Source organism: Panthera leo, chromosome B4 (assembly GCF_018350215.1).
Source record: "Panthera leo isolate Ple1 chromosome B4, P.leo_Ple1_pat1.1, whole genome shotgun sequence".
Lineage (NCBI taxonomy): Eukaryota > Metazoa > Chordata > Mammalia > Carnivora > Felidae > Panthera > Panthera leo.
In genome coordinates, this window is record NC_056685.1 from 44100511 (window position 1) to 44172599 (window position 72089).

The 72089-nt window shown below is 36.7% G+C and overlaps 3 protein-coding genes and 1 long non-coding RNA gene across 5 annotated transcripts in view; all 4 read right to left on the reverse strand.

Annotated features, from left to right (window-relative positions):
• Positions 1 to 835: 835 nt before the first annotated feature.
• LOC122225343 (NKG2-A/NKG2-B type II integral membrane protein-like) lies at positions 836 to 17895 on the reverse strand. The gene is made up of 5 exons (XM_042948277.1): positions 17708 to 17895; positions 17305 to 17399; positions 16793 to 16846; positions 15659 to 15810; positions 836 to 859 (listed from the first exon to the last, which is right to left on the reverse strand). The coding sequence occupies exons 1-5, from the start codon at positions 17893 to 17895 to the stop codon at positions 836 to 838; spliced, it is 513 nt and encodes a 170-aa protein (XP_042804211.1).
• Positions 17896 to 28903: 11008 nt separating this feature from the next.
• LOC122224240 lies at positions 28904 to 43120 on the reverse strand. Of its 2 annotated transcripts, none has more exons than XR_006204691.1 (3): positions 42982 to 43120; positions 29322 to 29425; positions 28904 to 29066 (listed from the first exon to the last, which is right to left on the reverse strand). It is a non-coding gene; the product is annotated as an uncharacterized LOC122224240 (long non-coding RNA). The 2 variants fall into 2 exon arrangements; XR_006204690.1 differs by lacking the exon at positions 42982 to 43120 and adding an exon at positions 30754 to 31024.
• A 6678-nt stretch (positions 43121 to 49798) lies between these two features.
• LOC122225344 (NKG2-A/NKG2-B type II integral membrane protein-like) lies at positions 49799 to 66284 on the reverse strand. Its single transcript, XM_042948278.1, has 8 exons — positions 66098 to 66284; positions 65694 to 65825; positions 65188 to 65241; positions 64554 to 64705; positions 57305 to 57408; positions 56973 to 57054; positions 50291 to 50368; positions 49799 to 49858 (listed from the first exon to the last, which is right to left on the reverse strand). The coding sequence occupies exons 1-8, from the start codon at positions 66282 to 66284 to the stop codon at positions 49799 to 49801; spliced, it is 849 nt and encodes a 282-aa protein (XP_042804212.1).
• Positions 66285 to 66373: 89 nt separating this feature from the next.
• The window catches only part of LOC122225345 (NKG2-A/NKG2-B type II integral membrane protein-like), a 20007-nt gene continuing 14291 nt past the window's right edge, over positions 66374 to 72089 (reverse strand). Inside the window, exons 7-8 of the mRNA XM_042948279.1 lie at positions 68536 to 68636; positions 66374 to 66551 (exon numbers count right to left, since the gene is read on the reverse strand). Coding sequence (XP_042804213.1) covers positions 66374 to 66551; positions 68536 to 68636 — 279 coding nt within the window. The remainder of the gene's footprint in view (positions 66552 to 68535; positions 68637 to 72089) is intronic.

Consider the following 72089-nt stretch of genomic DNA (forward strand, 5'->3'; position numbering starts at 1 on the left):
GACATCTAAATCCCATCTTCAGAGAGCGGACCTGGCTTCCCAGTGATCTCTCCTTTAATTCTAAGATATTCTTTGTAATTTTATTGAACTTAGTAGTCTTTCCTCTTAGTAAGCTTTCTTTTACAAGTAGATAATAATTGTTTACCTCAACTTCCTTCCTTGTTTCTGTCTCCTGACTCAATTCTGACTGATACCCTTGTCACCCTGGAGTGTTCAAGCCTCATTTGGGGCCCTTAAAGGGCTAGAATAAATCAGCTAATTTGGAAATATAAATGGAATTATTCACTGTAGTGAGAATTTTACACTAATGTTATGATTTGTAATTAATATATATTTTATTCTACTAAATAGCAAAGCATAAGAAATAAATAACATATACCGAGTATATTTTTTTACACTAATATAATGAAATTTGAGAACAGTTCCATAACACCAAGAATGAAGCCTCAAGTACTCTTTGGGCTTTGGGTGATATATATGCATTGATGCGGATTCATCCTTGGTAAGAAATGAAACATTCTAGTGAGTGATGTTGGTAATGGGAGAGGCCATGCACATGTGCAGACAGGGACAATCCAGGAAGTCTCAGGAGCTTCTTCTTAATTTTGTTGTGAGCCTAAAATTACACTCAAAATATTATCTTAAAAATGTGCAAAGAAAATAATCATATGGGTTTTGAAATAATGAGAGATGTATTCTTTATAAATGGTGAAATAGCATTATACCAAAATGAGGTAACTAAAATGCCTGGTGCTTACAAACATACGGTCTTATTACTGAGCAGGGTGCAAAATAAGGTTTTTTTGCACGAAAATCGAAATATGGACAATTCTTGTCACTCTCTGAAGATACTGACAACCTGAAATACAGAGAATTATATCTCATTAATCTTACCATAAGGTTGCTTATATCTCTTACTAGGTACCATAGTATTTTAATGAATAAACCATCCATTTTGACTCATACTTAAATATCTCAATCTCAATATTTCTCATACCATTTTTCTCTGGAAACACTTCAACTACTGTGTTTATCTGATTGTTCACACATTGCTGTTTTTCTTTCTAAGAACTATTCTTGTGAGGCATAAAATAAAAAGTTGTCAGGAGACTTACAGTTCAGAAGAAAATGTTAAGGCTTTTGGCTGCACAGATGAACTATGATTTCTTCTCTGGGAGCCTCTAACCCATGTAGTAGCAGAGAGTAAATTCAACAAAAACTATGAGAAAATAAAATTTATTGGGAGTCAAATACAAGCTCTTATACTCACTTGAATTCTGTAATAACACATAAAATTTCATCCTTTCTTCCTTTCTAGACACTTTCAAATTATAATATAATGTTACACGGTGGACACAAAAGTATAAAATTGTCTTAGTAGGACTAAGTGAAGAGGACAAACTGACCGTGAAGACAATTTCAGAGTTGAGAAAATGGATCACAGGTTAATAACTTATGAAATAGGTACATTGGAAAAAATCCTGGAGATTCAAGGAGGAAGCACATCCGTCATCTTCTCGCCTAGGATGCTCAGTGTCTCCCCACCTGCCCACCCCTGGCTCAGCGATCAAGAAGACTGAAATGTTACAACTGGGAGAAGCTGCAAAGAGCAAGGGTGCTGGTGCAATAGGTGGAGACTTGATCAGCAGTAATTAACATCAAAGGTAAAAGTCACAACGTCATAAAAATAAGCAATAAGAATTTGGAAAACATTGAACAAAACTATCAGTAGACAGACTTCAGCGGAGAAGATTCTGCCATAAATGTTTGGCAACAAAAAATAGTAAATCTAGGAAAAATGACATGCAATGCATGTTTACTGAAGTATATGTTTAAAAAGTGTCTACCTAAGAAGTAAAAAAAAAATATAGAGAAATTTAAAAATGTCTTCCAACGAAAGGAAAGCATAGGTCAATAGAAACATCTGCTGGGATAAGTTGTTCCACATATTAGAACAAAAGTAATTAAAAGTAATATTTAGGGGCACCTGGTTGGCTCAGTCGGTTGGGCGTCTGACATCAGCTCAGGTCATGATCTCACAGGCCGTGAGTTTGAGCCCCGTATCTGGCTCTGTGCTGACCGCTCAGAGCCTGGAGCCTGCTTCCCAGTCTGTGTCTCCCTCTCTCTCTGCCCCTCACCTGCTCATGCTCTGTCTCTCTCTCTCTCTCAAAAATAAATAAAAGCATTCAATTTTTTTTAAATAATAAAAATAAAAATCATATTTATAAATATATGAAAACTATAAAGAAAACTTAGTTGAAATAATTGCATGAACATGTGATGGCAGCAATTTAGCAAGTAGGAAATATCAATAGAGAAATAAAACTATATGAAGAAACCACAGAGGATCTCAGTGCATAAATCCATACCGGAAATGGAAAATCCACTCAGGTAGAAAAAAACTGATGAATTTGAAGGAGGAACAAAATTTATTTATACCTTAGGATGAGAGAGAAAAAAGAGAAGAATTTACACAATTCAGAGACTTTCAAAACACTATCAGGAAAGCCAGTGTAAGTCTAAGTAGAATATGAGAAGAACGACAGAGGCAGAAAAAAACAGGACAACTATCTTAAGGCACGACGACTGAACAGGTTATTAATATCATTGAAAATATTTATAGACACCAGACTTAGCAAACTGCTAACAGAATGAGCACGTACAAACCCATGTCTCATGACACCATAATGAAATGACCAAAGAACACTGGCAAATACAAAGAAATACTCTTGAGGGAAGAGAGTGGATTGTGAAGTACTTAAGTCAGTGTGAAAATCAGGGATGGGTGACACATCTTCCACCTCCATCAGCCTTACTCCACATTATCTAGGACAGAATCCATTTCCCTGCCCTGCACACTAGTCCAACTGGAACGGGATACAAGCAGCAAGATGAAGGAACAGAAAGACACAAACCCTAAATCCCCCAAAGAAACAATCCCTTAAAAATATCCAGACACAAACCCATGTGTATGCAGTCTAATCAGTTTTGATAAAGGTGCCAGGACCATTCAATAGGGAGAGACAGAATCTTTTACAAAAGGTGTTGGGAAACTGACTTCCCACATGCAGAAGAATGAAGCTGGATGTTTCCATTTACACAGTATACTAAAATTAACTCCACCAAAACCAGACCACAAAGGAAAAGTTCATTGTAGACAAATGGGCTATATCAACCTAAACATTTCTGGGCACTAAAGGGCATGATCAACGATGAAAAGACAGAGTGGAAAAAACACTTGCAAATCATATATCAAACAGGGAATCACATCTAAAATATATGATTAGTCTCCAATTTAGTACCAACATCAAACACCAAAACACAGTTAAAATGTGGACAGAGAAATTTAAAAAACATTTCCAAAGCAATATATATTGTGAAAAATCATATGGAAAGATGCTAATGATCAGAGAAATGCAAATCAAAATCATGATGAGTTATTACCTCATACTCATGAGGATCGATTTTATATATAAAAAAAAAAAAGCTCAGGTGCCTGGGTGGCTTAGTTGGTTAAGTTTCCAACTCTTGGTTTTGACTCAGGTCATGATCTCACATTTGTGGGCTTGAGCCCCACATGAGGCTCTGTGTTGACGATGCAGAGCCAGCTTCAGATGCTCTCCCTTCCCTCCGTCTCCACCTGCCCTGCTTGCTCTCTCTCTTTCTCTCTCTCTCACAACAAATAAATAACATTTTTTAAAAAAGGGTCAGTGAGGAGGTCGACAAGGAGGAGACTACACACTGTTGTTGGGAATGTAAATCGGTCACCGTTATGAAGAAGAGAATGGAGCTTCTTCAAGAAATTGAAAATACAATTACCACATGAATCAGCAATCCCACAGGTAGGAAACTATCTAAAAGAATTGAAAGCAAGATCTCAAAGATATATATACACCCATGCTCGCTGCAGCATTATTCATTAGAGCCACAGGGCAGAAGCCACCCAAATGTCCACTGATGGATGAATGGAGAAAGAAAGCGTGGTATACACATAACACTGTAGTATTATTCAGTTGTAAATGGAAGGAAATCTATCACCTGCTACAACATGCATGAAATTCCAGGACATTATGCTAAGTGAAATAAGCCAGTCATACACATGAAAAAAAAAAAAAAACAAAACCTGTTTGATTCCACTTATAGAAAGTATCCAAAGTAGTAAAAGTGATAGAAACAAGTAGAATAGTGGTTGCTCAGGTTGAGGGGAAAGTGTTGAAGGAGAATTATTGTGCAGTGAGTTGAGTTCCAGTTTTACAAGGGGAGAGCTCTAGATATCCTTTGCAACAATGTGATAGTTGGCACTCCTAACTTAAACTGGGTGCTTCAACTGGTTACGATGGATGATCTAGTTAAATGCAATGTAAGAAGTGCGAGAGTATAGGATTCCCCCTATATGACACTCTGGAAAAAACAAAATCATGGAGACAGTAAAGTGATCAGTGGTTGCAGGGTTTAGGGGGAAGGAAGGATGGATGGGGGTGCACAGAGGATTTTGAAGGACGGGAAACTATCCTGTAGAACTCCATAATGTTTGATACATGTCACTATATACTTTTCCAAACGCATAAAATGCCCAACCTCAAGAGTAAGCTTTGAAGTAAACTATGGTCTTTGGCTGATAAAGATGTGTCACTACAGGTGTATCAGTTGTAGCGAGTGAACCACCCCACCGAGGGCTTTTGAAAATGAGACAGTCTATGAACTGCTCCTGCATTGACACATAGACAGTAGGGGAATACAGCATATATCGGTGCTATGTCTGAGTTTTGCTATGAACCTAAAACTGCTCTAAGACACTAGGCTATTTTTTTAACATGGGTAATGTGTTAAATTCTATGTTATGCGGTTATGGTATATTCTGCAACAGCTTAAAAAATAAAATCAAAGTCAAACCCACAAAAAAGGTGATCTTGACAAGGGCAGGAGAAAAACAACTCATTATATTTAGGTAAATAACAATATGATTAAAAGATGAGCTCTCACTGGAAAAATAGTGAAAAAAAAAGAAAGAAAGATACCCACTATTTGTGAGCACACACACACACACACACACACACACAACAAATAAACAAACAACCAAAACAAAGCAAAAATACCTGTCAAACAGGAATTATACATTCAGAAAATAGTTTTTCAGAAAACAAGATGCATAAAGATCCCACATCAAACACAAAAATGAACAGAATTTATTTTTACTACACCTGCCTTTCAACAATGTTTTTCAAGCTACAAGTAAAATGACACTAGACAGTAACGCATATCCACAAGAAGGGATAGAGATCAACAGAAATGATAAATATGTCGGTAAATGTTTAGATCTGCGTATGAATTTTCCTCTCTGAATTTCTTGAAAAGATAAGATAATTTGCAGCCATAATTATAACACTGCATGGTGGGATCTATACTATAAACCTTATATTTTTAGCATTTGTTAATGTGTGTGGTACAAAGTCTCCACGAATGCTTCCCTTCAGGTTTCCAATGTGAAAGCACGAAAGCAGAGAAGGTAAAGAGATGCATAGTTTGTGTTCAGAAATCAGTGCAAGTTGGCTTCAGTACAGCACTGTCAGAAGTACAGATTTCCCCTCTCTCTGACAGTAGATTGTTCCTGTGAAAACTTTACTAAGTTGAAATAGTGTAAATTGAAATAGCGTTAATTTACACGAAAATATTGCTGAGCATCCCTGTGCCAAAAATTCACCACCACCCCCAAAACACAAAACAAAAAAAAAACTCCCTTTGGCTTTTCTGATACCTCAAGACAAGCCTTGTGAATGGAGAGGTACAGAAAGTAAATTGAGATGAAGCACAGACACTCAAAAATACAGTTCAAACCTACGCCTGATACTGATATACAGAGTTGATTGTTTTTTGAGAAATAAACTTGACAGGAACAGTCTTGCTGCTTGGGGTGTGAGCTGCTTCTCTAGCAGTACAACTAGCCCTGAACACAATTTTCACTTTTCACCTTTTCTCCTGAAAGGGAAAATCCCCTTCAGATTTCTGTTCTTCAGCAAAATCTGGTACTAGTGTAAGTTTTTCACAAAAGCAAAGTGACATGATGGAAATTTTTGAAAGGTTGAGGCATACCTGTGATAGGTGGTGGCAAAGGAGCTATGTTGGTGCTCATTTAATATATTGTATCAGAAATCAGTCAGGATTCATGTGACATAGATGGCAATCAGTTAATGATACATGTGTAAAGAGTGCCATTAGCAAGATGGAGACCGAGGAGGTCATAATGCTCACCTGCCCACAAAATCAGTCCGAACCATAACTCAACAACTTCAAGCTAAACACGGCCCAGGGAAAGCTCTTGACAACAAAGAAACACCACAAATCGGGTGCTGATCAAAAGTCCAGGATGGTCCCATGGAAGAAAAAGGAAGTGTTTTGCCTGCATCACTCAACCCTCCAGCTGAGAGCCACTTGGCTCCTGGAGGAATCCCCTCAGGGGAAGTCACTTCATGGAGAGAAGGGGAGCAGGAGAACCCAGCAAGCTTCCACTCCATGGATGGCTACAGCTTTTGCAACAGAGGTGCCCCATCTAGGCTGATCCCACTTGATGGAGCTGCCCAGAGGGCCCCCTCTATATCTATTCTCAAAGGCTAGAGCTGTTGCTATGGTAAGGCTTGCCTTGAGGGGCTCCAGATCTTCTCTTAGAGATTGTTTGCCACAGCACCTCACCTATACGAGACTAGAGCTGCCTCTGATGCCTGCCTACCTCTGTCCTTGGTTGGGGCTTTGTCTCACATCACTGGAGCTGGTTCCTGATTCCTGTTCCCAGACCCTAGGATGTGCCTTAACTGCCACTGTTGGTGCATACTTTTGCTTGATCCCCACTCACCATGTTCCATTTCATGACCCCGAGTCTTCATTGTAAAGGATCCTCCTGCTATTCAGAACCCAACACCTCCCAGGCCTGGACTCTGAAGTGCCATCACTAACACCTGAAGACTTTCTTCCACCCATGGCAGCTCAAGGCTCTGACCCTGCATGGGTAGGCCAAGTCACCACTGCCTGGAGTCCCATCTCTTTGGTTCCATTTTAGGGCTCTGAGCCTTATTTCTGGTACCATACTGTTGCATCCCAAGACATACTTTTAGCTTCCACATCGCAGCTTAAGCTCTCCTTCGAGGCTCTGTGGATAGGGGTCTGTGTCCAGATCCCTGTATCCTGACACATGGTTTTCACAATCCATGAATGGATCATGCTGCTGCTATCTAGGGACTGCCACTTGGGACAGAGTTGCAACTTTGACTCACCATCTCCAGTATATGCTATTAACACCTACTGCCCACTGGCCCCCAAGCCACCAGTAAACCTTCTCATCCATGGCCTGTGGGACTGCTACAATCCCCTGGTAGCCATAGTCACAATGGTGAGCCCCTGAGAACCAGGTCCGGTTTCCCTGGAATATCTACACACGTCTCCTCCCTAGTGCCACAGCCACAAGTGAACCTATGCACCAAGACCCAGTTGCTATGATAGTTCCATGTGTGCCTGATCTTGGACAACAGCTTCAATAGTGCTTTGAGGGCTCTGAGGTCAGCACGCCATACCAGACACCAAAAAGGAACATCTCAAAAGGTCTTCGTCCCATAGAATGACAGAAAGCAGGATGACATTTTGAAAGTGGTCAAAGGGAAAAAAACTGTCAACCAAGAATACCTTACATAGCAAGGCTGTCATTCAGAAATGAAGACGAGATAAAGACTCTCCTAGCACCCTAGAAAATGGTGTGTCAACATATCAATTCTCATCCAAGATGGCAGTCAGGTGAAAGCAGCAGCATGATTCCAGTGGTGGTTGCTGAAGCCAGGTGTCAGAAGAAATTAGACCTGCCCCATGGAAATGCTAAAGGGTATTCATTCAGCTGAAACAAAAAGACAAAATTGGTAACATAAAAACATATAAAATATATAAAATCACTGGTAGAGACAAAAAGAAAAAGATCCTAGACTTTGGTGTATGTAATGAGCTCAGGGATAAGTCATCTACCACAGGAAACAAAAACTAAAATAAAAAAGCAGGACTGCTGTAAACTAAAGGCCTCATGTCCAGCAAAGGGAAGAATCAAAAAGTTGAGAGATCATGGACAGAAGAGAAGAAAATCTTTGTAAACCAGTATCAGAGAAGGGACTAATATCCAATATATATAAAGAACTCAAACGACAGAATCAAAACAAAGAGAGAAATCTAATTTAAAAAATGGGCCAAGGGCCTCAGTATACATTTTGGTGAAGACATATGAATGGCGAATAAGTACATGAAAGGTGCTCAAAATTGCTCATCAGGGAATGCAAATCAAGTCCACAATGAAATGTCACTTCACACCTGTTAGAGGCTTTTTCTGAAAAGTAAGAGAGAATTGATATGGTGAGGATGTGAAGAAAATGGAATCCTTTGGAGGAAATGAAAATTGGTGCTGCCACAGTGGAAACTAGTACGGCTGGTTTTCAGTAATGTCACTCTTACATACGTATTTAATACAACTCATCAGTGGGGCAGTCGGTGGCTCATTTGGTTGTGTTGGACTTTGGCTCTGGTCATGATCTCCCCCTTCGTGGGTTCAAGCCCTGTATTGGGCTCTGTGCTGAAAACTGCAAGCTTAGAGCTTAGAATCTGTGTCTCCCCCTTTCTCTGCCACTGCCCCCTCTCAAAAATCAATAAACATTAAAACATTTTTTAAAATAAATGAAGGAACTGATCAATATCTCAAAGGTCTATCTACACCCCATGCTCATTGCAGTATTATTATCAATAGCTGAGAAATGGAAGGAACCTAAGTATCTGCCAACCGACATAAAGAAGGTGTGATATGTATACACGCACGTACATATATACACATACATCCACACATACACTGCAATATTATTTAACAGGTGAAAGAAGGAAATCTTGCCATTTGTAACAAAACGATGGACCTTGAAGGAATTATGTTAACTGACAAAAGTCAGACAGAGAGAGACAAATATTGTATTGTCTTACTTACATATGAAATTTTAAAAACTGAACAGGCAGAAAGAAAGAGTAGAATATGTTTTTCAGGAATGTAGTTTGAGGGTTTGGTAAGATGTTTAAGAATAGAAATTTACGGGGCTCCTGGATGGCTTAGTGCATTTAGCATCCAACTTTGGCTCAGGTCAAGATCTCACAGTTCGTGAGTTTGAGCCCCGCTCAAAAGTTGAGAGTTTGAGCTGTCTGTGCTGACAGCTCAAAGCCTGGAGCTTGCTTCAGATTCTGTGTCTCACTCTCTCTCTGCCCCTCACTCTCCCGTGTCTCTCTGTCTCTCTCTGTCCCTCAAAAAATAAATAAACATTAAAAAATTTTTAAAAAAGAAGACAAATTTACAACCAATAGATAATTTTGGAGGTCTAATGTGCAGCATAGTAATTAAAGACAACATTACTGTGTTATAAACTTCAAAGTTTCTAGGACTAATTCTTAGCTGTCCTCAACCACACAAAGAATGACAAATATGTGACATAACAAGGGTGTTATCTAACATGGCCATAGTGATCATAAGGCAATATGTAAATTTATCAAATGAACACACTATTGGCCTTAAATGTATGCAATGTTAGATGTCTAACAATGTTAGATGTTTTTATCTCCATGAAAACAAACAAAAGATATGTTTGTAATACCTACAACTCCTAAGGAAATAACTTCAGAATATAGCTAACACATCAATAGAGGCATTAAAATGGAACACTGATAGAATATATGTTTAATACAAAAGATTTGAGGTAAAGTGGAAGAAGAAAACAAGACATACATAGAGAATAAATAGCAAATTGTATATGTAAATTCACTTATCTCAGTAATTACACTCATGTGAAGTAAACATATTACAATTATAAGATAAAGCGCCATCCCGAATAAACGCTCAATATCCATCTATATGCTCTCCATAACAGACACACTGTAGATTCAAAGGCACAAATAGGTGAAAATAAAAGGAGAGCAAAAGATAGACCCTACAAACAGCAACCAAAGAAGTGAGCGGAAATGGCTGTTGTAATATCAAAGTAGCTGTTAAAACAAGAAATAGTAGTAGAAATTAAAAGAAACATATCCAAATGTTAAGGCTGTCAAAAGAGGAGGAAGATAACACAATTATAAACATCATTATTCACCTAACAACAGAACCCTGAAACACATGAAATAGAAACTGACAGACTTAGGATTAATAAATTAATGAGTATACTTGAAGATCGAAATGTCTGCCTTCAGTAAGTAAGAACAGCTTGTCGCAACATCAGGAGGACTATGGAAGACTGTCAAAACTCTAAGAACCAGCTTGACATAACTGACATATATAGAAAGTGTTCTACATCATAAATTTAGGATCAAAAATTTTAAGGATGGAAATATTCAAATTATTTTCTCTGAAGACTAAAATAAAATGAGAAGAAGCAATGGAAAGGAATCTGGAAAATTTCCAAACATGTGGAAAGTGATACACTTCTGAAACTTTACAGTTGAAAGATAAAATCTTTGAAAATATCTTGTACTGGATGACAGAAATTCCTTTGTACTGGATGATAATAAACTAAGCATACATCAAAGTTTTTAGGATGAAACTAAAGTGGTGTTTAGAGCCAATTTGTACCTTTGTCAATTATGCTGAAAAGGAAGAATGTTATGCTGAAAGGAAGCATGATCTAAGTTGCTTCCTTTTCAAGAAGCAAGAAGAGAAGAGCCAGTAGTTCAAATATGAGACACATACGTTTAGCTAAAAGTTGATCATGAAGGATGGATCGTAGAATAACTCAAAGTAGCCCCAAATGGACCAACACCCAAATATCCAAGAGCTTCCGCAATAGAATTGGTGTGCACATTGTAGGGGAATCCGACAACAGACCAGCAAAGGGATGTGGACAATTTATAACTTCATGCAGCTATGAGGATGAATCAGACAAGTGTACCTTCACCTGAAAATGCCAAAATACAATATGCATACCATATGATTCCATGTATAAAACTGTTCTTGAAATGCAGAAAAGACCTTGACAGGGGCATAGTGCAGTCCTGGTAATATTAATTTTCTCATTCCATGCAATGGTGACTCTGAAAATCAGCTGTCTGTTGACATTTATAGCATATGATACATCTGTGTGTTGTTAATTGTACCACAATAAAATTATCTAGGAGAATATTATGAAGTAATTCAGATATATTTGCAATTAGACATAATGTTCAAAAAAAACCTACTAAACATAACTTGTGAAAACCAAAAGAAAAAGAAATAGGAATATCAGAAGTGTCTTACAGCCTCCAATATAATTTTATCTGTGATTCAGAAAACTTTTCACACTCTGTTACAGAGTATTTAGATGTTTATGAATAGAGAAAATTGAAATACCAGTTAAAAGAAATCATTGTAGGGTCAAAAAAGGAGGATAATAAAATAAGTGTCATATACATTTTGATGGGAATACGATAAAAAAACCAAAATTACATGTCAGGGCATTCATAAATAGGTCTGACAATATATAAAAATAATGGACTCAGATACAAGTAGAGTTATTCAAGTAGCACCATGTTGTATTTACTTTTGAAATGCCATAATCATAATCTGTCACATTGGCAATGAAGATCAATTGATGTGATTTCTCTGATTCACAAGGCACCTGAAAAAAAAAATATTTATTCTTACTTTTGAAAAGCCTTTAGAAAGGAGTGCCTGGGTGGTTCCATTGATGGAGCGTCCAACTCTTGATTTTGGCTCAGGTCACGATCTCAAGGTTTATGAATTTGAACCCCACATTGGGCTCTGCACTGACACCGTGGAGCATGCTTGGAATTTTCTCTCTCTCTCTCTCTGTCTCTCTCCCTCTCTGTCCCTCCCTTGTGCACTTTCTCTCTCACACAAAATAAATAAATAAATATAACATAAAAAATAACTTTTAGGGGGCGCCTGAGTGGCTCGGTCGGTTAAGCGGCTGACTTTGGCTCCGGTCATGATCTCGCAGTCTGTGGGTTCAAGCCCCGTGTCAGGCTCTGTGCTGAAGGCCTGGAGCCTGGAGCCTGCTTTGGATTCTGTGTCTCCCTCTCCCTCTGCCCCTCCCCCACTCATGCTCCTGTCTCTCTCTCTCTCTCTCTCCCTCAAAAATAAATAGACATTAAAAGATTTAAAAAAATAATAACTTTTAGAAAGATAGAAATGAATGGTAAATCCATGCAAAGACTCTGAATAGATATGTTAAGTCTGAAATTGAACTTGTATCAACTCACTGTTTAAAAAAGGGCAATTGGGGGACACCTGGTAAGATCAGTCAGTTGTGCTTCTGACTCTTGATTACTGCTCGGGTCTTGATCTCATGGCTCCTGAGAGGGAGCCCCATGTCAGGATCTGTGCTGACACCATGGACCTCTCACTGCCCCTCTGCCGCTTGACTTGTCAGTTGCTCAAAGTAAATAAATAAACATTTAAAGCAAAAGGAAGATCTTTCAAGCATGAAACTAACAAAAAATACATGAAGACATTAGTTAAACAGATGAGAATGTGCAAAATTTGTACCCACACCATATGAAATGCAGAGTTCCACAAAAATGCAGTCATTCGGTGGAAAAACTATAGTCTTTTCAACAAATGTTGGGAAAACAATGACGTATCAAATCTTATTAATAATCATATACTTTATACTATATCTAAAAATGCTCAAAATAGATCACACATAATTGAAAACAAAACCTTTTAAGAGATGTTATAACAAATGCACAACCTACAGTGGGACAGAGATTTTAGACAGAACACCAAAACCATGATCCTTAAAAGAAGAAATTGATGAAGTGTAGTTCATCAAGATAATCTCTGCTCTTCGAAGAGAAACAGAGGTCATAAGCCAGTTAAAAAATATTTACAAATCATGCATCTGCTAGAAGACTTGCCGCCAGGGTACAACAAAGAATTCTCAAAATACAATGAAACAAATTAAAATTGTTAGCAAAACAGTTCAATAGGTACTTCACCAAGCACCATGTGTATATGGCAAATGAGTATAGGAGCTGATGCTCAACATCATTACCTTAGGAGTATTCAAATTAAAACCACCCCAGACCACACTTCCTGTTCTGGAAAGATAGACTGGATAGCCTTTTCCCTAGTCCTCCCACCAATACAGATACAATCCCTGGGCATAATTCATAAGACGACAGAAAAGTCAGAAAGATAAGGAGAAAGCCGACAGATCCCAGCCCTGGAGACCCAAGGAATGACATGGTGGTGAGCTCCCCAGAATTTCCCTCTACCTCACATAGACTGGTGTCAGAGAGCCTAGCAAACCACAGACACCAACACCTACACACCCAAGTCTCCACAATGTTTCTTCTCTCCAGTCAAAATAACAGGAAAACAGGCATGCTAGATAAGCAGAAAAGTTTTAGACACTAACTGGGTGATTCTAATAAAAAACCATGGACTACCCACCAAAAGAATCAACACACATGCAAGAGAAAGAAGACATTCTCCGATTAAGGAACACTAAGAAAATGTATGACCACCAGACCCACTCTGAAAGAACTGCTAGAGAGAATACATGGTAAAAGAAGGCATTTTGGATCCTAAGGAAGGAAGAGAGGACAAATGTAAGAATAAAATTCTTACCAGGTCTAATGGACTTTCCTTCACCTCCTGTGTTTTCGAAATTGTTTGATATTTGAAGCAAAAGTATCAGTTGAAGCAAAGTTATAACATGCACGTGATTCTCCATGTAAGCAGAGAAATATTTAGGACACTTGTAGTATAAATGGGACACGGTAATGGACCATAAAGGCAAGTAAGTCTCTACATTTTACTCGAACTGCTGTGGGTTGTGATAGACTGTGTAGACTGTGATCTATGAATATCCAATCATCTATATAAAGATACATAATATCTATATTACTTATATCAAGGAGATTAGAGCACATGTGTACATATATATAACTTTATGTATATAAAGTTACTGATGAAGAAAGGACCTACTTTGCTATAAATGATGCTCCGTCAATAAGGTAATGATGTAGATATATACAACTTTCACTCACAGCCTCAGACATATAGCATCACAAAAGATAAATTCTAATTGGATCATACATCATAATGAAAAGTTAAAAAATAAAGAAAGAAAAAGGTAAATACAGGAAAATAATATAGGATATTCTATTCATGAACTTTGGCTAACTTCTGAAATAGTTCCATAATACTCATTGTAACATACAAAAAGCTAAGCAGGACCATGGTAACATTAAAACTCTGATCCTTAAAAGACTCCAATATGAGAGTGAAAATGCAGATGCAGGTACTTGCATCTTAAAAGCTCGAAAAAGAACTCAGATCTAAAATATGACAAAGACTCCTGAGAAGTGAAAAGAAGACACCGTCCTGGAGAAATGGGCAAGAGACACAACCCAGCACTTCTCATTCTCACAAAAGAGAAGAGCCTTGAGATTTACAGCCCAGGAAAACAGTCACTGAATAACCATCAGAACTTATTAATTAATTTTTCTGAGACTACTGATCAAACGACTTTTAGATCAAAGGCCTATTTGGTATAATATATTTTACACAATAAAATAAAAAAAATGTAGGCATAAACTTTTATATTGAAATATACACATATCTATGACTATGCAATTGCATACTAATGCCTACAGAGAAATGTAGCATAATTATACATGAATACAATTATGTTACATTATACATTATTATTTTATTATGAAAACCATACATTTATGTTACATAAATATATAATATGTCGCTATGTGTAATAAATGATTATCAATATGATATGTGGAGGAAGACATAGAAAAGACTTTTCCTAACATAATTATTCATAATACCCACATATGAAAAAGGAACTAAATTTCTGAGAATGGTTTTTAAAATGTCATATTCATATGAGAGCAGTGAAAATTCACAAACTATAGACAAGTGTGTTAATATAGATGGATTACTAGTAGCACCTGGGAGAGAAGGGAGACACACATAAAAATGCACCCTGAATGATTCCATTGATATACAGCCCCAAAATAAGCAGAGATATTTCATAAAAGGAAAATGGGCAGGCCTGATAAAGGCTCTACACTTCTGACTCATGATGTAATTTAGAATTGTGTGATTCTAACTCTATTGTAATCAGTGTGCACAATCATATGCCTAGTTTCCTTGATGTGTTGTAAAATGAAATAGTAAAGTTAATTTCAGACAAAAGAGCATTTCTAGAAGCACAGGATCCTATGAAAAGCAAGAACTGGAAATTATCAAATGTACATTCAAGGTATAAAACTATAAATAATGTGTCAGAGAGTCAAACCATGGAATATTAAAGACTTTAAAAAATAAACTACAACTACATATAAAACTGTGGATGAATTCTACAAGCATAATATTAATTGCAAGATTTTTCTTTTTATTTTTTAACATTTATTTATTTTTGAGATGCAGAGAGAGAACATGAGCAGGGGAGAATTAGAGAGAGAGGGAGACAAGAATCTGAAGCAGACTCCAGGCTCTGAGCTGTCAGCACAGAGCCCACTGTGGGGCTCAAACTCACAAAACTTGAGATCATGACCTGAGCCGAAGTCAGAGGCTTAATCCACTGAGCCACTCAGGAGCCCCATTTAATGACAAGCTTTTAATAGAATCTGGAAACATCTGAAAACTTACCTTGTCCTCATCATCATCATAGTAGAGCAGGTTAGAGTTGTTAGAAGCACAGGATGCCAAACTCTCGTTCCATGATTTTCCCTCAGTGCTAATGTAATAGCAATTGTTGGAATATGTAAACCACTCTTTCAGACAATGACAACAGAGACAGGCTGAGGAGAGATTATGAGATATTATCCAAAGCGCTTTGAATATTACAAAATGAAACTTTACATAGTGTATATGGATACACATATTGTAAGGGTTAAATTGTAGTGTAGGGCTAATGCTTAGCTTGAAAAATAACAGCTTTGTGTTGACATTGAAGGTTAAGAGATAACAGCCTTGCTTTACTCTTATAAATTACGCCTCATACTCTTGTAAATTAGGCTTCACCAATTAAGGAAGCAAAAGTTCAAAGAAAAGAGCATCAGAGGCAGGGTCAAGGAGATCCACTGGTTGCAACTTAGAGGCAGAAAGTCTAAAGTAAACACCTCATTAGGCAACTGTTTCTAACTCATCTGGAAATTGTTTCTTTGTTCTGTTCCCAGGTGATGATAAAACGATGTAATCGGTTATAAAAACTCTGTACCCCGGCTGTTCGGGGCCCCACTCTTATCAAGAGTGTTGGTCCCGATCGGTCGGCCTTGCCTCTCATTGTAATAAACTTTGTTGTGACTGTCACTGGTGCCCGTAGCATTCTGTTTCAGGAGTCGTGTGGATGCAACAATATGTGTACATAACATTCGTAGACCCTCACAAGCTGGTAAAATTAAACACACACACACACACACACACACACACGCACGCACACACACACTCAGAGAAGAGTCAGGCTTTCGTCCCCTAATATATGTGCCCATATAAAGCAACCACAAAAATGTCCATGTATACATGTCCTGAGAGTCAGTGAACACAACCATCTTTATGGAATGATTTACCTTTTATCATGTTGTAGAAGGAGGAAATGTGAGGCAATTGTTAACAGCAGGTACGGTGATTTTGAATGAGTATTTCTCCATCAGTTCTGAAAGTTCATTAAGTGATTTTTGAATTCACTTTTTCCCAAAGCATCTGTTATCATCTTTGCAAACTTGAAGACAGAGCTCAAAGAGACACGAAACTAATAACAGAATTTTGCAAGGGATGTTGTACCTTTTTGGATCCTTGTTTCCAGGGACGTTTTGTTCCGCGCTGGTCCTTCAGTAGCTAGAACATTAAAGCAATTCTCAAAAAAATAATATTCAATGAAATAAATCATAATACTTTGAGTTTCCTAGTTTAAAATTGGGTGTGCTATTTTACCAGAAAAATTGAATAAAGTAATGAACATGAGGGGGAAAACAATTCAAAAGCTTAAAGAACGAAACCTCACCATCTCTTACAATATTTCCTTGAAGCAATCTCAAGAATTAATGTGCATTTCACCATAAAGTCTCTTGTGTGACTTGCCTTTGAGTTATTAAATCCAAATATGTGTTTAATTCTCCCTCAATTTAATCTGTTATTTCTACTTTAGATAACCTCTAAATAATTATTCCACACTTAGAGCATGCATTAAAAATGCATTAAAATGAAATAATAAATTCAAAGTGTTTACACACTATCGAGGAACTAATGATCAGTAAGGTGAAAATTCCCTTTTAGTCATTCAAACACGTACTTACAGGGAATAACAGCTATTGTTACCACAGTGGACATCAAGACGAGGCAGAGGATTCCCAAGATACCGGCAATGAGCTTCTCTGGACGTGAAGGTGAGTAGTAGGAAGAGAAAGGCAAACACTGAGAAAGGATGCCCGGAAGCAATCATTTAGGAGATTTGCAAACAAGAGAACCCACAATGCGCAGGGAATCACATACAATAACCTGCACCTCAACCCATCACTCTCATTGGAATCTTCTCTCAGAATATACCAATGCTTTCAATTACAATACCATATTCCAACCTGCAGCTCTGGTCCTCACAAATGAAAACTATGTAGATCACTTCCTACTCTTTCCCTACACCCCTACACCCCAACTTCAAATCCTAAAACAGACATACTTGTCTGTATTAAATGTTTTTTACCTTTGCAGGGAGAGTTCTTGCCATTCCCTTGAAGGTCCCGAGAAGCATTTTGAAGATTTAATTCTGCATAGGCTATCTCCTCCTCAGTTACTGAAATGGAACTTTTCGTGCCCTTAGGTTGCACTTGCTGTCTTTTTGAGCCCTTAGCATGACGGAGTTCCGCATAAGTCACGCCTTGGTTGTTCATGTCTGCAGCTGAGTAGTGTCAGCTACAATGTGGATGAAACTGCCCTGAAGGTCTTGATCAAGAGTGTGTGTCATGTGCTGACAACATTGCTAGTCCAGTGACACCGCGTGGGGTGTAGGGTGAGGGATGCTACTCATTTGCAGTTGAACAATATAAAGTCTGGTACTAACTTGTGTAGAGATTGAAATAAGTGTTTCATGATAGAATAAATGTTTTTTATTTATAATAATAGCATAATAATACTGATTGGAAAACATGTAAAGCACTAAATTAGTGAAGAAGAAAGGAATTCATGAATAATAGTGTCCTCATTAAAGTAAGGTCAGATTCCACAGACATATTTCAACACTATTAGAATAACCAGATTAATTAAAATGCTGTATTAGAAAAAAAGTGTTGTATCAATTTTGACAATGTTAAAACCCATTACTGGTTAGAAATTAGGTGCTCTATGATTGGAGAATATTGTTTTTAGCACATATAGGTATTTCCTGTTGCAAACGACTTTTATTTGTGGTTTTAAATTGTGTTTCTAAAAAGTAATGCAGTGCTATCAAAGTGATATTTTATTTTGAACATCTGGGGAGTTCTGAGAATTGTTAAATTTTAGAAGAAATATTTCATATGTTGCAAAATGTTACAAGACACTCTAAAATTATCCAAAGCAGGAACAAGAGTGAAAACAGAAAGAAACAAAGCATTTTTTAAAAGAGGACTTAACATCAGAAAGTGACAACTGACTTAATGGCAAAGATATGAAACCATAAAATGATAAATAAAAGGGCAGATCATTGATGGAAGAACACAGTTGTTACAAACTTCTAGAAAGATCTACGATTTCAAACGCAGTTAGGGTAACTCCAGTTGTTTAGATATACTAAAACTCACATAAATGTAATTTCAGACGTCAGCCAAGAAACTGTGCAGTCAGTGAACTCTGGAATTACTCCTGTCTCTCCAAGTACAAAGTATCCGCTTCGGAAATTATTTCATGGGGCACCTGGGTGGCTCAGTCAACTGAGAGATTGGTCGAGTGACCAACTTTTGCTCAGGTCATGATCTCATGGTTCGTGGGTTCGATCCCCACGCGGGGCTCTGTGCTGACAGCTCATAGTCTGGAGCATGCTTCAGATTCTGTGTCTCCCTCTCTCTGTCCCTCTCCTGCTCCTTCTGTGTCTCTCTCTGTCTCTCAAAAATAAATAAACATGAAAAATTAAAAAAAATAAAAATTAAAAAGATTTATTTCATGTCTAACTATGTAGTTTAGTAATCTAAAATAGGAATTAAAATATGTACACTATAACGCATATAAAGCACTTAAACTCAATCTGAGTGGTCTAAGTTCTCAATAATGTATTAGTGATTTTAATTATTTTTGTTAAAACAATTTTTTTGTTTTCTTTTGAGAGAGAGAGACAGAGAGTAAGACAGACTGTGAGTGTGGGAGGGTTAGAGAGAGTAAGACACACAATCTGAAGCAGGCTCCAGGCTCCGTGCTGTTAGCACGGAGTCTGATGTAGGGCTCGAACTCACAGACTGTGAGATCATGATCCCCGCAGACTTTGGACGCCCAACCGACTGAGCCACCCTGACACCCCCAATTTTAATTATTTTTAACACAGTAACCATTTATCATTACTCATTCATAGCATTTAGACCATGGAACAATTCATTACACAAGAGCGTCTTTCAGTATTGAATATCTTTCTTGGCCAAGTTTTGTTCAATTTTATAAAAAGTCTTTGGATTGTTTATAGTTAAGTTTAAATTAGCATTTTTGCGCAAGGTACCTCATCTGTGTTTTATGAAGAATCAAACTGCTTTCATTTATTGAAATAACTGTATCAGGAATTCCATTTCACCTTTATGGTATAATGGATTCATTTTAGGGATTTATGTTTAAAGACTGGACCAATGTCGAATATATATAATATATTCTTGATGACAACTGATGACAAATCCAAATCATGTGTTCTTTGTCCTGATGCTTCTGTGATCTCACCTTAAATTATATTGATTTGCAAACCTATGCATAGGTATATGCATATGTTCTTAATGACTTCTCCACAGGCAAGAATTTGAATATTGTAAGATCTCTAATGTATCTCATAGTCATTCTTGTTTGTTACCCTGAATTGTTGGAATGCAGATACCAATGTTCTCTGTGATTTCATTGTATATTAGCTGTGCCTCAGGTGCATCCCACCAGCATTTATAATCTCCCACTCACTGGGGTGACTACTAGAAAGGCAGGACCGTGGTGACACATACCTTCTGTTGGCCAGACAGTCATGCATCGTCCAGAGGGAATCAGGTTCCTCTCGTGACCAGACAGTGTCTGTGGTCTTCACAGCCTGCCGGCCCTGTGAGAGCTGAGAGTGAAGCAATAGTGGAAAAAGTAGATTTCTCATCAGTGTGTCACTTCAAATTTGAACAGGAAATTCTTACCCTTGGGCTATTTTGAAGACACTTTATCTCCTCACACAGCTCCAGAATGTAGAGGCTTTGAGCTTGCAGTGTGGCATTTCGTTTGTCCTTCAGCAAATGCCTCTGACAAAGTTTATGTTCCACGAGATACTGGGTCGGAGACTTAACCACCCAGGCTGTTCACTTACTTCCATCTGAATTACAAACACTGAGGACTTAGGCCTTGTGTAAAATATCTTAGAAGTTTGTGTTTTACTTTTAGGCAAATTTGCTACATCTAGATATTACGTATTTCTTTTTTCTTATGCCCTTGATATGTCATTTCTATTTCACTGAAAATATTCTAAAATCAGCAACCCGTAGACGGGTGTTTAATTATATTTGACACTAAGAGTGAAAAATGACTACGTTTTCAATTTTTTGCGACTGCCATAAAGACATCAATTTCTGAATGGATCTTCTCAAATTCTACCTTCATTTTGAATATACCTACATTACATTTGTATTATTTGTAAATAGGTTATTAAAGTTTTTGCCGGAAAAAATAAATGCCTGTAAGAAAGATAAAACATTGAATAATATTGAGCCATAGCACCATTCCAGAGATTTGAATGTTAAATAATTATTCATGCTATTTACTTATTCATTCACCAATGGTAACTAGGTGTCTGTATTTAAATAGGAATATTTGTTATAAACAAACAAACATACAAAAAGCCTAAGTCTAACTCTGTAGGGGAAAATTAATGAGTGTTTAACAATTTCACTTAACTCAAAATATTGGTGTAGGGCAGAGAAACTACTTTTAAAAGTACTTTTAAAAGACAATTAAATAACATGAACATCCAAGCAATAAAACTTTATATCTAAATTACCTACTTTGCATCACTGGAATTCTTTTCCTTTGTGTTCATTGTTGGATTTGAATTGGTAATAATTTTGGGCATATTCACATGCATGTTTCCTTTGGTCTGTAGTTCTGTTTTGTTTTGTGTTTGGCAAAATGGGTTGACAATACTATTTTCATTTTCATGTATTTATTTTCCCGGATGTATAGTTGACAAAAGATATCACATTAAGTTCAGGTGTAGACATAATGATTCATCATTTATACACGTTACGCTATGATCATCATGATAAATCATTGTGATCACCCATCACCATACAAAATTAATACAATGGAATGGACTCTATTCTCCATGCTGTAATTTACATCCATGTGAATTATTTATTTCATAATGGAAAGTTTGTACCACCTACTTTCTTTCGTTTCTTTCAGCCATCCCTCGTCCCCACTCCCCTACAGAAATCACAAAGTTGGTCTCTCTGCATGTGAGTCTATTGATTTGTTCATTTGTTGGTTTGTTTTTGTTTTGACATCATTAGGTAAATCGTATGATATTTGCCCTTCTCTGTCTGACTCATTTCATTTAGCGTCAAACCCTCTAGATCCATCAACTGTGTCAAAAATGAGGAAAATGTTTGGAGAAACCTCCATCCTGTTGCCCATTGTGACGACACCAATTCAAATTGTCACCAACAGTGCATAAGATTTCCTTTTCTCCACATGCACACCAATATTTGTTATTTCATGTTTTTTGGATTCAGACATGTGGCAGGTGGTATCTCATTGTGATTTTGGTTTATGTTTTCCTGATGATTAGTGATACTGAACATCTTTTCACATGTCTGTTGGCGATCTACATATCTTCTTTCAGGAAATACCTATTCAAATCTCAGGTCCATTTTTTAATCATGCGTTTGGATTCTTTTTGTGTTAAGATGTAGGAATTCTTCATATATTTTGGATATTAACCCCTTGCCAGATATGTCATTTGCAAATATCATCTCCCATTCAGTAGGTAGCCTTTTTGTTTTGTTGATGGTTTCCTTGGCTGGGCAAATGCCTTGTGGTTTGTCATATTGTTTATTTTTCATTTTGCTGCCGTTCTCTATGAAAACAGATCCAAAAGAATACCGAGGAGAACATTCTCCATGAGTTTATTGCTTATGCTTTCTTTAGGAGTTATTGTTGCTGGCCTTACCCCTACCGCTTTAATTCATTTTAGGTTTCTTTTGGGTTTGGCGTAAACATGTAGTCCAGTATTATTCTTTAGCACATAGTTTTCCAGTTTTATAAACACCATTTACTGAAGACTCTCTTTTCCCTTGTGTCCCTTCTTGCCTTCTTGTCACATTTAATTGATCACATAGACACAGATTTATTTCTGGGCTTTTTACTCCATTCCTTTGATCTATGTGTCTCGTGTTCTATACTGCTTGGTTTGCTAAAGCTTTGTAGTAGACTTTGAAATGCAAGAGAATGTTTCTTCCAGTTTTGTTCCTGTTTCTAATGATTGCTTTGGGTATTCAGAGTTTCTTGTAGTTCCATACAAACTTTCAGGTATTTTATTCTAGTTCTGTAAAAATGCTATTAGTATTTTTATAACGATTACATTGAATCCATAGGTCATTTTGCATAATCGGGATACTTTCACAATATTATATCTTCCATTCCATAAGCACAGTATATATCTTCCTATGTACTTACTTGTGTCATCCTCAAATTTCTTCTAACAATAGCCTAAATTTTCAGCGTGTAAGAATTTCACCCCATTGGTTAAAATATTCTTTGGTAATTGATTCTTATAAATGCGATTATAAATGGGATTATTTAATTTCTCTTTCTCACAGAATATTACTACTGTATAAAGTCCACAAGATTTCTATATATTAATTTTGTGTCCTGCAACTTGACTGATTTCACGTATTCGTTCTAATATGTTACTTTGGTGTAGTGTCTCATTTTTTTGTCTAGAAATTAAGTCATCTGCCAATAGTGACTGTTTTGCATTTTCTTTATTAGCATGAATGTCTTTGACTGATTTTTCTTTCCAGATTTCTGTGTCTAGGACCTCCAGGACCGTGTTGAATAAAGTGGTAAGTGTGAATTTCCTGGTCTTGATCCTGATCTGAAAGGAAAAGCTTTTGGCTTTTCACTGTTGAGAATGATGTTAGTTGTGGGCTTGTAATATATGAACTTTATTATATGGAGAGAAATTCCTTCTCTACACACTCTGGAAGTTTTTTGTATAAATGGATGTTTAATTCTGTCAACTACTTTCTCTGCATCTCTTGAGATGACCACATGATTTTGATGTTTCAGTCAGTTAATGTGGTGTGACAGGTTGATGGATTTGCAGGTCTTGAAGCATCCTTGCATAAGTGGAACAAACCCATGCAATCATGCTGTTGGAACCTTTCTTGTATTGTGGAATTCAGTTTGCTAATACTTGAGTGAGGATTGTTGCATATCAGGGATATTGGCGTACTGTGGTGTGTATGTGTGTGTGTGTGTGTTTGTGTGTGTGTGTGTGTGTGTGTGTGTTTGTTTGGTTTCCTTGTTTGGTTTTGGTTTCTGGGTAACACTGTCCATATGGAATGAATTTGGAAACTTTCCATTGTCTTCAGTTTTGAGACTAATTTAAGATGCAGAGGTGTCAACTCCCTTTAAAAGTTTTGTAAAATTGGGACTCCTGGGTAGCTCATTCAGTTGAAACTCTAACTCGTGATTTCAGCTCAGGTCATGATCCCAGGATCAAGGGTAGGAGCCCCACGTCCGGCTCTGCACTGAGTGTGGAACCAGCTTGAGATCCTCTTTCTCAATCTCTCCTGTCCCTCTCCCTTTTCAAACGCGCTCTCTCTCTCCCCAAGATAGAAATAAATAACAATAAAATAAAATAAAACTAATGTTTTCTTGCTGTTGTTCTGCTTGCATGATTTCTACTACATTGTCTTCCAGGTAGATGATCCTTCTGCATCACCTAATCTGTTATTGATTCATTCTAATGTAGTCTTTAATTTCCATCATTGTACTCCTCAGGTCTGATTGTTTCTTTGGTTAAATTTTCCATTTCTTTGTTGAAGTTCTGTATTCATCTACCCTTCTCTTGGGTTTGGTGAGCATGTGGATGATCATTACTTTGAACTGGTTATCAGGTAGTTGGCTTATCTCCGTGTTATGTCCATCTTTTCCCGAGATTTTATCTTTTTTTTTTTCATTTGGAACGTATTTCTCTATCTCCTCGTTTTGTTTGACTGCTTCTTTCTATATATAGATAGGATTAATCCAAAGCATTCATCAATGATGCCAAATCATGTAAATTTCACTAATGTCTTCTGAAGTTGGAGGTACTTACATCTATTATTCTTGTATTTATACACATTTAAGTTTTAAATTAAACAATTTATATTGTGCTTTGTTACACGTAGACACATGGGTTCCCATTTTTGGTGTTTAACTTTAATGAAATCTATGCCTAGCAGTATAAAAAACACCACACTCAAAATTACTGAAAATAATATGGGTAATTAGAGTAATTAGAGCTTACTTTTTATGATATCAAGTATCTAACTATTTCTAATAATGGCAAACCAGGTGACCTAGGTACGACGGATGAACTAGATATGAAAATATCTTTGGAATATGATGGCAAGGTGAATTAGTTTTCAAGGACTCTTTTTAAAATAACTTCATGTATTGTGAGGGTGAGAGAGAGAGAGAGAGAGAAAAGAGGGAGAAGCAGAGAGAGGGAGAGACAGAATCCCAAGCAGGTTCCAAGCTGTCAGTGCAGAGCCTGATGTGATGTGAGGCTCAGTGTCATGAACCAGGAGATAATGAACTGAGTCAAAATCAGGAGTCAGACATAAACCGACTGAGCCACCCAGGTGCCCCTAGAGATTAATCTCCAACTTTACACCCATTAATTACCAGAACACAAAATTTTAATATTAGTAAATTTGGGACAAGAGAATCTGGATACACAGCTCAGTCCTTTCTGCATTATGGCAGCCAAAGTAATGAGCCCAATATGTACAATACCTATGCATAACCTCACAAGGTAGACACAGAGAAAATTACCAATTTGATCTTGATATCCTTGACTTCTGTGTGATTCTTTCTACTCTCAGTTTATTCTTAATGATCATCTCCCTAATAATGTTCCATATTTATATATCTCCAGTCGTGTTGGTGGATCCCCTAACCCAAGCTCATAAATAATTTCCATGGCTTCTTATAGGTATAAGTAATAATTTTTGCACTGTTTTATGCATGTATGTAGAAATGTAAAAAATGCTTTGGGAGAAAACTGGGAGGGATTCTACATCAGAATGTATTTAGCAGCGTCTCTTATTTTTCTCCATTCTTTATGGTAACAGATGCATATGTGTGGATGGGATACTCCAACATTGGAAGGGAAAGGACATTTCAATCCCTTCTTCACCTTGGACCCTGTAGGATCCCCAAATCTACTAATCAAACAGGCTATCGTGTCGCAGCTTGAAAATCCCCTTCAAATTCTTCAATTCCAAAAGAGACAGTCTTTACATATGTCCAAATAACAGACTTTGTGAGGAGACTGGGGTTCTTGGCCAATAAGGGAAAGAACAGTAATTGAGACTTGATTTCAAAATATGAAACACATATATGGAAGAAATTACTCTAGTGTCCATACATGCTGTGTCTTGAATTTCTCACCTTTTTTGATGCAGATTTCATGGTGTATATGGTCAAAATGGTTGTCAGATTACATTTCTGATATCCTACTATTTCACTGGGGGGAAGGAAGAAGACAGAGCATCAGTTTTATTGGAAAATGGCCTTTATTGAACATTGAGAAAAGCACAGTACGAAGAGATCACAGACAGGAAGAACTTAATGGACTTAGGCTTTATTTCAAGGATCAATAGGTATCATATTGTTTATTTTTATTTATTCCTACATAAGTTGTTACAATTAAGGTCATCATGTCATAGGTGATGGCACAAAAGCATCAAGCTCTTAAGCCAAAACGACTCAGATCTAGTGAACACTCATGGGCCAAGAGGTACTGTTCAAATACTCTTTAAGTAATTATGAATAAGATACTATTTCTTCCATGTTTTCTAGCAGAGGAAACTGAGCCAGGGCAGTTACATAACTGAGCCCCAGGACTACAAGTGTGCACTTAGAAATTTCATGAAGGACTGCCAATGTCCTTACTTTACACCTTTATGCTTATACCTTATTTGTAAGTTGATCAAGGACCGTGGTGAAAGCACCTATACCATTATGTCTGTCACCATAGAAAACTGCTTTATAAGGATTTTCAGCACAGAAGAAAAAGACCCAGTTGGGAAGTTAAGAAAGTACTAAATTTTTAATCCATTTCCCAATCATTTACTTTTGCAAACATATCTTTTAGAAACTATCCATATTTTCTTTTACAAACTTATCTAATTCAAGCAATATAATAAAAAAGAACATTCCTATGGCTATAATGGTAGATTAGATTATTTTCAGTGAATCTACATTTCTTCCCTCTGACAACATTGAAAAGAGTACACTCTACAGACAACCACGAGAAGTTGGCCCATGTGACTTGTTTTCACAATATAATGTAAGGATGTGATCACTTGTTTCACAATGTAATGTGAGTGGGAATGTGACAGCTCATGACTTCAGAGACCAGGCACTAAGAAACACATTTCTGCTAGCTGTTATCTCTGCTATAAAATCATAGACCAGGCAGCCCGATCTTCTCAAAATGAAATCTATACAGGGATCTGAGCTGAACGTGTATGCAGTCCGGAGTAAGATCCAGCCTTGATCAGCTATAACATGTAGTCTGGAGTCAAGTCCAGCCTTGATCAGTTATAACATAGCCAAACAACAAACAGGTAAATGAAAAATTAATGTGTAACTTTCAATGTCATTGCAAACTTGGGTACTATGAAACACAACTTTAGTAATTAGTTATAGTTCCCATTAACAACTATATTCAATTCATTTTGAATATTCATATAATTTTTCTAGAAGACTATAAGGATTATGTACAGAGAATATAAAGAATATGTCTCACTTCACAGATATAAATATATGTGAAATATGAATTTGGTTTACAAATAATAATCAAGGTTAATCTCTTTCCCTCTTATAATTGAATAAGGGTAGAAATATCTCTGAATCATCGTCAAATTACTCAAGTTTGTCTTGAATTCTGGCAATAACTAAACATTTGACCCACACTAATTTCTGTACATTTTAATTTTTTGTTTTCTCTATTATTGAACATTTTATTTATTTGTCTCAAAGTATTTTTTAGCACGGTCGTAAAGACTGACAGAGGTGTGTGCATGAAAACATTAAAAAAATAAATCTTTTCCAAAATATTTGAATCCATGTAAGGAAAACAACAAATAAGACACCGGTTATTATCCAACGAGAAAGCAATCTCTACCTCAAAATGAGTTTAACCTTTGATAGTGTGGTACCAAGAGAGATTTGGAGAGTACAATTTGGTTCCATCATCGGTGGAAGTGGGCCGATCTGAATGGCTCTTATACAGCAACCCTGTGGTTGTTCTATGATAACCTCAAGGGGCCGTTCATTTAGTACTCTCAGCTCCAAATCCACCCTCAGTGCCCTGTTCTCAGATAACGGTGGAAGATCCTATCCATTTTCTCTCTTGTCATCTCACATGAAATTGACTTTTGTCAGTAAAAGACAATGGAGAGCCAATGCAGCAGAAAGGGCTCTTCTTCCTGGCTTCATGGTGTTGTCTCTCCTTTGGCCGCCATGGCTTGGTTGCCAGTTGCAGTCTTGCAGGAAGTCACATGTATTCGTCCCACAGCAAGTTCTTGTAGGCAATCTGTCAGTTTCCTATCTTCTGGTCTTTCCTCCTGGCGCTCTGACAGGGAGGTCTTCCTGTTTGCCAGTCACAGCCTGAGATCCTTCCTCATCAAGTTCAGCCCGTGGAGTGTGGAGCTGATCTGTTCCAGGCCAATCCGGTGAGCCTGTCATCCGTGAAGCTGTGTGTAGCCACATCGTCTTCAATGACATCTGAATCCCATCTTCAGAGAGTAGATCTGGCTTCAGTGATCTGTCCTTTAATTCTAGGATATTCTTTGTAAGTTTCTTTAACTAGTATCCTTTCCTTTTAGTAAGCTTTCTCTTATAAGTAGATAAATGTTTACTTCAAGTGTCCCCTTGTTTCTGTCTCCTGACTCATTTCTGACTGATAACCTCATCACCCTGCGTGGTTCAATCCTCATTTGAGGTCCTTTAAGGGTTAGGACAAATTAATTACTTGGAAATACAATGGAATTATTCACTTTGTTGAGAATTTTTACAATAATATTATGATTTGTAAGATACATATATATATATATATAATTAATGTTACTAAATAGCAAAAGCTTAAGAAACAAATAATATATACCTCAGTATATATTTTTTACATTAATATAATTAAATTTGAGAAACAGTTCTATACCACAAAGGATGAAGCCTCAGGTACACGTTGGACTTTGGGTGATATAGATGCATTGATACGGATTCATCCTTGATAAAAAATGAAACATTCCAGTGAATGATGGTGATAATGGAAGACCCCATGCACGTGTGCAGACAGGGGCAATAGAGGGTTCTCTGGAACTTCCTCTTAGTTTTGTTGTGAATCGAAAATTACACTAAAAAACATTATCTTCAAAATGTGCAACAAAAACAATTGTATGGCTATTGAAGTAATGAGTGATGGATTCCTTATCAATGGTGAAACTGCATTCTACCAAAATGAGGTAACTAAAATGCCTGGTGCTTACAAACATATCGTCTTCTAAATGAGCACGGTGCAAAATAAATTTTTTTTGTACGAAAATCGATATATGGACAATTCTTGTGGATCTCTGAAGATACTGACAACCTGAAATACAGAGAATTAAATCTCATTAATCTTACCATAAGATTACTTATATCTCTTACTATGTACCACAGTATTTTGATGAATAAACCATCCATTTTGACTCATGCTGATATATGTCCATCTCAAGATTTCCCATACCATTTTTCTCTGGAAAACCTTCAACTACTGTGTTTATCTGATTGTTCACACATTGCTGTTTTGTTTCTAAGAACAATTCTTGTGAGGCATAAAATAAAAAGTTGTCATGGGACTTACACTTCGGAAGAAAATGTTAAGGCTTTTGGCTGCACAGATGAACTATGATGGCTTCCCTGGGAGCCTCTAATCCATGTAGGAGCACGGAGTAAATTCAACGAAAACTATGAGAAAATAAAATTATTGGGAGTCAAATACAAGCTCTTATACTCATTTGAATTCTGTAATAACACATAAAAGTTCATCCTTTCTTCCTTTGTAGACACCTTCAATTTATAATATAATGTTACACAGTGGACACGAAAGTATAAAATTATCTAAGTAGGACTAAGTGAAGAGGACAAACTGACCGTGAAAACAATTTCAGAGTTTACAAAATGGATCACAAATTAATAACTTATGAAATATGTACATTAGAAAAAATCCTGGAGATTCAAGTCAGAAGCACATTTGTCATCTTCTTGCCTAGGATGCTCCCGTATCTCCCCACCTGCCCACCCCTGGCTCAGTGATAAGAAGACTGAAGCTGTTACAACTGGGAGAAACTGCAAAGAGTAAGGGTGCTGGCGCCACAGGGGGAGACCTGATCAGCACTGGGGATGGGGACGGGCACCCATCCATGTTTCAGCTCCAAGTGCTGATTTCGCTCAGAAATGAAGAAAACCCATACTTGTCCTGGTCGGAGTTTGCAGTGTTTGTTTCAAGCACTGTGACCCCCATAAATATAATGGAAAGACACTGGAAGTGAGAATATAACAGAGGAGTTGACATTAGCTCTCCAACACTCTTAGCTTATGGAAAAAATAGACACACATGGAGAGGAGACCAAGAGGAACCCAGGAGAAAGTAAGAGCACAAGGAGACTTGGGAATTGAGAGTAAAGGTCTGAACAGTCTCCTCCCGCATTCACACGCAGGCACTGAGGTCACACTGCAGAACGCGAAGCCGTAGTGACCTGCAGTGTTTGAACACATCCTTTCTTAAAAACAAAAAAACAAAAAAACAAAAAAAAAACCTAGTAATTAACATGAAGGCTTCAAAGTCACAAGGTCATAACAGTAAGCAATAAGAACACTGAAAATTTGAAGAAAACTATCAGCAAACAGACTTCAGTGGAGAAGATGCTGCCATAAAGTTTTTACAACAAAAAAAACATAGTAAATCTAGGAAAAATGAAACAGAATGCATATTTACTAAACTATTTTTAAAAAGTGTCTAAATAGAAAGTTAAAAAATGTGAGAGAAATTGGATAATGTCTTCCAATGAAGGGAAAGCATATGTCAATAGAAACTTCTGATGGGGTAATTGTTGCACATATTAGAAAAAAACATTGGAAAGTCCTACTTATAATGATATGTAAACTATACAGAAAACTTAGTTGAAATAATTACAGGAGCATGTGATGGCAGCAATTTAGCAAGTAGGAAATATCAATAGAGAAATAAAAGTATATGAAGAAATCACAGAGAATCTGAGTGAACAAATACATACCTGAAATGGAAAATTCACAAAATTTTCTCTACAGAAAATCTGGGATGCGATAGAAAAGAACTGATGAAATTGGAGGAGTAACCAAATTTATTTGTATCTTAGGATGAGACAGAAAAAAGAGAAGAATTTACAGAATTCAGAGACTTTCAAAACAGTGTCAGGAAAGCCAGTTTTGGCCTAAGTAGAATATGAGAAGAACAGAGGCAGAAAAGAAAAAACAGGATGTAATCTTAAGGCAAGACGAATGAACAGCTTACTAATATCATTTAAAATATTTATAGACACCAGAGATGTAGCAACTGCTAAGAGAATGAGCACGTACAAATCCACATCTCATGACATCATAATGAAATGACCAAAGAACACTGGCAAATACAGACCAAGAAACAGTCTTGTGGGAACAGAGTGGATTGTGAAGTGACTTAAGTCAGTGTGAAAATCAGGAATGGGTGACACGTCTTCACCTCCATCAGCCTTACGCCACATTATCTACCACAGAATCCATACCCCTGCCCTGTACACTAGGTCCGACTGGAACGGGATACAAGCAGCAAGATGAAGGAAAAGAAAGACACATACCCTAAACGCCCCATGGAAACAATCCCTTAAAAATATCCAGACACAAACGCAGGTATAATCAGTCTAATCAGGTTTGATAAGGATGCCAGAACGATTCAATAGGGAAACAATGGACCTTTTACAAAGGGTGTTTGGAAACTGACTACCCATATGCAGAAGAATGAAGTTGGATGTTTACATTTACACTGTATACTAAAATTAACTCCAAATGAACTAAAGACATAAATGTAAGATGTAAAACTATAAAGTTCCTCAGAGAAAGAAGGGGGGATATTAAACAGCATTGTATTTGGCAATGATTTCTTGGCTCTGCCACCAAAACCACAGAACACAGAGGAAAAGTCCATTGTAGATAAGTGGGCAATATCAACCTGAAACATTTCTGTGCATTAAACGGCATGATCAGCAATGAAAATACAGAGTGGAAAAAAACACTTGTAAATCATATATCAAACAAGGGAATCATATCTAAAATACATAAGGAATCTACAAGTCGGTAATGACTACAGCAAACACCAGAAACACAATTTAAAAATGGGCAAAGAAATGAAATACACAAAGTTCTAAAGAATATATACAAATGGTGAAAAATCATATGAAAAGATGCTCAATATCGCTAATGAGCAGAGAAATGCAAATCAAATTCACGATGAGTTATCACCTTATACTCATTATGATGGATGCAACACACACACACACACACACACACACACACACACACAAATGTGTCGGGGCACCTGGGTGGCTCAGTTGGTAAAGTCCGAATCTTGGTTTTGGTTGAGGTCATGATCTCACAGTTTGTGGGTTTAGCCCTGCATCGGGCTTTTGTTGATGGCGTGGATCTGCTTTCAGATGCTCTCTCTCTCCCTCCTTCGGCACCTCCCCTGCTTGCTCTCTCTCTCTATCTCTCTCTCAAAATAAATAAATAACATTTCTTAAAAGTGTGTCAGTGAGGAGGTCGAAAAGGAGGAGACTCACACACGGTTGTTGGGAATGTAAATCAGTCAGCCGTTATGAAGACATGTATGGAGTTTCCTCAAGAATTGAAGATACAATTACCACATCATGAATCAGGAATCCCACATGTAGGAAACTATCTAAAAGATTTGAAAGCAAGATCTCAAAGATATATGTACACCCATGCTCACTGCAGCATTATTCATTAGAGCCATGGGGCAGAAGCCACCCAAATGTCCACTAAGGGATGAATGGAGAAAGAAAGCGTAGTATACATATATACATAACACTCTAGTATTATTCAGCTGTAAAATGAAGGAAATCCTATCACCTACTACAGTATGGATTAAACTCCAGGACATTATGCTAAGTGAAATAAGCCAGTCATACATACGAAGTAAAAAATAAAACTGCATGATTCCACTTATATGAAGTATCCAAAGTAGTAAAAGTGATAGAGCAAGTAGAATAGTGATTGCCCAGGGTTGAGGGGAAAGAGGAGAAGGGGAATTATTGTTCAGTGAGTTGAGTTCCAGTTTTACAAGGTGAAATTTCTAGATATCTTTTGGGCAACAATGTGATAGTTAACACTCCTAACATGTGTGCTTACGTTGGTTAAGATGCATGATCTAGTGAAATGCAATGTAAGATGTGAGACTGTATGATTCCCACTATATGACCATCTGGAAAAAAACAAAATTATGGATACAGTAAAGAGATCAGTGGTTGACAGGGTTTAGGGGGAAGGAAGGATGGATAAGTGGAGCACAGAGCATTTTGAAGGACAGGAAACTATTGTGTATAACTCCACACGTGTCCTTATATATTTTTGCAAACTTTTAAAATACACAACATCAAGAGTACCTGAAAGTCAACTATGGACTTTGGGTGATAAAGAGGTGTCAGTACAGGTTTATCAGTTGTAGCAAGTGAACCACCCACTGAGGGATTTTGAAAATGAGAGAGTCTACGAACTGCTTGTGCATTAACACACAGACAGTAGGGGAATGCAGAAAACCTCTGTGCTATGTCTGAGTTTTGCTATGAAACTAAAACTTCTCTAACAAAGTAGTCTATTTTTTTAACATGGGTAATGTGGTAAATGTTGTTTTGTTGTGTTTTGTTTGCAACAGCTTAAGAATAAAATGAAAGGCAAGCCAACAAAAATAGGTGATCATAGCAAGAGAAAGAGAAAAACAACTCAGTATATTTAGGAAAATAACAATATGATTAATAGATAAGTTTCACCAAGAAAATACTTAAAAAAACAAAACAACAACAACAAAACCAACTCCCTGCACACACACATAAAAACCCAAAACAAAAGAAAACAAAGCAAAAAGACCTGTCAAACAAGAATTATAATTCAGCAAAGCTGTCTTTCAGAAAGAAACGATGCATAAAGACCCCACATCAAACACAAAACTTAACAATTTTTCTTAGTACACCTGCCTTTCAGAAATGTTCTTCAAGCTAAAAGTAACTGATAGATGGTAATGCATACCCACAAGAAGGAATAGAGATCAGCAGAAACGATAGATGTGTCAGTAAATTTCAAAACCTGTGTATTTTTCTCTCTGAATTATGTTGAGAAAGAAGATTATCAAGGCCATTCTTATAACACTGTATGGTCGGATGTATACCATATGCCTTATATATTTTAGCAGTTACTAATATTTGTGTTGCAGTCACCACGAATTCCTCATTTCAGGTCTCTAATGTGAAATCATGAAAGCAGAGAAGGTACGTTGATGAATAACTGGTGTTCAGTAACCAGTGCTAGCTGGCTTCATTACAACGTGGGTAGAAGAATGGATTTCCCGTTCTCTCTGAAAGCAGATTGTTCCTATGAAAACTTTCCGAAGCTGAAATGGTGTAAAGTGAAAAAGCAAACAACATTGATTTACATGGAAAAATGATTGAGCATTTCCTGATATAAAAAGCAACCACCCCTCAAAACCCATAACACATATAACCTCCTTAGGCTTTTCTGACACCTCAAGACACGCCTTGTGAGTGGATACACAAAATAATTGAGATGAAGCACACTCAAAAATACAGTTCAAACCTATGCTTGATACTGATACACAGAGTATATAGTTTCTGAGAAATGAACTTGACAGGACGAATCTTGCTGCTTGGGGTGTGAGCTGACACTACACAGTAAAACTAGCCCTGAACACAATTTTCACTTTTCGCCTTTTGTCCTAAACACAAAAATCCCCTTCAGATTTCTGTTGTTCAGCAAAAACTGGTATTGGTGTAGGGCTTTCAGAGAAGCAAAGTGAGGTAATCCAAATTTTTGGAAAGTTGAGGCATACCTATAATAGGTGGTGGAAAGGAGCTTTTTAGTGCTAATTTAATATACTTTAGTGGAAATTAGTCAGGATTCATGGGGCGTAGATGACAATCAGTTAATTGTATACGTGTAAAGAGTGCCATGAGCAAGATGGAGACTAGGAGGTCATAATGCTCATCTGCCCACAAAATCAGTCAGAACAGTAACTAAACACCTTCAAACTAAAAACGGCTCAGGGAAAGCTCTAAACAACAAAGAAACACCAAAAATCTGGTGCCAATCAAAAATCCAGGATGGTCCCATGGAAAGCAAAGGAAGCATTTGGCCTGCATGACCCAACCCTGCAGCTGAGAGCCACTTGGCACCTGGAGGAATCCCCTCATGGAGAGTCACCTCATGGAAAGAAGGGGAGCAGGAGAACCCACTAAGCTTCAACTATGGGGATGTCTGCAGCTTTTGCAACAGAAGGGGCCTATCCATTCTAATCCCAGTTGTTGGAACAGCCCAGAGTGTGCCCTCTACACCTCCTCCCAGAGGCTGGAGGTGTTGCTATGATGAGACTTGCCTTCAAGGGCTCCAATTCTGCTCTTAGGGATTGGTGGCCATAGCACGTCATGTATGCAAGACTAGAACTACATCTGATTTTGCCCACTCTTGGTCCCAGTTTAGGGCATTGTGTCACATTACTGGGGCTGTTTCCTGAGACCTGACTCCAGATCCTAAGGTGTGCCTTAACTGCCACTATGGGTGCAGATATTTGCTGCCTTGAGCCCCACTCACCATGTTCCATTTAATACCCTGTGTCTTCATTGCAAAGGATGCTCTTGCTATTTGGAAACCCAAAACCTCCCAGGCTTAGACTCTGAACTGCCATGGCTAACACCTGAAGACTTTTCTCCACCTATGGTAGCTCAAGGCTCTGACCTTTCATTGGTAGGCCAAGTCACCACTGCCTTGAGTCTCTTCTCTCCGGTCCAACTGTAGGGCTCTGAATCCCCATTGCTGCTGCTATACCGCTACATTCCCAGACACACTTTCAGCTTCCACACTAAAACCTTAGTTGTCATTAGAGACCAAGAATCTAGAGGTCTGTGTCCAGATCCCTGGGTCCTGACACATGGCTTTCACGAGTCACCACTGGATCATGCTGCTGCTATCTTGGAACTGCCACTTGGGACAGAGTGGAAACTTGGACTCCCCATCCCCAGCATATGCTACTACCACACACTGCCCATGGCCCCAGTCACCAATGAATTTTGTCATCCAGGGCCTCTGTACTTGCTACATTCCTCTGCTAGCCAGAGTCACAATGGTGAGCCCCTGAGACACAGATACAGTTTGCATGGAATATCTACACGTGTCTCCAACCGAGACCCCAGCGCCACAGCCACAGCAAATGAACCTATGCACCAAAAGCCGGTTGCTTTGGTAGTTCCATCTGTGCCTGATCTTGGGCAACAGATCCAATACTGCTATGAAGGCTCTGAGGTCAGCTTGCCATACCAGACCCCAAAAAGGATCATCTCACAACTGAAATATTTCACACTGAAATATTATTTAACCAGGAGAAAGAAAGAAATCTTGCCATTTATAACAGATGGATGGACCTTGAAGGCATTATGATAAGGGACGAAAATCACACAGAAATAGATAAATATTGCATTGTCTTTCGCATGAATTCTAATAGACTGAACTGGTAAAAACAAAGATTAGAATGTGTTTATCAGGGACTGTGGGTTGGGGGTTTGTGAAGATGTTTAAGAATAAAATTTACATGACTCCTGGGTGGTTTAGTCGGTTAATCGTCTGACTTCAGTTCAGGTCATGATCTCATGGTTTCTGAGTGTGAGCCCCACGTCGAGTTCTGTGTTGACAGGTTAGAGCCTAGAGCCTGCTTCAGGTCCTGTGTCTCCCTCTCTCTCTGCTCCTCCACCGACCATGTCTGTCTCTCTCCCCCTTTCTCAAAAAATAAACATTGAAATTAAAAAAAAAAAGAATACATATTTACAGCTAGTAGATAATTTTTGGAGGTGTAATGTATAACATAGTGATTACAGACATCATTGCTGTATTATAAACTTCAAAGTTGCTAAGACGAATTCTTAGCTTCTCTCAACACATACAAAAAATGATAAATATGTGACATGAAAAGGTATTATCTAACATGGCCATAATAATCATATGGCAAAACATAAATTTATCAAATGAACATATTGTCAGCATTAAATGTATGCAATGTTAGATGCCAATACCATCTCCATAAAAACAAACAAAAGATAGATTTGTAATACCTACAACGATTGCTAAGGAAATAACTTAAGAATATACTAAAGACAACAATAGAGGAAGTAAAATGCAACACTAATGTAGCATGTGTTTAATACAAAAGATAGGAGGTAATGTGGAAGAGGCAAATAAGACATAAGTATAGAATAAAGAGCAAATGGGATACCCAAATCCAAATATCCCAGTAATTATACTCATGTGAATTAAATAAATATTCCGATTATAAGATAGAAAGTGTCATCCTGAATAAAAGACTAATACCCACTTATACGCTGTCTGTAACAGACACACTGTAGACTAAAAGACACAAATAGGTGAAAATAAAGGGATAACAAAAAGTAGACCCTACTAACAGTAAGCAAAGATGTGAGCAGAAATGGCTGTTCTAATATCAAAGCAGCTGTTAAAACAAGAAATATTAATAGAAAGTACAAGAAACATTTCCAAATGTTAAGCCTGTCAATATAAGAGGAAGATCAAACAATTATAAACATACATTATTTACCTAAGAACAGAACCCTTAAACACAGGAAATAGAAACTGACAGAATTAGAAGGGTAAATAAACAATTCAATGAGTATAGATGAAGACTGAAATGTCTTCCTTCAGTAAGTAAGATCAGCTTGTCACAAAAGCAGGAGGACTATGGAAGACTGTCAAAATAGTGGAACCAGCTTCACATAACTGACATATATAGAAAGTGTTCTAGGTCATCCATAGGGATCAAAAAGTTTAAGGATGGAAGCATGGAAATATTCAAAGTATTTCCTCTGAAGACAAGGAAACAAATGAGAAGAAACAATGGAAACAAATCTGGGATATTTCCTAACATGTGTAAAGTGAGAGACTTCTGAAACATGTACAGTTCAAAGATGAAATCTGGGAAAGTATCTTGTACTGGATGAGAGAAATACCTTGTACTGGATGATAATAAACTGAGAATACATCAAAACTTTTAGGATGAAGCTAAAGTAGTGTTTACAGACAATGGGTACCTTTGTCAATCACACACAAAGGAAGAATGTTATCAATGCATGATCTCAATTGCTTCCCTCTCAAGCAGCAATAAGACAGGAGTCAGGTAAGGTTATAGAAGGAAGAAATGACACACATACATTTAGCTAAAAGCTGATTGTGAAGGATGTATAGTAGAATAACTCAAAGCAGCCCCAAATGAGCAACACCCAAATATCCAAGAGCATCCACAATAGAACCGGTGAATACAACGTAGGACAATCGGACAACAGAACACAAAGAGATGTGGACCATTGACAATTTCATGCAGCTACATATGGATGAACCACACAAGTTTGGCTCCACCTGAAAATGCTAAAAAATAAAATATGCACACTCTCTGATTCCATTTCTATAAAGTGTTTTTAAAAGGCAGACAAGAAGTTGATAGGGGCATTTTGCAGTGTTGGTAATATTCATTTTCTCATTCCATGTAGTGGTGACACTGAAAACTCGGCCACCTGTTGGCACGTGTACCATGTGACCCATCTGTATGTGCCTTGTACCACAGTAAAAGTATCAGAGGACAATATCATGAAGAAATGTGAATATATTTAAAACTAGACAGAACATTGGAAAAAATCCTACCAAATACAACATGTGAATCAAAGGAACTAGAAAAAAAAAAATCTCAGATGTGTCTTAAAATTTCTAATACAGGGGGCGCCTGTTTGGCTCAGTCTGTTAAGCGTTCAACTTAGGCTCAGGTCGCGATCTCGTGGTAAGTGAGCTTGAGACCCTCTTCCCCTCCCCCTCACCCACCCACCGGGCTCTGTGCTGACAGCTCAGAGCCTGGAACCTGCTTCCAATTCTGTGTCTCCCTCTCTCTCTGCCCCTCCCCTGTTCATGCTCTGTCTCTCTCTGTCTCAAAAATAAATAAATGTTAAAAAAAATTTTTTTAAATAAAATTTCTAATGCAATTTTGTCTAATTCAGAAAACTTTTCACACTCATTTAGAAAGTATTTAGATGTTTATGAATAAAGAAGAATGTAATGCCAGGTTAAAAAGCAAAAAGAAATCATTATAAGGTCAGAAAAGGAGGCTAATAAAATATGTGTCATATACATTTTGATGGGAATACTAAAAAGAGAAGGAAATTACATATCAGGACAAGGATAAGTAGATTTATTGAAGTAGTGCCATTTGTATTTACATTTGAAATGCCATAAATAATCTTCATTTATCACATTAGCAAAGAGGATCAATTCATGTGATTTCCATGATACAGAAGGTAAATGATAAAACTAATATTTATTTTTATTTTTCAAAAACCTATCTAACGGGGTGCCTGGGCAGTTCATTGGTTGAGTGTCCAACTCTTGATTCGGGCTCAGGTCATGATATCAGGGTTTGTGAGTTTGAGCTCCACATTGGGTTCTGCACTGACAGAGCAGAACCTGCTGGGAAGTTTTTCTGTCTCCATCTCTCTCTCTCTCTCTGACCCTCTCCCATGCACTTTTTCTCTCACACAAAATAAATAAATAAATAAATAAATAAATAAATAAATAAACATTAAATAAAACGTCTAGAAAGATAGACATGAAAAGGAAACATCCATGCAACGATCCTGAATAGGTAGCATAACTCTGAAAATGAACTTGAATAAATTCACCGTTTAAAAAGGACAATTTTGCGGGCACCTGGGTAGATCAGTCGTTTATGCCTCTTAGTCTTGATTACTGCTCATGGTTCCTGAGATGGAGCCCTAAGTCAGGCTCTGTGCTGACACCATGGACCCTACTTGGGATTCTCTGCCTCTCTCTTTCTCTCTCTGCCCCACCTCTGCCTGCATTCTCACTCTCTCAAAATAAATTAATAAACATTTAAACAACAAAGATGATCTTTCAAGTACAAGACAGACATAAAAATACGTAAGGACGTTAATTAAACAGATGAGAAAGGCAACATTTGTACCCACACAATACAAAATGCACAATTCCACCAAAATGCAAAGTCATTCAGTGGAGAAAGTAGAGTGTTTTCAACAAATGTTCTGGAAACAATGGGCTATCAAATATGATTAATGATTAATGACTTTATACTACATTAAAGTGCTCAAAATTGATCACACATAAAAAAGTTCAAATGTTTTATAAAAAATGCATGACCTACAGTTGGTGAGAGATTTTTTAGACAGAATGTCAAAAGCATAATCCATAAAAGAAGAATTGATGAAATGTAGTTCATCAAGATAATATCTGCTCTTTGAAGAAAAGTCATAAACTTGTGAAGAAACATTTACAAAGCAAACATCTAATAAAAGACTTGCCGCCAGGGTACATAAAGAATGCTCAAAATACAATGAAAAAAAGTAAAATTATTAGCAAAAATTTTCAGTAGATACTTCACCAAACACCATGTATAGATGGCAAGTGAGTACAGGAAACGATGCTGAACACTACTAAATTTAGGAGCATTCAAAATAAAACCACCACAGACAAGATTCCTGTTCTGGAAAGAAGGAGTGGTTAGACTTTTCCCTATTCCTCCCACCAACGCAGCTACAGTCCCTGGGCATTATACATAAGATGACACAAGATTCAGAAAGGTAATGAGAAAGCTGACAGGTCCGAGCCCTGGAGACCCAAGGAATGACATGGTGATGAGCTCCACGGAATTTCCCTCTACCTCACATAGACTGGTGTCAGAGAGCCTAGCAAACCACAGACACCAACAGGTACACACCCAAGTCTCCACAATGTTTTTTCTTTCCAGTCAAAATAACACAAAAATGGCTGCTAGGAAGACAGAAAAGTTGTAGACACTAACTGCTTGATTCTAAAAACAAAACAAAACAAAACAAACACAAAAACAAAAACAAAACATTGTTTTTTGATAAAAAATAATAAAACCCATTGACTATCCACCAAAAAAAAATCAACAGGCATGCAGGGGAAATCAAGACATTCTTCGATGAAGAAAATTGAGAAAATGTATCACCACCAGACCCACTCTGAAAGAACTCTTAAAGAGAAGAAATGGCAAAAGAAGGCATCTTGAATCATCAGGAAGAAAGAACAAAAGAAAGAATAAAACTCTCATAGGTATAATGGACTTTCCTTCACTGTGTTCTCTAAATTGTTTGATATTTGAAGCAAAACTATCAGTTGGAGCAAAATTATAAATTCCATGTGATTCTCAAAGTAAGTAGAGAAATATGAGGACACAGTATAATTGGGACACGGTAAGGGGCCATAAAGGCAAGTAAGTCCCTACATTTTACTCCAACTGCTGTGGGTTGTGACAGACTGTATAGACAGTGACCTGCGAATATGTAATTATCTATATGAAGATATGTAATATCCATATTTTGTATATAAAGGAGATTAGAGCATATATGTACATATAGAACTTCATGTATATAAAGTTATTTATGAAGATGAGACCTACTTTGCTCTAAATGATGCTCTGTCACAGAGGTAATGATGTAGAAAAGTATAACCTTCACTTTTATCTCACAGCATCAGAAATATAGCATCACAAAAAATAAATTCTAACTGGATCATAAACATAATGAAAAGTTAAAAGACAAAGAAATAAAGAAAAAGGTGAGTCCAGGAAAATAATATAGGACATAATACTCATGAACTATCACTAACTTCTGAAATAGGTCCATAGTAATGATTGTAACACACCAAGTGCTAAGTAGGACTATGGTAACATTAAAATTCTGATCATTCCAGAGGGAGAGAAAGGGAAATAAAGGAGGTGGGGACAAAGAAAAGAAAAGAAGATTGACCAGACAAAGAAACTATGCAGCTTAAGGTATTGAGGAAGGCACTTGCTAGGATGAGCACTGGGGGGTTGTATGTAAGCAATCAATCACGGGAATCTACCCCCAAAACCAAGGGCAAACTCTATACAATGTATGTTAGCCAACTTGACAATAAATTATATTAAAAAATAAATAAATACAATTCTGGTCATTAAAAGACTCCATTATGAGAGTAAAAATGCATGTCACAAATATTTTCATCTTAAAAACTCGAGAAAGAGCTCATATCTACAATATGACAAAGGCTTCTAAGATGTGAAAAAAAGGCACCATCCTGGAGAAACGGGCAAGAGACACAGCCCAGTACTTCTCTTTCTCACAAAAGAGAATGGCCTTAAGATTTACAACCCAGAAAAATGGTACTGTGTATAACCATCAGAATTTATTAATTACCTTTACTGAGACTACTGAGATTTGGATCAAAAGACTAGTTGGTACAATGGATATTTACACAATACAATAAAAAATGTAGGGAAAATTTAATATATTGAAATTTCCACATGTCAATGACTGTGCAATTTCATACTAACTCTTACAGGGAAGTGTATTACAATTAAACATAAATATAATTATGTTGTATTTATAGGTTACTATTTTAATATGAAAACCATAACATTTATATTACATAAATATGCTCTGTAAGATGTAGTTATATATAATAAAGGATTATAAATATGATACGTGGAGGAGGATATAAGAAAGACTTTTCATAACACAATTATTCATAATACCCACATAATAAAAAGGAACTAAATTACTGAGAATGGTTTTGAAACTGTCATATCAATATAAGAGAGTAGTGAAATTTCAAACTATAGACAAATGTGTTAATATAGATGCATTACAGATAGCATCTGACAGAGAAAGCAGACACACATAAAAATGCAAACTGAATGATTCCATTGATATAAAGCCCCCAAATAGGCAGAAATATCTCATAAAATGAAAATGGGCAGGACTGGTAAAGGCTGTAAACTTCTGTCCCATGATGTGATTGGTATTTGTGTAATTCTACACATTTTGTAATCAATTTGCACAAATGCCTAATTTCCTTGATATGTTGTCAAATTAAATGTAAAGTTTGTTTCAGGAAAAAGAGCATTTCTAGAGACACAGGTGTCTATGAAAAGTAAGAATTGGAAATTATCAAATGTACATTCAAGGTATAAGAATATAAATAATTGTCATAGAGTCAACATGTGGAGTACTAAAGACTTTAAAATAAACTACAAATACATATGTCACTATGGATGAACTCTACAAGCATAATAGTCACTCACAAGCTTTTAATAGATCTGCAAACATCTGAAAACTTACCTTGTCCTCTTCATCATCATAGTAGAGCAGGTTAGAGTTCTTAGAAGCACAGGACGTCAAACTCTCCTTCCATGATTTTCCCTCAGTGCTAATGTAATAGCAATTGTTGGAATACGTAAACCACTCTTTCAGACAATGACAACAGAGACACGCTGGAGAGAGATTATGAGATATTATCCAAAAAGCTTAGAGAATTACAAAATGAAAATTTGCAGACTGTATATGGATACACATATGTGTACATAACATATTCATATACCCTCACGAGCTGGTAAAATTAAAGCAAAACACACACACACACTCTCAGAGAAGAGTCAGGCTTTCATCCCCTAATTTATATGCCCATATAAAGGAACCACAAAAATGTCCAACTCTACATGTCCTGAGAATCACTGAACACAACCATCTTTATGGAATGAAGATGTTATCTTTTACCATGTTATAGGAGGAGAACATGTGAGGCAATTGTTAACAATGGGTGCGGTGATTTTAAATGAGTATTTCTTCATATTTTTGCCTAAGAAGTTATACTCTCCTAGAATCCTTAATTCTGAAAGTTCATTAAGCGATTTTCCAATTCACTTTTTCCAAAAGAATCTGTTATCATCTTTGCCTACTTGGAGATAGAGCTAGATAGACACTAAACTAATAACAGAATTTTGCAAGGGATGTTGTACCTTTCTGGATCTTTGTTTCCAGGGAGGTTTGGTTGTGCTCTGGTCCTTCAGTAGCTTGAACATTAAAATAATCTTCAAGAAACATAACATTAAATTAAGTGCATCAGAATAATTTGAGTTTCTTAGTTTGAAATTTGGTATATTATTTAGAATTGGAAAACGCTGCAATAAAATTGATTTCACCAGTAAAAATTAAATAAAATAATGAACAATAGGGAGGAACATAATTCAAAAGCTTAATGAACCAAACTTCACCATCTCTTACAGTATTTGGTTTAACCAATCTCAAGAATTCATTTGTATCTATCAATAAAGTCTCTCAAATAACTTGTCTTGAAGTTATAAAAATTCTGAAAAGTGTTTAATACTCCCTTAAACATCGTGTGGTATTTTTACTTTAGATAAATTCAGAATAACTATTCCACATTTAGAGCATGTGTCCATTAAAATGAGATAATAAAATTCCATATGTTATATAATATTTCAAGGACTGATGATATTAACGTTAAAAACTCCCCAATAGTCATTCAAACAGTGACTTACAGGGAATAACGTTTATTTTTACCACAGTGGACATCAAGACAAGGCAGATGATTCCCAGAACCTCAGCAATGTACCTCCCTGGACACAAGAGAAATGAAAACACTGACAAAAGATGCATGGAAATAATCATTAGGAAATTTACAAACAAGAGAAGCAACAACCTGCAGGGAATCAAATGTACAAACTCGGACACCAAACCTATATCTACCATTGTAATCTTCACTTAGAATATACCATTGCATTGGCAGTCAACATACTACTCCATGACAGGTTGGCAAACAGTGTGGATTGTAACACCGGAACAAAGTGAGTCCCCAGACTTCAAGGACACTACTATATTCCAACTTCCAGTTCTGATCCTCACAAATGAAAACTACATGAGATCATTTCCTACTCTTTCCCTACAACCCTGCACCCCAACTTCACATCCCGGAACAGATATACCTGTCTGTATTAAATGTTTTACCTTTGCAGAGACAGTTCTTGTCAATCCCTTGAAGCTCCTGAGAAGCAACTTGAAGATTGAATTCCGCATGGGCCATTTCCTGCTCAGTTATTGAAATGGATGTATTAATGTTCTCAGGTTTCACTCGCCGCCTTTGTGACTCCTTAACCTGACTGAGTTCTGCCCAGGTTAGTCTTGGGTTATTCGTCTCTGCAGCTGAGTAGTGTCAGGCACAGTGCTGAATGGACCTGCCCTGAAGGTCTTGATCAAGAGTGTGTGTCATGTGCATTGCTAGTACAGTGACACTGGGTGGGGTGCAGGGTGAGGGATACTGCTCATTTGAAGTGGAACAATGTAAAATCTTGCTCCACTTCCCTTAGAGCTTAAATAAGTATTTCGTGACAGAATAACAGGGTTTTACAATGACACAATGTTTGACACTGTAGTGATGGTTGGGAAAGTGTAAACAATACATAAGTGAAGAAGAAAAGAATTCAAGAATAATACTGACCTCATTACTGTAAAGTCAGATTCCAGGGACACCTTGCAACACTATTAGAATAGCCAGATTAAATTAAAGGCTGTATTAGAGAAATACTGTTGCACCATTTTTTGTGACGATTGAAAATTCATTATTGGTTAAAAATAGAGTGCTGTAAGACTAGGAAATACTAGTTTTAGCACATATAGGAATTTCCTGTAATAAGTGACTCTTCTTTGGGGATTTAGATTTCTTTACTAAAAGGTAATACAATGCTATCAAGTGATATTTTATCTTGAAAATTGTGGAATTCTGAGGTTTGTTGAATTTTAAAAGGACTAATTTATATGTTGCAAAACATTATGTGACACACTAAACTTATCCAAAGCATGAACAATGGTGAAAACAAACAAACAACAACAACAACAAAACCCATAATTTTAAAAAGCAGTTATTTAACATCTGAAAATGGCAATTGATTTCATGGCAAAATATGAAAGTATAAAATGATAAATAAAAGTGTAAATCATTTATGGAAGAACACACTTGGAGCAAATTTCTAGAAAGATCTATGATTTCAAAGGCAGTGAGAGTAGCTTTAGTTCTAGAGGAATGGTAACGAATCACATAAATGAAATTTCATACTTCAGTCAATGAGGTCTGCAGTCCATCAACTCTGTAATTACTCCTGGCTCTCAAATTGACAAGTATCACCTTTTAAAAGTTACTTCATGGGTGGGAGGAGTTAAGGTGTTGGAATCGCATGGAGACGCTAATTTTGTCTCATCCCTGAAATGCAGCTAGAGAAGCACCAGACCATTTAGAACACCTAGGAAGTTGATCTGAGGAGTGTAGCAACAACCTGCATAACCTGAGGCACAGAAGTCGGCGGTTATGCAGCTCAGAGAGGTGAACTGAGGGGAGAAAAGATGAAGAGAGTAAGGAGCCATTTCATGGAGGGAAGACAAAGAGAAAGAAAGGGGGAGAATGTGGTGCATTGGGATCCTGCAAGAAAAGCACTCCCCCCTGAAAGTAGCTGGAAAAAAGAGACAGAAAGAGTGAAAATACTCGTAGGGGACTAAACAAGAAATCTGTCCCCCAAAACCACTGACAGGGGGAAAGGAGAGGTAGTCAATACTGCCAAGTTCCTATAAACAGTAGAGCAGAGTCTGTCGTTTCAGAGCTCAGAGCCTGGTGGTGCTCTGGTGAGGAAGTGGGGCGAATCCCCAGGAGCAGGCAGTGCTGTCTGAACGGTCTATGTGCTCTACAGAGAGAAGCTGTTCCCCTGCTTGGAGTGCAGTTGGTATTGGCTATATAGCTTCACAGAGGGCACAGGTCCCAGCGGACCATGAGAGCAGCTACATTTGCTAGTACTGGGACAAAGATGCCCGAGTGCAACAAAAACCTGGAGCTAGCTGTGTGTTGTGAGTTCCCATAATCCCTGAAACTCTGCCACTGTGCAATCACATGAACATTTTCTGAGGCAAGCTGGCACCTGGCCATTGTTTAGCAACACCCCCCCACACACACACACCGAGAGTCAGTGAAGATTGAAGCAAGGGGTCTCTGAAACGTGGGGTTCTGAAACACAACCTTGTCTGAGATAAAACTCTGGAGAGAGATTTCACCTGGAAGGTGGACAGCTTAGACATGGACAGGGTAGAGGTGTAGAGTGGGCACAGGACTGCAGCCAAGAGGGGTGCTTGCTAGTGGGGCAGTGAGAGCACAAGTCCCTGTGCCAAAGACTAGGACACTGGGTGAAGCCATTTCCACCACTCCCACACATGCACATGGGTGCCACACTGATCCACCCCAGTAACCTAAGCACTGCCACCCAGTGGAGAATGGAGCCATTACATCAAGCCCAGCCCAACTGTGCCCTCCAAGCACACCCCTCAGAAGACCAGCACAAGTCACTCCACCTGCTTAGTGCATGAAATAGAGGAGGCTTCATCATTTCAGTTCTAGGGGAAACTGGATGCCACTTCATTCGGGTTTCATTCTGTTTGCTGGTTCACTTATTTGCTCATTTTCGTTGCTTCTGTTATATCTTAAATTCCCACCCCCCCTTAATTTTCTTTCTTTTTATTGGATACAGAAAATAAATAGTTTTATTTTTAACTTGTTTTTTTATTTTTTAAGTTCCTATTTTAGATCATTTTTGTATTTTATTTTATTCTACTTTATTAGATATATTTTTAATTTCTAAATTTTTTTCTTACTTTTTCTGCTTTCCTTTCCTTTTCCTCTCTATTGTACCGAGATTTTTTTCAACATGCAGATCAAAACGCTTCTAGGATCTAGCTTCCTTTATTGATTTTTTGTTTTATTTTCAATTTTTAATTTTACTTTTTTATTTTCTTAATTTTTTTCTTCCTTCAAAATGGCAAAACAAAGAACTTAACACCAAAAGCGAGAACAGGAAGATATGACAGTCACAGACTTAGTCAACACACACAAAAGTAAGATGTCTGAACTAGAATTAAGAACCACGATAACATGAATACTAGCTGGGGTTATAAAAGCATAGAAGACATCTGAGAATCCTTTATACAGAGATAGAAATAAAACCTAGTCAGGCTGTTAGTAAAAATGCTACAACCGCGATTCAAAATGCATGCCACGATGGCAAGGCTGCGTAAGGCAGTGAAACGAATCAGTGACATAGAGGATAAAATTATGGAGAATAATGAAGCAGAAAAAATAGAGAACAAAGGCAATGAGCAGGATACAAGACTTGGAGAGCTCAGTGACTTAGTAGAAAAGAATAACATCCAAAACAGAGGAGTTCCAAAAGATGAAGAGAGAGAGAAAAGGGCAGAAAGTTTAGTTGAGCAAAATACCAGAACACTTCCTACTCTGGGAAGGACACAGATGTCAAAATCCAGGAAGCACAGAGACCTCCCATTAGATACTACAAAAACTGACCATCAGCAAGGCATATCTTAGTAAAATTCACCAAAAACACCAACAAGGAAAGAATTGTGAAAGCAGCAAGAGGAAAAAGTCCTTACTCTATAAGAGAAGACACATCAAGTTTGCAGCTGACATATCCACATAAACGTTGCAGACCTGGAAGGATATATTCAACGTGCTGAATCAGAAAAATATGCAGTCAAGACTTCTTTATCCTTCAAGACTGTCATTCAGAATAGAAGGAGTGATAAAGAGTTTCCCAGAGACACAAAAAATAAAAGAATAATATGACAAGTAAACGAACCCTGCATGAAATTTTAAGCGGGACTCTTTCAGTGGAGAAAAGACAAAACAAAACAAAAAAGACCAAAAGCAACAAAGACTAGAAAGGACCAGAGAACACCACCAGCAACATCAACTCTAGAAGGAACATAATGGGACTAAATTCATATCTTTCAGTACTCACTCTAAGTAGAATAGGACTAAATGCTCCAATGACAAGACATAGGGTATCAGAATGGATAAGAAAACAAGGTATATGCTTCTTACAAGAGACTCATTTTAGACCTAAAGTCATCTACAGATTAAAATAAGGGGATGGAGAACCATCTATCATGCTAATGGCCATCAAAAGAAGCCTGGAGTAGCTGACTTATATCAGACAAACTAGATTTAAAAATAAAGACTGTAACAAGAGTAAAAGGGCATTAAACCATTATTAAGGGGTCTATCCACCAAGAAGATCTAACAATTGTAAATGCATATTCCTACAATGTGCGAGCATCCTAATATATATATCAATTAATTACAAACATAAATTTCATTGGCGATAATACCATAAGAGTAGAAGACTTCAACACCCACATCTTACAGTAATAAACAAATCATGTAAGCAGAAAATCAACAAGGAAACACTGGCTTTAAATGACACGCTGGACCAGATGGACTTAACAGATACATTCAGAACACATCATCCTAAAGTAGCAGAATGCACATTCTTCTCGAGTGCACATGGAATATTCTCCAGAATAGATCACATACTGGGTCACAAATCAGCCCTCAACAAGTACAAAAAGATTGATACCATACTGTGCATATTTTCTGACCACAACTCTATGAAACTTGAAATTAATCACAAGAAAACTTTTGAAAAGACCATAAATACTTGGAGATTAAATAACATCCTACTAAAATATGGATTAATTTTAATCCACGAAATTAAAGAGGAAACTAGAAAGTACATGGAAGACAATGAAAATGAAAACAAGATATTCCAAAACTTCTGTGATGCCGCAATGGTTATAAGAAGGAAGTACATAACAATCCAGGCCTTCCTGAAGGAAGAAGAAAGGTCTTAAATATACAACCTAAAGTTACACCTAAAAAGGCTGGATAAGGAACAGCAAATAAAGTCCAAAGGCATCGGAAGAGGGGAAATAAAAAGATTAGAGCAGAAATCCATGATATTGAAGTAAATAAAAAGAACAGAATTAACAAAATTGATAAACCCATAGCCACAGTTGTCAAAAAGAAACACGGAAAGAACCCAAATAAATTCACAAATGGAAGAGGAGATATTACCACCAACACCACAGAAATACAAACAATAATAAAAGAATATTATAAGCAATTATATGCAAACAATTCGGACAATCTAGAAAAATGGGCAAATGCCTAGAAATATTTAAACTACTAAAACTGAAACAGGAAGAAAGGAAAAATTTGAACACACCCATAAGCAGGAAGGAAATTGATTCAGTAATCAAAAATCTCCCAACAAATAAGAGTCCAGGACTGGCTGTTGTCCGGGGAATTCTGCAAAACATTAAAGAGGAGTTAACCCTTATTCTTTTGAATCTGTTCCAAAAAATAGAAATGGAAGGGAAACTTCCAAACTCATTCTACAAGGCCAACATTACCTTGATGCCAAAACCAAAGACCCCTCCAAAATGAAGAATTCCCACCAATTTCCCTAGTGAACATGGATGCAAAAACTCTCAATGAAATACTAGCAAATTGGATCCAACAATACATTAAAAGAATTATTTACCCTGATCAACTGGGATTGGTTCCTGGGTGCAGGTCTAGTTCAATACCTGCAAGTCAATCAATATTTTACATCACATTAAGAAAAGAAATGATAAGAACTGCATGATTCTCCCAATAGATGCAGAAAAAACCCTTTGACAAAATGCAGCTCCCATTCTTGATAAAAGCCCTCAAAATATAGGGATAGAAGGAACATACCTGAAAATCATAACGGGCATATATGAAAGACCCACAGCTAATATCGTCGTCAATGGGGACAAACTGAGACCTTTCCCCCTACGGTCAGGAACATGACAACGATGTCCACGGTCACCACTGTCATTCACTATAGTGTTGGAAGTCCTAGCTTCAGCAATCAGACAGCAAAAGGAGAAAAAATCACCCAAATAGGCAAAGAGGAAGATAGACTTTCACTCTTCTCAGATGAAATGATCCTTTATGTGAGAATCCAAAAAATCCCACCAACAAACTGCTAGAACTGATCCATGAATTCAGCAAAGTGGCAGGATATAAAATCAATGTACAGAAATCAGTTGCATTTCCATATAGCAATAATGAAGCAGCAGAAGGAGAAATAAAGGAGTCGATCCCATTTACAATTGCACCTCAAACCATACCATACCTAGCAATAAGCCTAACAAAAGAGGTGAAAAATCTATATAGGGAAAACTATAGAAAGCTTATGAAAGAAATTGAAGAAAACACACACAAAAAGGAAAGACATTCCATGCTCATGGATTGGAAAAACAAATATTGTTAAAATGTTGATAGTAGCCAAAGCAATCTCCAAATACGATGCAACCCCTAGCAAAGTAACATCAGCAGTCTTCACAGAGCTAGAACAAGCAATCTAAAATTTGCATGGAATCAGAAAAGGCCCAAATAGGCAAAGCAATCCTGAAGAAGAAAACCAAAGCAGGAGGCATCACAATCCCAGACTCTTCAAGCTGTATTACAAAGCTGTAATCATCAAGACAGTATGGCACTGGCACCAAAACAGACATATATATCAATGGAACAGACTAGATCACGCAGAAATGGACCTACAAATATATGGCCAACTAATCTTTGACAAAGCAGGAAAGACTATCCAATGGAAAAAAGACAGTCTCTTTAGCAAATGGTGTTGGGAAATTGGGCAGAAATATGCATAAGAATGAACGTGGACCACTTTCTTACAGCATACACAAAAATAAACGCAAAATGAATGAAAGATGTGAATGTGAGACAGAAAACCAAAGTCCTAGAGGAGAAAACAGGCAACATCCTCTTTGATCTGAGCCTCAGCAACTTCTAACTTGACATGTCTGGGGAAGCAAGGGAAACAAAACACAAATGAACCACTGGGACTTCCTCAAGAGAAAAAGCTTGTGTACAGCAAAGGACATAATCAGAAAAACTGAAAGGCAACTGACACAATGGGAGAGGATATTTGCAAAGGACATATTGCTTAAAGGGTTAGTGTCCAAAATCTATAAAGAACTTCTCAAACTCAACACCCAAAACCCAAATAATCCAGTGAAGAAATGGGCAAAAGACATGAAGAGACACCTTTCTGAAGAAGACATCCAGGTGGCTAACAGATACGTGAAATGATGCTCATCACACATCATCAGGGAAATACTAATGAAAACCACAATGAGATAGCACCTCACACCTATCAGAATGGTTAAAATTCACAACACAGTCAAAAAAAGATGTTGGCAAGGATGTGGAGAAACAGGAACTCTTCTACACTGCTCATGGGAATGCAAACTGGTGCAGCCACTCTGGAAAACAATATGGAGGTAACCCAAAAAATAAAAAAATAGAACTACCCTATAACCCAGCAATTGCACTACTAGGTATTTATTCAAAGGATACAGAAGTGCTGATTCCTAGGGGCTCTCGTGCCGTAATGTTAATCCTCAATAGCCAAAGTATGGAAAAGAGCCCAAATGACCATCGACTGATGAATGAAGATGTGCCATATATATATGTGTATACACACACACACACACACACACACACACACATATATATATATACAGTAGAATATTCATATTATTCGGTGATCACAAAGAATAAAACCTTGCCATTGGCAACAATGTAGATGGAAGTAGAGTGTCTTATGCTTAGCAAAATAAGTCCGTCACAGAAAGACAAATATCACAGGCTTTCACTCATATGTGAAGTTTAAGGAAGAAAACAAATGAACATAGAGGGAAGGGAAGCAAAAATAATCTAAAAAACAGGTGGGACATAAACCATAAGAGACTCTTAAATGCAGAGCACAAATTGATGGTTTTTGCAGGGGTGTTGGGTGTGGGGATGGGCAATGGGCATTAAGGAGGGCACTTGTTGGGATGACCACTTGTGCTATATATAAATGTTGAATCCCTCAATTCTATTCCTGAAATCATTATTAACTATATGTTAACTAACTTGGATTTAAATTTAAAAAATGATTATAAACAATAAAATAATAAAATAAAATAAAATAAAATAAAATAAAATAAATAATTACTGGAAGCAATAAACACTAAAATAAAACATTAAAACTATAAACAGTTGATTCCTGTCTAGCTATCTGGTTGCTAATCTAAAATGGGAATTAAAATAGGTAAAATATAATGCATATAAAACACTTAAACTCAATATGACTGTTCCAAGGTCTCAATAATATGTAGTTATTTTAATTATTTTTTAACACAATAACCATTTATCGTTACTGACTCATGTCCTTTAGGACATGGTACATAATTCACGAACCAGGAGTGTTTTTCGGTATTGAATATCTTTCTTGGACAAGTTTTGTTCAATTTAATAAAACGTCTTTTATTATTTATAGATAAGCTTAATTTAGCATTTTACAGAAGGCATCTCATCTTATCTTTTATGAAAAATCAAACTGCTTTCATTTATCAAAGTAAATTTTTGAGGAATTATGTTTGGACTTTATGACACAAAATGGATTTATTTTAAGCATCTATTTTTAAAGCCAGGGCAAATTAAATAACATATACTCTAAATTGATTACAAATCCATACGAAATATTCCTCGTCATGGTGCCATGTGATGTCAATAAAAATGGTACAAACCCAATTATGTATATGCATATGCTCTGAGTTACTCCTCCACAGGCAACAATTTGAATATTGTAGATCTCTAATATATTGCATATTCATTCTGCTTTGTTACCCTGAGGTGTTGGACTAAAGATACCAATTTCTCTGTCATGGTATTGCTGATTAGTTGTGCCTCAGGTGCATCCCACCAGCATTTGTAACCTTCCACTCACTAGAGAGACAGGACAGTGGTGACACATGCCTTCTTATGGGTATAGGTAATAATAGTATTTTTTCACACTGCTTTTTGTATGTATTTAGAAATGTAAAATATACTTGGGAAGAAAATGGGAGGTGTTCTACATCAGAATGTATTTAGCGGCATCTCTCACTTTTCTCCATTCTTTATGGAAACAGATGCATATGTGTAGATGGGATATTCCAACATTGGAAGATAGGGCATTTCAGTCCCTTCTTCTCCCTGCACACTGTAGGATCCCCAAATCTAGGATTCAAACAGGCTATTATGTCACAGATTGACAATCCCCTTTGTATTCTTCAATTCCAAAAGACACAGCCAATACGGATGCCCAAATAACACACTTTGTGAGGAGACTGGGGTTCTTGAGCAATAAGGGAAAGGACAGTAATTGCAACTTGATTTCAAAAAAACACGAAACACAGACACCGAAAAAATTACTCTAGTGTCCACACATGATGCGCATTGAATTTCTCCACTTTTTAAAATGCAAATTTCTTTGATATATGATCAAAATGGTTGCCAGATAGCATTTCTGATGCCTGGCTGTTTCACTGGGTGAAAGGAAGAATACAGTTATAGGGCTTTGGTTTTATGAAAAATGGTCTTTATTGGACATTGGGAAAAGCAAAATATGAAGAGATCACAGCAACTAATTCATGTGCTTGGGCTTTATTTTAAGGATCCATAGGCATTATATTATTTATTATTATTTATTCCTCAGAACAGCCCTATGAAGTTGCTACAATTAAGACCATCATGTCACAGATGATGACACAAAAGCATCAATTTCTTAAGCCAAAACCACTGAAATCTTGTGAATACTTGTGTCAAGAGGTACTGTTCAAATACTCTTCAAGTAAATATGAATAAGATACTATTTCCATCATATATTCCGCAGAGAAAACAGCCAGAGCAGTTATGTAACTGAGTCCCAGGGCTAGGAGTGTGCACTTAGAAATTCCATGAAGTGACCGGTTTCAATGCCAATGTCCTTTCACTTTATAATTTTCTGCTTATAACTTATTTGATCAAAGACCACCATGAAAATATCTATAGTATCATGTCTGTCACTATATAAAACTGATTTACAAGGATATTTGGCACAGAAGACAAAAAAACCAAATGGGAAGTTAAGAGAGTATCAATTTTTAATTTATTTCCAAACAATATCCTTTACAAAATTATTCTCTCATGAAGTATTATTAAAAAAAAAAATCCTATGGCTATAATGGTAGATTAGGTTACTTTCAGTGAATCTACATTTCTTCCCTCTGACCACTGTGAAAAGAGTGTAGTCTACAGATAACAAATGATAAGTTTGCCCACGTGACTTGTTTTCACACTATAATGTGTGTTGGAATGTGATAGGTTATGAGTTCAGAGACCAGGCACTAAGAAACACATTTCTGCTAGTTGCTATCTCTGTTATGCAAGATCATATACCAGGATCTGAGCTGCATCTGTATGTAGTCTGGAGTCAAGTCCATAAATGCCCAGACTTGATCAACCCTAACAGAGCCAAACCACAAACAGGTGAATGAAAATTAAATGCTTAATTTTCAATGTCATTGCAACCTTGGGTTGTATGAAACACAACTTTAGCGATTACTTACAGCTACCATAAACAATTATATTCAATTCCTTTTGAATATTCACATAATTTTTCTACAAGAGTGTAGGGAACAGGTAGAGACAATACAAAGAATATGTCTATCTTCACAAATATAAATGCATATGAAATATGAATTTATTTTGCAAGTAATAACCGAGTTTCATTTCTTTCCCTGTTATAATTGAATTAGGGTAGGAATATCTGTGAATCATTATCTGATTACTCACGTTTGTCTTGAATTCTGGCAAGAAGTAGCCATTTGACCTCCACAAATATCTGTACATTTTAATTTTTGGTTTTCTTATGTAACATTTTATGTTTTGCATCAAAGAGCTTTTTTATTTTTTAATTTATTTTTATTTTTTTAAATGAAATTTATTGTCAAATTGGAAGCTAGGTGAAATAAGTCACACAGAGAAAGACAATACAGTGTTTTTTAGCATGGCTGTAAAGACTGACAGAAGTGGGTACATAAAAATGAAAAAAATTAAATTTCATCCAAAATATATGAACCCAGTTGAGGAAAACAACATATAAGAAAAGGTATCAAAGGACACTGGTTATTAGCGATTAGAAACCAATCTCTACCTTGAAATAAATCTAATCTTTGATAGTGTTGCACTAAGACAGATTGAAAGAGTACACTTTGGTTCCATTTTCGGAGGAAGTGGGGCCGATCTGAATGGCTTTATACATCGACCCTGTTGTTGTTCCATGATAACCCCAAGGGGCCGTTCATTTAGTACTCTCAGCTCCAAATCCACCCTCAGTGCCTTGTTCTCAGATAACGGTGGAAGATCCTATCCATTTTCTCTCTGGTCATCTCACATGAAGTTGACTTTTGTCAGTAAAAGACAATGGAGACACAGTGCAGCAGAAAGGGCTCTTCTTCCTGGCGTCATGGTATTGTCTCTCCTTTGGCCGCCATGGCTTGGTTGCCAGTTGCAGTCTTGCAGGAAGTCACGGGTATTCGTCCTCCAGCAGGTTCTTGTAGGCAATCTGTCAGTTTCCTGTCATCTGGTCTTTCCTCCTGATGCTCTGACAGAGAGTAACTCCTGTGTGCTAGTCACAGTCTGAGATCCTTCCTCACCAAGTTCAGTTCGTGGAGTGTGGAGGTGCCCTGCCCCAGAACAATCCAGTGAGCATGTCTGCCATGAAGCTGTGTGCACCCACATTGTCCTCGAGGACATCTAAATCCCATCTTCAGAGAGCAAACCTGGCTTCCCAGTGATCCCTCCTTTAATTCTAAGATATTCTTTGTAATTTTATTGAACTTAGTAGCCTTCCTCTTAGTAAGCTTTCCCTTACAAGTAGATAATAACTGTTTACCTCAACTTCCTTCCTCGTTTCTGTCTCCTGACTCAATTCTGACTCATACCCTTGTCACCCTGGGGTGTTCAATCTTCATCTGAGGCCCTTAAAGGACTAGAACAAATCAGCTAATTTGGAAATCAAAATGGAATTATTCACTGTATTGAGAATATTACACTAATATTATGATTTGAAATTTATATATAATTATTTTACTAAATAGCAAAACATAAGAAATAAATACTATATACAGAGTATATTTTTTACACTAATATAATTAAATTTGAGAACAGTTCCATTAGACCAAGAATGAAGCCTCAAGTACTCTTTGGACTTTGGGTGATATATATGCATTGATGCGGATTCATCCTTGGTAAGAAATGAAACATTCTAGTGAGTGATGTAGATAATGGGAGAGGCCATGCGCATGTGCAGACAGGGACAATACAGGAAATCTCAGAAGCTTCTTCTTAATTTTGTTGGGAACCTAAAATTACACTAAAAACATTATCTTAAAAATATGCAGAATAAATAATCACATGGGTTTTGAAATAATGAGAGATGTATTCTTTATAAATGGTGAAATAACATTATACCAAAGTGAAATAACTAGAATGCCTGGTGCTTACAAATATATGGTCTTATTACTGAGCAGGGTGCATAATACATTTTTTTTACTGGAAAATTGAAATATGGACACTTCTTGTCACTCTCTGAAGATGCTGACAACCTGAAATACAGAGAATTATATCTCATTAATCTTACCGTAAGATTACTTACGTCAAAATACCATAGTATTTTGATGAATAAACCATCCATTTTGACTATTACTTATATATCTCAATCTCCATATTTCTCATACCATTTTTCTCTGGAAAAACTTCAACTACTGTGTTTATCCAATTGTTCACACATTGCTCTTTTTGTTTCTAAGAACAATTCTTGTGAGGCATAAAATAAAAAGTTGTCAGGAAACTTACACTTCGGAAGAAAATGTTAAGGCTTTTGTCTGCACAGCTGAACTATGATTTCTTCTCTGGGAGCCTCTAATCCATGTAGTAGCAGAGAGTAAATTCAACAAAAACTGTGAGAAAATAAATTTTATTGGAAGTCAAATACTAGCTCTTACACTCTTTCGAATTCTGTAGTAACAAATAAAAGTTCTTTCCTTCTAACTTTATAGAAACTTTCAAATTATAATATAATGTTACACACTGGACACATAAGTATAAAATTATCTTAGTAGGACTAAGTGAAAAGGACAAACTGACCGCAAAAACAATTTCAGAGTTTAGAAAATGGATCCAAGCTTAATAACTTATGAAATATGGTCTGTGGAAATTCAAGTCAAAAACACACGTGTAATCTTCTCACCTAGGATGTTCCCGAGCCTCCCCACCTGCCCACCACTGGCTCAGTGATCCAGAAGATTGTAGCTTTTACAGTTGGGAGAAGCTGCAAAGAGCAATGGTGTTGGTGCCACAGGGGGAGACCTGATCAGCACTGGGGATGGGGATGGGTACCCATTGATGTTTCAGCTCCAAGTGCTGATTTTGCTCCGTAATGATGAAGAAAACCCATACCTGATCTGGTCAGAGGTTGTGGTGTTTGTGTCAAGCACTGTGACCCCCATAAATATAATGGAAACATACTGGATGTGAGAATATAACGGAAGAGTTGACATTAGCTCTCAACACTCTTAGCTTATGGAAAAAATATACACACATGGAGAGTAGACCAAGAGGAAGCCAGGAGAAAGTAAGAATACAGGAGACCTGAGAACTCTTAGCAACATTATGAACAGTCCCTCTCACAATCACAGACACAGGCACAGATGTCACACTGCAGAAGGTGAGTCCATACTGACTTGCAATATTTGAACATATTCTTTCTAAAAAAAATAGTAATTAACATCAAAGGTAAAAGTCACAAGGTCATAAAAATAAGCAATAAGAATTTGGAAACAATTGAACAAAACTATCAGCAGACAGATTTAGTGGAGAAGATTCTGCCATAAATGTTTGGCAAAAAAAATAGTAAATCTAGGAAAAATGACATACAATGCATGTTTCTGAATTATATTTTTAAAAAGTGTCTACCTAAAAAGTAAAAAAAAATGAAGAGAAATTTAAAAATGTCTTCCGACGAAAGGAAAGCATAGGTCAATAGAAACGTGTGCAGGGATAAGTTGTTGCACATATTAGAACAAAAGTATTTAGAAGTCATATTTATAAATATATGAAAACTATAAAGAAACCTTAGTTGAAATAATTGCATAAACATGTGATGGCAGCAATTTAGCAAGTAGGAAATATCAATAGAGAAATAAAACTATATGAAGAAACTACAGAGAATCTCAGTGCATAAATCCATACCGGAAATGTAAAATCCAATCAAGTAGAAAAAAACTGATGAATTTGAAGGAGTAACAAATTTATTTATACCTTAGGATGAGAGAGAAGAAAGAGAACAATTTACAGAATTCAGAGACTTTCAAAACAGTATCAGGAAAGCCGGCTTAGTTCTAAGTAGAATATGAGAAGAACCACAGAGGCAGAAAAAAAAAAAAAAAAACAGGACAACAATCTTAAGGCACAACGAATGAACAACTTACTAATATCATTTATAATATTTATAGACACCAGAGACTTAGCAAATTGCTAACAGAATGAGCACGTACAAATCCACGTCTCATGACATCATAATGAAATGACCAAAGAACACTGGCAAATACAGACAAAGAAATACTCTTGAGGGAACAGAGTGGATTGTGAAGTGACTTAGTCAGTGTGAAAATCAGGGATGGGTGATATGTCTTCCACCTCCATCAGCCTTACGCCACATTATCTAGACAGAATCCATATCCCTGCCCTGCACACTAGTTCCGAATGGAATGGGATACAAGCAGCAAGATGAAGGAACAGAAAGACACAGACTCTAAATCCCCCATGGAAACAATCCCTTAAAAATATCCAGACACAAACCGAGGTATAATCGGTCTAGCCAGCTTTGATAAAGGTGCCAGGACCATTCAGTAGGGAAAGACAGAATCTTTCACAAAGGGTGTTGGGAAACTGACTTCCCTCCCACATGCAGAAGATTGAAGCTGGATGTTTCCATTTACACCGTATACTAAAATTAACTCAAAGTGGACTAAAGACATAAATGTAAGGTGTAGAAGTTCCTCAAAGGAAAATTGGGGGCAAAATAAACAACACTGTATGTGGCAATGATTTCTTGGCTCTGCCACCAAAACCAGACCACAAAGGAAAAGTCCATTGTAGATAAATGTGTGATATCAACCTAAACATTTCTGTGCAACACAGGGCATGATCAACGATGAAAAGACAGAGTGGAAAAAACACTTGCAAATCATACATCAAACAGGGAATCACATCTAAAATATAAAATTAATCCACAAGTTAGTACCAACAACAGCAAACACCAAAACACAATTAAAAAAATGGGCAAAAAATTAAAAAAGCATATTTCCAAAGACAATATAAATTGTGAAAAATCATATGGAGAGATGCTAATGATCAGAGAAATGCAAATCATCATGATGAGTTATCACCTCATACTCATTAGGATGGATGGTATAAAAAAAATCTCGAGGTGCCTGGGTGGCTTAGTTGGTTAAGTTTCCAACTCTTGGTTTTGACTCAGGTCATGATCTCACATTTGTGGGTTTGAGCCCCGCATCAGGCTCTGTGTTGACAATGCAGAGCCAGCTTCAGATGCTCTCCCTTTCCCTCCCTCTCCACCTCCCCTGCTTGCTCTCTCTCTTTCTCTCTCTCTCAAAACAAATAAATAACATTTTTAAAAAAAGGGTCGGTGAGGAGGTCGACCAGGAGGAGACTACACACTGTTGTTGGGCATGTAAATCGGTCACCGTTATGAAGAAGGGAATGGAGCTTCTTCAAGAAATTGAAAATACAATTATCACATGAATCAGCCATCCCACATGTAGGAAACTATCTAAAAGAATTGAAAGCAAGATCTCAAAGATATATATACACCCATGCTCACTGCAGCATTATTCATTAGAGCCACAGGGCAGAAGCCACCCAAATGTCCACTGATGGATGAATGGAGAAAGAAAGTGTGGCATACACCTACCAGTGTAATATTATTCAATTGTAAATGGAAGGAAATCCTATCACCTGCTACAATATGCATGAAATTCCATGACATTATGCTAAGTGAATAAGCCACTCATACACATGAAAAAAAAAACAAAAAACTCTTTGATTCCACTTATAGAAAGTATCCAAAGTAGTAAAATGATAGAAACAAGTAGAATAGTGGTTGCTCAGGTTGAGGGGAAAGTGTTGCAGGAGAATTATGGTGCAATTGAGTTCCAGTTTTACAAGGGGAGAGCTCTAGATATCCTTTGCAACAATGTGATAGTTAGCACTCCTAACTTAAACTGGGTGCTTCAACTGGTTACGATGGATGATCTAGTTAAATGCAATGTAAGATGTGCGAGAGTATAGGATTCCCGCTATATGACACTCTGGAAAAAACAAAATTATGGAGACAGTAAACTGATCAGTTGTTAACAGGGTTTAGGGGGTAGGAGGATGGATAGGGTGCGCACAGAGGATTTTGAAGGACGGGAAACTATTCTGTAGAACTCCATAATGTTTGATACATGTCACTATATACTTTTCCAAACGCATAAAATGCCCAACCTCAAGAGTAAGCTTTGAAGTAAACTATGGTCTTTGGCTGATAATGATGTGTCACTGCAGGTGTATCAGTTGTAGCAAGTGAACCACCCCACTGAGGGCTTTTGAAAATGAGACAGTCTATGAACTGCTCCTGCATTGACACATAGACAGTAGGGGAATACAGCATATATCGGTGCTATGTCTGAGTTTTGCTATGAACCTAAAACTGATCTAAGACACTAAGCTATTTTTTTAACATGGGTAATGTGTCAAATTCTATGTTATGGGGTCATGGTATTTTCTGCAACAGCTTAAAAAATAAAATCAAAGTCAAACCCACGAAAAGAGGTGATCTTGAGAAGGGCAGGAGAAAAGCAACTCATTATATTTACGTAAATAACAATATGATTAAAAGATGAGCTCTCACTGGAAAAATAGTGAAAAAAAAAAAAGAAAGAAAGAAACCCCCCCCCACACACACACAAATCAAATAAACAAACAACCAAAACAAAGCAAAAATACCTGTCAAACAGGAATTATACATTCAGAAAATAGTTTTTTACAAAACAAGATGCATAAAGACCCCACATCAGACACAAAAACGAACAGAATTTATTCTTACTACACCTGCCTTTCAACTATGTTCTTCAAGCTACAATTAAAATGACACTAGATGGTAACGCATATCCGCAAGAAGAATTAGAGATCACCAGAAATGATAAATAGGTCGGTAAATGTTTAGATCTGCGTGTGTATTTTCCCCTCTGAATTTCTTGAAAAGATAAGATAATTTGCAGCCATAATTATAACACTGCATGGAGGGATCTATACTATAAACCTTATATTTTTAGCATTTGTTAATGTGTGTGGTACAAAGTCTCCATGAACGTTTCCCTTCAGGTTTCCAATGTGAAAGCATGAAAGCAGAGAAGGTAAAGAGATGCACAGTTTGTGTTCAGAAACCAGTGTGAGCTGGCTTCAGTACAGCAATGTGAGAAGTACAGATTTCCACTCTCTCTGACAGTAGGTTGTTCCTTTGAAAACTTGCCTAAGCTGAAATAGTGTAAATTGAGGAGGCAAATAGCATTAATTTACATGAAAAAATTGCTGAGCATTCCTGTTCCAAAAATTCACCACCACCCTCAAAACACAAAACACAAAAAATAACGTCCCTTAGGCTTTTCTGATACATCAAGACATGCCTTGTGAATGGAGAGGTACAGAAAATAAATTGAGATGAAGCACAGACACTCAAAAATACAGTTCAAACCTATGCCTGATACTGATATACAGAGTGGATTGTTTTTTGAGAAATGAACTTGACAGGAACAGTCTTGCTCCTCGGGCTGTGAGCTGCTTCTCTAACATTAAACTAGCCCTGAACACAATGAAAGAATTGCTATGGAGAATACATGGTAAAAGAAGGCATTTTGGATCATACGGAAGAAACAGAGGACAAACGTAAGAACAAAATTCTTACCAGGTGTAATGGACTTTCCTTCACCTCCTGTGTTTTCGAAATTGTTTGATATTTGAAGCACAAGTGTCAGTTGAAGCAAAGTTATAACATGCATGTGATTCTCCATGTAAGCAGAGAAATATTTAGGACACTTATAATATAAATGGGACATACATTACCATAAATGGTAATGGACCATAGAGGCAAGTAAGTCTCTACATTTTACTCGACCTGCTGTGGGTTGTGATAGACTGTGTAGACTGTGATCTATGAATATACAATCATCTATATAAAGATATATAATATCTATATTACTTATATCAAGGAGATTAGAGCACATGTGTGTATATATATATATATAACTTTATGTATATAAAGTTACAGATGAAGAAAAGACCTACTTTACTATAAATGATGCTCCGTCAATGAGGTAATGATGTAGAAATATACAACTTTCACTCTTATCTCACAGCCTCAGACATATAGCATCACAAAAAATAAATTCTAATTGGATCATAAATCATAATGGAAAGTTAAAATATAAAGAAATAAAGAAAAAGGTAAATACAGGAAAATAATATAGGAAATTCTATTCATGAACTTTGGCTAACTTCTGAAATAGGTCCAATAATACTCACTGTAACATACAAAACGCTAAGTACGACCATGGTAACATTAAAATTCTGATCATTAAAAGACTCCAATAGGAGAGTGAAAATGCAGATGCAGGTATTTGCATCTTAAAAGCTCAAAAAAGAGCTCAGGTCTAAAAAATGACAAAGACTTCTGAGAAGTGAAAAGAAGACACCGTCCTGGAGAAATGGGCCAGAGACACAACCCAGCACTTCTCATTCTCACAAAAGAGAATAGCCTTGAGATTTGCAACCCAGGAAAATGGTACTGTTTCTACCCATCAGAGCCTTTAATTAATTTTCCTGAGACTGCTGAGTTTTGGATCAAAGGCCTATTTGGTACAATGTATTTTACACCATAAAATAGAAAAATGTAGGGATAATTTAGTATAGTGAAATATACACATATCTATGACTGTGCAATTCCATACTAATGCTTACAGAAAAATGTAGCATGATTATACATGAATACAATTATGTTACATTATAAATTATTATTTTATTATGAAAACCATACATTTATTTTACATAAATATATTATATAATATGTCGCTATGTGTAATAAAAGATTATCAATATGATATGTGGAGGAAGACATAGAAAAGACTTTTCCTAACATAATTATTCATAATACCCACTTACAAAAAAGGAACTAAATTTCTGAGAATGGTTTTTAAAATGTCATATTCATATGAGAACAGTGAATATTCACAAACTATAGTCAAGTGTGTTAATATAGATGGATTACAAGTAGCACCTGGGAGAGAAGGGAGACACACATAAAAATGCACCCTGAATGATTCCATTGATATACAGCCCCAAAATAAGCAGAGATATTTCATAAAAGGAAAATGGGCAGGCCTCATAAAGGCTCTAAACTTCAGTCTCATGATGTAATTTAGAATTGTGTGATTCTAAGTACATTGTAATCAGTGTGCACAATCATATGCCTAGTTTCCTTGATGAGTTGTAAAATGAAATAGTAAAGTTAATTTCAGACAAAAGAGCATTTCTAGAAGCACAGGATCCTATGAAAAGCAAGAACTGGAAATTATCAAATGTACATTCAAGGTATAAAAATATAAATAATGTGTCATAGAGTCAAACCATGGAATATTAAAGACTTTAAAAGAAATAAACTACAAATACATACAAAACTATGGATGAATTCTACAAGCATAATATTAATTGCAAGCTTTTCCTTTTTAATTTTTTTAACATTTATTTATTTTTGAGACACAGAGAGAGAGCACGAGCAGGGGAGAATTAGAGAGACAGGGAGACACAGAACCTGAAGCAGACTCCAGGCTCTGAGCTATCAGCCCAGAGCCCCATGTGGGGCTCAAACACAGGAACCTTGAGATCATGACCTGAGCCAAAGTCGGAGGCTTAATCCACTGAGCCACTCAGGAGCCCCATTTAATGACAAGCTTTTAATAGAATCTGGAAACATTTGAAAACTTACCTTGTCCTCTTCATCATCATAGTAGAGCAGGTTAGATTTCTTAGAAGTACAGGATGTCAAACTCTCCTTCCATGATTTTCTCTCAGTGCTAATGTAATAGCAATTGTTGGAATACGTAAACCACTCTTTCAGACAATGACAACAGAGACATGCTGGAGAGAGATAATACGAGATATTATCCAAAAAGCTTTGAATATTACAAAATGAAAATTTACATACTGTATATGGATACACGTATGTGTACCTACCATATTCATATACCCTCACAAGCTGATAAAGTTAAAACAAAACACACACACACTCAGAGAAGACTTAGGCTTTCATCTCCTAATTTAAGTGCCCAAATAAAGCGACCACAAAAATGTCCACATCTACATGTCCCGAGAGTCAGTGAAGAAAACCATCTTTATGAAATGATTTACCTTTTATCATGTTATAAAAGGAGGAAATGTGAGGCAATTTTAACAGCATGTACGATGATTTTGAATGAGTATTTCCCCATCAGTTCTGAAAGTTCATTAAGCGATTTTTGAATTCACTTTTTCCCAAAGATCTGTTATCATCTTTGCCTACTTGAAGATAGAGCTAAAATAGACACTAAACTAATAACAGAATTTTGCAAGGGATGTTGTACCTTTCTGGATTGTCGTTTCCACGGATGTTTTGTTCTGCTCTGGTCCTTCCGTAGCTAGAACATTAAAGCAATTCTCAAAAAACATAATATTAAATGAAATGAATCATAATAAGTTGAGTTTCTTAGCTTAAAATTGGGTGTGCTATTTTACCAGAAAAATTTAATACAGCAAGGAACATGAGAGAGAAAATAATTCAAAAGTAAAAAACCAAACCTCACCATCTCTTACAATATTTGGATTAAGCAATCTCAAGAATTAATGCGTATTTCACCATAAAGTCTCTTCTATGACTTGCCTTTGAGTTATTAAATCCAAATATATGTTTAATTCTCCCTAAATTTATTCTCTTATGTCTACTTTAGATAACCTCTAAATAATCATTCCACACTTAGAGCACACATGCATTAAAATGAGACAATAAATTCAAAGTGTTACACACTATGTTGAGGAACTAATGATCAGTAAGGTGAAAAATTCCCTTTTAGTCATTCAAACACGTACTTACAGGGAATAACAGCTATTGTTACCACAGTGGACATCAAGACGAGGCAGAGGATTCCCAAGATACCGGCAATGAGCTTCTCTGGACATGAAGGTGAGTAGTAGGAAGAGAAAGGCAAACGCTGAGAAGGGATGCCTGGAAACAGTCATTTAGGAGATATACAAGCAAAAGAACCGACAATGCACAGGGAATCACATACAATAACCTGCACCTCAAACCCATCACTATCATTGGAATCTTCCCTCAGAATATACCAATGCATTCAATTACAATACCATATTCCAACCTCCAGCTCTGGTCCTCACAAATGAAAACTATGTGAGATCACTTCCTACTCTTTCCCTACACCCCTACACCCCAACTTCAAATCCTAAAACAGACATACCTGCTTGTATTAAATGTTTTACCTTTGCAGGGAGAGTTCTTGCCATTCCCTTGAAGGTCCCGAGAAACATTTTGAAGATTTAATTCTGCATAGGCTATCTCCTCCTCAGTTACTGAAATGGAACTTTTCGTGCCCTTAGGTTGCACTTGCTGTCTTTTTGAGCCCTTAGCATGATGGAGTTCCGCATAAGTCACACCTTGGTTGTTCATGTCTGCAGCTGAGTAGTGTCAGCTACAATGTGTATGAAACTGCTCTGAAGGTCTTGATCAAGAGTGTGTGACATGTGCTGACGACATTGCTAGTCCAGTGACACCGGGTGGCGTTCAGGGTGAGGGATACTCCTCATTTGCAGTTGAACAATATAAAATCTGGTACTAACTTGTGTAGAGATTGAAATAAGTGTTTCATGATAGAATAAATGTTTTTTATTTACAATAATAGCATAATACTGATTGGAAAACATGTAAAGCACTAAACTAGTGAAGAAGAAAGGAATTCATGAATAATAGTGTCCTCATTAGGGTAAGGTCAGATTCCACAGACGTATTTCAACACTATTAGAATAACCAGAGTAATTAAAATACTGTATTTGAAAAAAGTGTTGTATCAATTTTGACAATGTTAAAACCCATTACTGGTTAAAAATTAAGTCCCCTAAGATGGGAGAATATAATTTTTAGCACATATAGGAATTTCCTGTTGCAAATGACTTTTATTTGTGGTTTGAAATTGTGTTTCTAAAAAGTAATGCACTGCTATCAAAGTGATATTTTATTTTGAACATCTGCGGATTTCTGAGAATTGTTAAATTTAAGAAGAAATAATTCATATGTTGCAAAATGTTACATGACACACTAAAATTGCCCAGAGCAGGAACAATAGTGAAAACAAAAAGAAACAAAGCATTTTTTACAAGAGGACTTAAAATCAGAGTGACAACTGATTTAATGGCAAAGATATGAAACCATAAAATGATAAATAATAGAGTAGATCATTTATGGAAGAACACAGTTGTTACAAACTTCTAGAAAGGTCTATGATTTCAAAGGCAGGGTAACCCTAGTTGTATAGTTATACTAAAACTCACATAAATGTAATTTCAGACTTCAGTCAAGGAGCAATGCAGTCAGTGATCTCTGGAATTATTCCTGTCTCTCCAAGTACAAAGTATCACCTTCAGAAATTATTTCGTCGGGCACCTGGGTGGCTCAGTCAACTGAGCGGTTGGTCGAGCGACCAACTTTCGCTCAGGTCATGATCTCATGGTTCGTGGGTTCGAACCCCATGCGGGGCTTGTGCTGACTGCTCATAGTCTGGAGCATTCTTCAGATTCTGTGTCTCCCTCTCTCTGTCCCTCTCCTGCTCATTCTGTGTCTCTCTCTGTCTCTCAAAAATAAATAAACATGAAAAATTTTTAAAAAATTAAAATTAAAAAGATTTATTTCATGTCTAGCTATCTGGTTTAGTAATCTAAAATAGGAATTAAAAGACGTACACTATAACGCATATAAAGCACTTAAACTCAATCTGAGTGGTCTAAGTTCTCAATAATGTGTTAGTGATTTAATTATTTTTATTAAAAAATTGTTTTGTTTCCTTTTGAGAGAGAGAGACAGAGAGTAAGACAGACCGTGAGTGGGGAGGGTTAGAGAGAGTAAGACACACAATCTGAAGCAGGCTCCAGGCTCTCTGCTGTCAGCACAGCATCTGATGTAGGGCTCGAACTCACAGTGAGATCATGACCCCCGCCAAATTTGGACGCCCAACCAGGAGCCACTCAGGAGCCCCTATTTTAATTATTTGTAACACAGTACCCATTTATCATTACTGATTCATATCATTTAGACCATGTAACAATTCATTGCATAAGAGCGTCTTTCAGTATTGAATATCTTTCTTGGCCAAATTTTGTTTTATTTTATAAAAAGTCTTTGGAATGTTTATAGTTAAGTTTAAATTAGCATTTTTACACAAGGTACCTCATTTGTGTTTTATGAAGAATAAAACTGCTTTCATTTATTGAAATAAATGTATGAGGAATTCCATTTGACCTTTATGGTATAATGGATTAATTTTAGGGATTTATTTTTAAAGACTGGACCAATGTCGAATATATATAATATATTCTTGATAACAACTGATGACAAATCCAAATCATGTGTTCTTTGTCCTGATGCTTCTGTGATCTCACCTTAAATTATATTGATTTGCAAACCTATGCATAGGTATATGCATGTGTTGTTAATGACTTCTCCACAGGCAAGAATTTGAATATTGTAAGATCTCTAATGTATCTCATACTCATTCTTGTTTGTTACCCTGAATTGTTGGAATGCAGATACCAATGTTCTCTGTGATTTCATTGTATATTAGCTGTGCCTCAGATGCATCCCACCAGCATTTATAATCTCCCACTCACTGGGGTGACTACTAGAAAGGCAGGACCATGGTGACACATACCTTCTGTTAGCCAGACAGTCATGCATCATCCAGAGGGAATCAGGTTCCTCCCGTAACCAGACAGTATCTGTGGTCTTCACAGCCTGCCGGCCCTGTGAGAGCTGAGAGTGAAGCAATAGTGGAAAAAGTAGATTTCTCATCAATGTGTCACTTCAAATTTGAACAGGAAATTCGTGCCCTTGGGCTATTTTGAAGACACTTTATCTCCTCACACACCTCCAGAATGTAGAGGCTTTGAGCTTGCAGTGTGGCATTTCATTTGTCCTTCAGCAAATGCTTCTGACAAATTTTATGTTCCACGAGATGCTGGGGTCAGAGACTTAACCACCCAGGCTGTTCACTTACTTCCATCTGAATGACAAACACTGAGGACTTAGGCCTTGTGTAAAATATCTTAGAGGCTTATGTTTTACTTTTAGGCAAATTTGCTACATCTACATATTATGTATTTCTTTTTCTTTTTTTTTTTAATTTTTTTTAACGAGCCACGCAGGGGCCCTGTATTTCTTTTTTTTATGCCCTTGATATGTCATTTCTATTTCACTGAAAATATTCTAAAATCAGCAACCCGTAGACGGGTGTTTAATTATATTTGACACTAAGAGTGAAAAATGACTATGTTTTTAATTTTTTTGCCACTGCCATAAAGACATCAATTTCTGAATGGATCTTCTCAAATTCTACCTTCATTTTGAATATACCCACATTACATTTGTATTATTTGTAAATAGGTTATTAAAGTTTCTGCTGGAAAAAATAAATGCCTGAAGGAATGATAAAACATTGAATAATATTGAGCCATAGCACCATTCCAGAGATTTGAATGTTAAATAATTATTCATGCTATTTACTTATTCATTCTCCAATGGAAACTACGTGTCTGTGTTTAAATAAGAATATTTGCTATAAACAAACAAACAAGCAAAAAACCTAAGTCTAACTGTATAGGAGGAAATTAATGAATGTTTAACAATTTCACTTAACTCGAAATATTGGTGTAGGGCAGAGAATGTACTTTTAAAGACAATTAAATAACATGAACATCCAAGCAATAAAACTTTACCTCTAATTATATCTAAATTACCCACTTTGCATCAATGAAATTCTTTTCCTTTGTTTTCATTGTTGGATTTGATTTGCTAATAATTTTGGACATATCCATGTGTATGTTTCCTTTGGTGTGTAGTTATGTTTTTTTGTGTGTGTTTGGCAAAATGGTTCACAATACTATTTTCATTTTCATGTATTTATTTTTCCAGATGTATAGTTGACATGTGATATTACATGAACTTCAGGTGTAGACATGATGATTCATCATTTATACACATTATGCTATGATCATCATGATAACTCATCGTGATCACCCATCACCATACAAAATTCATACAATGGTATGGACTCTATTCCTCCTGCTGTAATTTACATCTCTTTGAATTATTTATTTTACAACTGAAAGTTTATACCAGTTACTTTCTTTCGTTTCTTTCAGCCATCCCTCGTCCCCACTCCCCTACAGAAATCACAGCGTTGGTCTCTCTGTATATGAGTCTATTGTTTTGTTTTTTTATTTGTTGGTTTGTTTTTGTGTCGGCATCATTAGGTAAATCATATGGTATTTGCCTTTCTCTGTCTGACTCATTTCATTTAGCATAAAATCCTCTAGATCCATCAACTGTGTCAAAAATGAGGAAAACGTTTTGAGAAACCTCCATCCTGTTGCCCATTGTGACGACACCAATTTAAATTGTCACCAACAGTGCATAAGATTTCCTTTTCTCCACATGCACACCAATATTTGTTATTTCATGTTTTTGGATTCAGACATGTGGCAGGTGCTATCTCATTGTGGTTTTGATTTATGTTTTCCTGATGATTAGTGATACTGAGCATCTTTTCACATGTCTGTTGGCGATCTGCATATCTTCTTTCAGGAAATACCTATTCAGGTCCTTGGTCCATTTTTTAATCACGTGTTTGCATTCCTTTTGCGTTAAGATGTAGGAATTCTTCATATATTATGGATATTAACCCCTTGTCGCATATATCATCTCCCATTCGGTAGCTAGCCTTTTTGTTTTGTTGACGGTTTCCTTGGCTGGGGAAATGAATTGTGGTTTGTCATATTGTTTATTTTTCATTTTGCTGCCATTCTCTATAAAAACTGATCCAAAAGAATACCGATGAGACGATCTCCATGAGTTTATTGCCTATGCTTTCCTTAGGAGATATTGTTTCTGGCCTTACCCTTACCTCTTTAATTCATTTTAGGTTTCTTTTCGGTTTGGTATTAACAAGTAGTCCAGTTTGATTCTTTAACACATAGTTTTCCAGTTTTATAAACACCACTTACTGAAGACTCTCTTTTCCCTTGTGTCCCTTCTTGCCTTCTTGTCACATATCAATTGACCATAGGGCACAGATTAATTTCTGGGCTCTCTATGCCTTTCCTTTGATCTGTATGTCTACTGTTTTCCCATAATGCTTGGATTGCTAGAACTTTGTAGGAGTTTGAAATGTAAGAGCATGTTTCTTCCAGTTTTGTTCCACTTTCTAATGATTGCTTTGGGTATTCAGAGTTTCTTGTAGTTCCATACAAAGTTTCAGGTAATTTATTCTAGTTCTGTGATAATGATATTGGTATTTTCATAAGGATTACATTGAATCTATAGGTCATTTTGCATCATTGGGATATTTTCACAATATTATATTTTCCATTCCATAAGCACAGTATATATCTTCTTATTTATTTATTTGTGTCATCCTCAAATTTCTTCTAACAATAGCTTAATTTTCAACATATAAAAATTTCACCTCCTTGATTGAAATATTCTTTGGTAATTGATTCTTATAAATGTAATTATAAATGCGATTGTTTCAATTTCTCTTTCTCACAGATTATTACTACTGTATAACATCCAAAAGATTTCTATATATTGATTTTGTTTCCTGCAACTTGACTGATTTCACCTATTATTTCTAATAGGTTACTTTGGTGTAGTGTCTCTTTTTTTTTCTAGAAAATTAAGTCATCTGCCAATAGTGACTGCTTTGCATTTTCTTTATTAGCATGGATGTCTTTTACTGATTTTTCTTTCCAGATTTCTGTGTCTAGGACCTCCAGGACTGTGTTGAATAAATGGTAAGTGTGGACTTCCTGGTCTTGATCCTGATCTGAAAGGAAAAGCTTTTGGCTCCTCACTGTTGAGAATGATGTTAGTTGTGGGCTTGTAACATATGAACTTTATTATATGGAGGGAAATTCCTTCTCTGCACACTCTGGGAAGTTTTTTCTATAAATGGATATTTAATTCTGTCAAGTGCTTTCTCTGCATCTCTTGAGACGACCACATGATTTTGATGTTTCAGTCAATTAATGTTGTGTGTCAAGTTGATGGATTTGCGGGTCTTGAAGAATCCTTGCATAAGTGGAATAAACCCATGTAATCATGGTGTTTGAACCTTTTCTTGTATTGTGAAATTCAGTTTGCTAATATTTGAGTGAGGATTGTTGCATGTTGATTAGGGATATTGGCGTATACTGTGGGGTGTGTGTG

Excerpts from the sequence above, each read along its gene's own strand:
- LOC122225344 (XM_042948278.1), bottom strand. The coding sequence starts at position 66,284 with ATGAACAACCAAGGTGTGACTTATGCGGAACTCCATCATGCTAAGGGC. Across the intron at positions 64,706-65,187 it reads GGAAACGACAATCCAGAAAG|CATGTCTCTGTTGTCATTGT; the intron begins GTACAACATCCC and ends ATCTCTCTCCAG. Across the intron at positions 49,859-50,290 it reads ATGCCCGTTATGATTTTCAG|AATTCCCCGGACAACAGCCA; the intron begins GTATGTTCCTTC and ends AATGTTTTGCAG.
- LOC122225343 (XM_042948277.1), bottom strand. The coding sequence starts at position 17,895 with ATGAACAACCAAGGCGTGACTTATGCGGAACTCCGTCATGCTAAGGGC. Across the intron at positions 17,400-17,707 it reads AAGAACTCTCCCTGCAAAGG|CTCACCTTCACGTCCAGAGA; the intron begins TAAAAAACATTT and ends CTCTTCCTACTA. Across the intron at positions 16,847-17,304 it reads AACAATAGCTGTTATTCCCT|CTACTGAAGGACCAGCGCGG; the intron begins GTAAGTACGTGT and ends TTAATGTTCTAG.